The sequence below is a fragment of the Cibotium barometz genome, chromosome 26, assembly GCF_041138505.1.
Source record: "Cibotium barometz isolate CiBa-2024 chromosome 26, ASM4113850v1, whole genome shotgun sequence".
Lineage (NCBI taxonomy): Eukaryota > Viridiplantae > Streptophyta > Polypodiopsida > Cyatheales > Cibotiaceae > Cibotium > Cibotium barometz.
Genome location: NC_141071.1, coordinates 47,639,723 through 47,711,811, shown reverse-complemented (window position 1 = coordinate 47,711,811; position 72,089 = coordinate 47,639,723). Strand labels below are relative to the sequence as shown.

The 72,089-nt window shown below is 43.0% G+C and overlaps 1 protein-coding gene across 1 annotated transcript; it reads left to right on the top strand.

Moving 5' to 3' along the window:
- The first annotated feature begins 34,246 nt into the window (after positions 1 to 34,246).
- On the top strand, positions 34,247 to 41,669 carry LOC147624046 (pentatricopeptide repeat-containing protein At2g33680-like). The gene has a single exon (XM_086820711.1). It carries the CDS (start codon positions 34,550 to 34,552, stop codon positions 36,551 to 36,553), a length of 2,004 nt encoding a protein of 667 aa, XP_086676837.1. The 5' UTR covers positions 34,247 to 34,549; the 3' UTR covers positions 36,554 to 41,669.
- The last annotated feature ends 30,420 nt before the right edge of the window (positions 41,670 to 72,089 follow it).

Below are 72,089 nucleotides of genomic sequence, written 5' to 3'. Positions count from 1 at the left end.
AGTCTTGCTCTACCACATGGTAGAGCTAGATAAATGCATTCTAGCTGGACTACTTCAAAGTATTCTAGTGCTGGTTTTTCAATGGATATTATCTCTACCAGCAGGTGGCAGAGCAAGATTAATGAATGTATTGACCAGAATGCTATGAAATCTAGCTCTACCATGTGGTGGATCTAGAATGCATTCTTCTAGCTCTACCATGTGGTAGAGCTAGACTTCAATGAATGTTGAATGTAACCGGCTGAGGTTGAATGTAACTGTGGTAGAGCTGTATTCTACCTAAACCACATTGTAGAGATAGAATGCTTTGAGATCTAGCTCTACCATGTGGTGGAGCAAGAGTCGTGGAGGTAGAAAGCTTTGAGGTCTAGCTCTACCATGTGGTAGAGCAAGAATGCATCGATCTAGCTGTGTTCCATACACATCAACAAAGCCAATTACTCCAAGAAGAGACCTACTTCACACAACAAGAACCAAGGAGCTAGAATTGCATTTGATCTAGCTCTTCCACGTGGTAGAAATGTATTCTAGCTAGACCATATCGTAGAGCTAGAATCCTTTGAGGTCAAGCTCCACCATGTGGTGGAGCTAGAATGCATTCTTCTAGCTCTACCATGTGGTAGAGCTAGACTTCAAGGAATGTAACCAGCTGAGGTTGAATGTAACTGTGATAGAGCTGTATTCTATCTAAACCACATTGTAGAGATAGAATGCTTTGAGGTCTAGCTCTACCATGTGGTGAAGCTAGAATTGCATTTGAGGTCTAGCTCTACCATGTGGTGGAGCTAGAATTGCATTCAAGGTCTAAAGCTTTGAGGTCTAGCTCTACCATGTGGTAGAGCAAGAATGCATCGATCTAACTATGGTCCATACACATCAACAAAACCAATTACTCCAAAAAGAGACCTACTTCACATGACAAGAACCAAGGAGCTAGAATTGCATTTGATCTAGCTCTACCACATGGTAGAAATGTATTCTACCTAGACCACATCGTAGAGCTAGAATGCTTTGAGGTCAAGCTCCACCATGTGGTGGAGCTAGAATGCATTCTTCTAGCTCTACCATGTGGTAGAGCTAGACTTCAACGAATGTAACCGGCTGAGGTTGAATGTAACTGTGATAGAGCTGTATTCTATCTAAGCCACATTGTAGAGATAGAGTGCTTTGAGGTCAAGCTCCACCATGTGGTGGAGCTAGAATGCATTCTTCTAGCTCTACCATGTGGTAGAGCTAGACTTCAATGAATGTAACTGGGTGAGGTTGAATGTAACTGTGATAAAGCTGTATTCTATCTAAACCACATTGTAGAGATAGAATGCTTTGAGGTCTAGCTCTACCATGTGGTGAAGCTAGAATTGCATTTGAGGTCTAGCTCTACCATGTGGTGGAGTTAGAATTGCATTTGAGGTCTAAAGCTTTAAGGTCTAGCTCTACCATGTGGTAGAGCAAGAATGCATCGATCTAGCTGTGTTCCATACACATCAACAAAACCAATTACTCCAAAAAGAGACCTACTTCACATGACAAGAACCAAGGAGCTAGAATTGCATTTGATCTAGCTCTACCATGTGGTAGAGCTGTATTCGACCTAGACCACATCGTAGAGCTAGAATGCTTTGAGGTCCAGCTCCACCATGTGGTGGAGCTAGAATGCATTCTTCTACCTCTACCATGTGGTAGAGCTAGACTTTAATGAATGTAACCGGCTGAGGTTGAATGTGACATTGGTAGAGCTGTATTCTACCTAAACCACATTGTAGAGATAGAGAAATTTGAGATCTAGCTCTACCATGTGGTGGAGCTAGAATTGCAATTGAGGTCTAGCTCTACCATGTGGTGGAGCTAGAATCGTTGAGGTAGAAAGCTTCGAGGTCTAGCTCTACCATGTGGTAGAGCAAGAATGCATCGATCTAGCTGTGTTCCATACACATCAACAAAACCAATTACTCCAAGAAGAGACATACTTCACATGACAAGAACCAAGGAGCTAGAATTGCATTTGATCTAGCTCTACCACGTGGTAGAGCTGTATTCTACCTAGACCACTTCGTAGAACTGAATGCTTTGAGGTCCAGCTCTATCATGTGGTGATTCTAGAATTGCATTTGAGGTCAGATAGCTCTACCATGTGGTAGAACTGTATTCTATCTAGACTACATCGTAGAGCTAGAATGCTTTGAGGTCCAGCTCCACCATGTGGTGGAGCTAGAATGCATTCTTCTAGCTCTACCATGTGGTAGAGCTAGACTTCAATGAATGTAACCGGCTGAGGTTGAATGTAACTGTGGTAGAGCTAGACCATAAAGCTTTCTACCTCTACGATTCTAGCTCCACCACATGGTAGAGCTAGACCTCAAGTGCAATTCTAGCTCCACCACATGGTAAAGCTAGAACTCAAAGCATTCTATCTCAATTACTCCATCTTGGAGCTCTCAATACATTTATTAGTCTTGCTCTACCACATGGTAGAGCTAGATAAATGCATTCTAGCTGGACTACTTCAAAGTATTCTAGTGCTGGTTTTTCAATGGATATTATCTCTACCAGGTGGCAGAGCAAGACTAATGAATGTATTGACCAGAATGCTATGAAATCTAGCTCTACCATGTGGTGGAGCTAGAATGCATTCTTCTAGCTCTACCATGTGGTAGAGCTAGACTTCAATGAATGTAACCGGCTGAGGTTGAATGTAACCGGCTGAGGTTGAATGTAACTGTGGTAGAGCTGTATTCTACCTAAACCACATTGTAGAGATAGAATGCTTTGAGGTCTAGCTCTACCATGTGGTGGAGCAAGAGTCGTAGAGGTAGAAAGCTTTGAGGTCTAGCTCTACCATGTGGTAGAGCAAGAATGCATCGATCTAGCAGTGTTCCATACACATCAACAAAACCAATTACTCCAAGAGGAGACCTACTTCACACAACAAGAACCAAGGAGCTAGAATTGCATTTGATCTAGCTCTTCCATGTGGTAGAAATGTATTCTAACTAGACCATATCGTAGAGCTAGAATGCTTTGAGGTCAAGCTCCACCATGTGGTGGAGCTAGAATGCATTCTTCTAGCTCTACCATGTGGTAGAGCTAGACTTCCAGGAATGTAACCAGCTGAGGTTGAATGTAACTGTGATAGAGCTGTATTCTATCTAAACCACATTGTAGAGATAGAATGCTTTGAGGTCTAGCTCTACCATGTGGTGAAGCTAGAATTGCATTTGAGGTCTAGCTCTACCATGTGGTGGAGCTAGAATTGCATTCAAGGTCTAAAGCTTTGAGGTCTAGCTCTACCATGTGGTAGAGCAAGAATGCATCAATCTAACTGTGTTCCATACACATCAACAAAACCAATTACTCCAAAAAGAGACCTACTTCACATGACAAGAACCAAGGAGCTAGAATTGCATTTGATCTAGCTCTACCACGTGGTAGAGCTGTATTCAACCTAGACCACATCGTAGAGCTAGAATGCTTTGAGGTCCAGCTCCACCATGTGGTGGAGCTAGAATGCATTCTTCTACCTCTACCATGTGGTAGAGCTAGACTTTAATGAATGTAACCGGCTGAGGTTGAATGTGACATTGGTAGAGCTGTATTCTACCTAAACCACATTGTAGAGATAGAGTAATTTGAGATCTATCTCTACCATGTGGTAGAGCTAGAATTGCAATTGAGGTCTAGCTCTACCATGTGGTGGAGCTAGAATCGTTGAGATAGAAAGCTTCGAGGTCTAGCTCTACCATGTGGTAGAGCAAGAATGCATCGATCTAGCTGTGTTCCATCCACATCAACAAAACCAATTACTCCAAGAAGAGACATACTTCACATGACAAGAACCAAGGAGCTAGAATTGCATTTGATCTAGCTCTACCACGTGGTAGAGCTGTATTCTACCTAGACCACTTCGTAGAACTGAATGCTTTGAGGTCCAGCTCTATCATGTGGTGGTTCTAGAATTGCATTTGAGGTCAGATAGCTCTACCATGTGGTAGAACTATATTCTATCTAGACTACATCGTAGAGCTAGAATGCTTTGAGGTCCAGCTCCACCATGTGGTGGAGCTAAAATGCATTCTTCTAGCTCTACCATGTGGTAGAGCTATACTTCAATGAATGTAACCGGCTGAGGTTGAATGTAACTGTGGTAGAGCTAGTCCTCAAAGCTTTCTACCTTCATGATTCTAGCTCCACCACATGGTAGAGCTAGACCTCAAATGCAATTCTAGCTTCACCACATGGTAAAGCTAGACCTCAGAGCATTCTATCTCAATTACTCCATCTTGGAGCTCTCAATACATTTATTAGTCTTGCTCTACCACATGGTAGAGTTAGATAAATGCATTCTAGCTGGACTTCAAAGTATTCTAGTGCTGGTTTTTCAATGGATATTACAGAGCAAGATTAATAAATGTATTGACCAGAATGCTTTGAAATCTAGCTCTACCATGTGGTAGAGCTAGACTTCAATGAATGTAACTGGCTGAGGTTGAATGTAACCGGTTGAGGTTGAATGTAACCGGCTGAGGTTGAATGTAACTATGGTAGAGCTGTATTCTACCTAAACCACATTGTAGAGATAGAATGCTTTGAGGTCTAGCTCTACCATGTGGTGGAGCAAGAGTCGTAGAGGTAGAAAGCTTTGAGGTCTAGGTCTACCATGTGGTAGAGCAAGAATGCATCGATCTAGCTGTGTTCCATACACATCAACAAAACCAATTACTCCAAGAAGAGACCTACCTACTTCACACAACAAGAACCAAGGAGCTAGAATTGCATTTGATCTAGCTCTTCCATGTGGTAGAAATGTATTCTAACTAGACCACATCGTAGAGCTAGAATGCTTTGAGGTCAAGCTCCACCATGTGGTGGAGCTAGAATGCATTCTTCTAGCTCTACCATGTGGTAGAGCTAGACTTCAACGAATGTAACCGGCTGAGGTTGAATGTAACTGTGATAGAGCTGTATTCTATCTAAACCACATTGTAGAGATAGAATGCTTTGAGGTCTAGCTCTACCATGTGGTGAAACTAGATTTGCATTTGAGGTCTAGCTCTACCATGTGGTGGAGCTAGAATTGCATTTGAGGTCTAAAGCTTTAAGGTCTAGCTCTACCATGTGGTAGAGCAAGAATGCATCGATCTAGCTGTGTTCCATACACATCAACAAAACCAATTACTCCAAAAAGAGACCTACTTCACATGACAAGAACCAAGGAGCTAGAATTGCATTTGATCTAGCTCTACCACGTGGTAGAGCTGTATTCTACCTAGACCACATCGTAGAGCTAGAATGCTTTGAGGTCCAGCTCCACCATGTGGTGGAGCTAGAATGCATTCTTCTACCTCTACCATGTGGTAGAGCTAGACTTTAATGAATGTAACCGGCTGAGGTTGAATGTGACATTGGTAGAGCTGTATTCTACCTAAACCACATTGTAGAGATAGAGAAATTTGAGATCTAGCTCTACCATGTGGTGGAGCTAGAATTGCAATTGAGGTCTAGCTCTACCATGTGGTGGAGCTAGAATCGTTGAGGTAGAAAGCTTCGAGGTCTAGCTCTACCATGTGGTAGAGCAAGAATGCATCGATCTAGCTGTGTTCCATACACATCAACAAAGCTAATTACTCCAAGAAGAGACATACTTCACATGAGAAGAACCAAGGAGCTAGAATTGCATTTGATCTAGCTCTACCACGTGGTAGAGCTGTATTCTACCTAGACCACTTCGTAGAACAGAAAGCTTTGAGGTCCAGCTCTATCATGTGGTGGTTCTAGGATTGCATTTGAGGTCAGATAGCTCTACCATGTGGTAGAACTGTATTCTATCTAGACTACATCGTAGAGCTAGAATGCTTTGAGGTCCAGCTCCACCATGTGGTGGAGCTAGAATGCATTCTTCTAGCTCTACCATGTGGTAGAGCTAGACTTCAATGAATGTAACCGACTGAGGTTGACTGTAACTATGGTAGAGCTAGACCATAAAGCTTTCTACCTCTATGATTCTAGCTCCACCACATGGTAGAGCTAGACCTCAAGTGCAATTCTAGCTCCACCACATGGTAAAGCTAGAACTCAAAGCATTCTATCTCAATTACTCCATCTTGGAGCTCTCAATACATTTATTAGTCTTGCTCTACCACATGGTAGAGCTAGATAAATGCATTCTAGCTGGACTACTTCAAAGTATTCTAGTGCTGGTTTTTCAATGGATATTATCTCTACCAGCAGGTGGCAGAGCAAGATTAATGAATGTATTGACCAGAATGCTATGAAATCTAGCTCTACCATGTGGTGGATCTAGAATGCATTCTTCTAGCTCTACCATGTGGTAGAGCTAGACTTCAATGAATGTTGAATGTAACCGGCTGAGGTTGAATGTAACTGTGGTAGAGCTGTATTCTACCTAAACCACATTGTAGAGATAGAATGCTTTGAGATCTAGCTCTACCATGTGGTGGAGCAAGAGTCGTGGAGGTAGAAAGCTTTGAGGTCTAGCTCTACCATGTGGTAGAGCAAGAATGCATCGATCTAGCTGTGTTCCATACACATCAACAAAGCCAATTACTCCAAGAAGAGACCTACTTCACACAACAAGAACCAAGGAGCTAGAATTGCATTTGATCTAGCTCTTCCACGTGGTAGAAATGTATTCTAGCTAGACCATATCGTAGAGCTAGAATCCTTTGAGGTCAAGCTCCACCATGTGGTGGAGCTAGAATGCATTCTTCTAGCTCTACCATGTGGTAGAGCTAGACTTCAAGGAATGTAACCAGCTGAGGTTGAATGTAACTGTGATAGAGCTGTATTCTATCTAAACCACATTGTAGAGATAGAATGCTTTGAGGTCTAGCTCTACCATGTGGTGAAGCTAGAATTGCATTTGAGGTCTAGCTCTACCATGTGGTGGAGCTAGAATTGCATTCAAGGTCTAAAGCTTTGAGGTCTAGCTCTACCATGTGGTAGAGCAAGAATGCATCGATCTAACTATGTTCCATACACATCAACAAAACCAATTACTCCAAAAAGAGACCTACTTCACATGACAAGAACCAAGGAGCTAGAATTGCATTTGATCTAGCTCTACCACATGGTAGAAATGTATTCTACCTAGACCACATCGTAGAGCTAGAATGCTTTGAGGTCAAGCTCCACCATGTGGTGGAGCTAGAATGCATTCTTCTAGCTCTACCATGTGGTAGAGCTAGACTTCAACGAATGTAACCGGCTGAGGTTGAATGTAACTGTGATAGAGCTGTATTCTATCTAAGCCACATTGTAGAGATAGAGTGCTTTGAGGTCAAGCTCCACCATGTGGTGGAGCTAGAATGCATTCTTCTAGCTCTACCATGTGGTAGAGCTAGACTTCAATGAATGTAACTGGGTGAGGTTGAATGTAACTGTGATAAAGCTGTATTCTATCTAAACCACATTGTAGAGATAGAATGCTTTGAGGTCTAGCTCTACCATGTGGTGAAGCTAGAATTGCATTTGAGGTCTAGCTCTACCATGTGGTGGAGTTAGAATTGCATTTGAGGTCTAAAGCTTTAAGGTCTAGCTCTACCATGTGGTAGAGCAAGAATGCATCGATCTAGCTGTGTTCCATACACATCAACAAAACCAATTACTCCAAAAAGAGACCTACTTCACATGACAAGAACCAAGGAGCTAGAATTGCATTTGATCTAGCTCTACCATGTGGTAGAGCTGTATTCGACCTAGACCACATCGTAGAGCTAGAATGCTTTGAGGTCCAGCTCCACCATGTGGTGGAGCTAGAATGCATTCTTCTACCTCTACCATGTGGTAGAGCTAGACTTTAATGAATGTAACCGGCTGAGGTTGAATGTGACATTGGTAGAGCTGTATTCTACCTAAACCACATTGTAGAGATAGAGAAATTTGAGATCTAGCTCTACCATGTGGTGGAGCTAGAATTGCAATTGAGGTCTAGCTCTACCATGTGGTGGAGCTAGAATCGTTGAGGTAGAAAGCTTCGAGGTCTAGCTCTACCATGTGGTAGAGCAAGAATGCATCGATCTAGCTGTGTTCCATACACATCAACAAAACCAATTACTCCAAGAAGAGACATACTTCACATGACAAGAACCAAGGAGCTAGAATTGCATTTGATCTAGCTCTACCACGTGGTAGAGCTGTATTCTACCTAGACCACTTCGTAGAACTGAATGCTTTGAGGTCCAGCTCTATCATGTGGTGATTCTAGAATTGCATTTGAGGTCAGATAGCTCTACCATGTGGTAGAACTGTATTCTATCTAGACTACATCGTAGAGCTAGAATGCTTTGAGGTCCAGCTCCACCATGTGGTGGAGCTAGAATGCATTCTTCTAGCTCTACCATGTGGTAGAGCTAGACTTCAATGAATGTAACCGGCTGAGGTTGAATGTAACTGTGGTAGAGCTAGACCATAAAGCTTTCTACCTCTACGATTCTAGCTCCACCACATGGTAGAGCTAGACCTCAAGTGCAATTCTAGCTCCACCACATGGTAAAGCTAGAACTCAAAGCATTCTATCTCAATTACTCCATCTTGGAGCTCTCAATACATTTATTAGTCTTGCTCTACCACATGGTAGAGCTAGATAAATGCATTCTAGCTGGACTACTTCAAAGTATTCTAGTGCTGGTTTTTCAATGGATATTATCTCTACCAGGTGGCAGAGCAAGACTAATGAATGTATTGACCAGAATGCTATGAAATCTAGCTCTACCATGTGGTGGAGCTAGAATGCATTCTTCTAGCTCTACCATGTGGTAGAGCTAGACTTCAATGAATGTAACCGGCTGAGGTTGAATGTAACCGGCTGAGGTTGAATGTAACTGTGGTAGAGCTGTATTCTACCTAAACCACATTGTAGAGATAGAATGCTTTGAGGTCTAGCTCTACCATGTGGTGGAGCAAGAGTCGTAGAGGTAGAAAGCTTTGAGGTCTAGCTCTACCATGTGGTAGAGCAAGAATGCATCGATCTAGCAGTGTTCCATACACATCAACAAAACCAATTACTCCAAGAGGAGACCTACTTCACACAACAAGAACCAAGGAGCTAGAATTGCATTTGATCTAGCTCTTCCACGTGGTAGAAATGTATTCTAACTAGACCATATCGTAGAGCTAGAATGCTTTGAGGTCAAGCTCCACCATGTGGTGGAGCTAGAATGCATTCTTCTAGCTCTACCATGTGGTAGAGCTAGACTTCCAGGAATGTAACCAGCTGAGGTTGAATGTAACTGTGATAGAGCTGTATTCTATCTAAACCACATTGTAGAGATAGAATGCTTTGAGGTCTAGCTCTACCATGTGGTGAAGCTAGAATTGCATTTGAGGTCTAGCTCTACCATGTGGTGGAGCTAGAATTGCATTCAAGGTCTAAAGCTTTGAGGTCTAGCTCTACCATGTGGTAGAGCAAGAATGCATCAATCTAACTGTGTTCCATACACATCAACAAAACCAATTACTCCAAAAAGAGACCTACTTCACATGACAAGAACCAAGGAGCTAGAATTGCATTTGATCTAGCTCTACCACGTGGTAGAAATGTATTCTACCTAGACCACATTGTAGAGCTAGAATGCTTTGAGGTCAAGCTCCACCATGTGGTGGAGCTAGAATGCATTCTTCTAGCTCTACCATGTGGTAGAGCTAGACTTCAACGAATGTAACCGGCTGAGGTTGAATGTAACTGTGAATAGAGGTGTATTCTATCTAAGCCACATTGTAGAGATAGAATGCTTTGAGGTCAAGGTCCACCATGTGGTGGAGCTAGAATGCATTCTTCTAGCTCTACCATGTGGTAGAGCTAGACTTCAATGAATGTAACTGGGTGAGGTTGAATGTAACTGTGATAGAGCTGTATTCTATCTAAACCACATTGTAGAGATAGAATGCTTTGAGGTCTAGCTCTACCATGTGGTGAAGCTAGAATTGCATTTGAGGTCTAGCTCTACCATGTGGTGGAGCTAGAATTGCATTTGAGGTATAAAGCTTCAAGGTCTAGCTCTACCATGTGGTAGAGAAAGAATGCATCGATCTAGCTGTGTTCCATACACATCAACAAAACCAATTACTCCAAAAAGAGACCTACTTCACATGACAAGAACTAAGGAGCTAGAATTGCATTTGATCTAGCTCTACCACGTGGTAGAGCTGTATTCTACCTAGACCACATCGTAGAGCTAGAATGCTCTGAGGTCCAGCTCCACCATGTGGTGGAGCTAGAATGCATTCTTCTACCTCTACCATGTGGTAGAGCTAGACTTTAATGAATGTAACCAGCTGAGGTTGAATGTGACATTGGTAGAGCTGTATTCTACATAAACCACATTGTAGAGAGAGAGAAATTTGAGATCTAGCTCTACCATGTAGTGGAGCTAGAATTGCAATTGAGGTCTAGCTCTACCATGTGGTGGAGCTAGAATCGTTGAGGTAGAAAGCTTCGAGGTCTAGCTCTACCATGTGGTAGAGAAAGAATGCATCGATCTAGCTGTGTTCCATACACATCAACAAAACCAATTACTCCAAGAAGAGACATACTTCATATGACAAGAACCAAGGAGCTACAATTTCATTTGATCTAGCTCTACCACGTGGTAGAGCTGTATTCTACCTAGACCACTTCGTAGAACTAAATGCTTTGAGGTCCAGCTCTATCATGTGGTGGTTCTAGAATTGCATTTGAGGTCAGATAGCTCTACCATGTGGTAGAACTGTATTCTATCTAGACTACATCGTAGAGCTATAATGCTTTGAGGTCCAGCTCCACCATGTGGTGGAGCTAGAATGCATTCTTCTAGCTCTACCATGTGGTAGAGGGTGGTTGCAAGATGAGGGTACTCACTTTCGTTCACTCTCTCTAAAATTGGGACATCCATGCATCTCGGGCGGAGTACCTCGATCGTGATAGTGCCGCGAATCAAAAGATGACACGTGCCTCCCGAGCCTAAATCGACATATCTCGATCGAGATGCCAACTAATGCCACGCTAGCAGGTTCGGGTTTCCAGGCGTCATCCATGTCACCAATACATGTCACCGCCACCACAATATCTCGATCGAGATATCTATGCCACTCGGATCCACATCAGGGCCACGCTGTATCCCCGTAGGCATATTTGACTAGCACATCTCCATCGTCCACGTATCTCGAACGAGAAATTTACATCCAATCGCGACCATTCATTGTTCGAGGTAATCGGATACAATCTTCACCGTCCCCATATCTCGATCGAGATACTGAGTTCAAATCTCGGCCGTCCAAATATCTCGATCGAGATATAGAGATTCAATCTGCACCGTCCAAATATCTCGATCGAGATATGTAGATGCAATATCCACCGTCCAATTATCTCGATCGAGATACGGAAACGCAATCTATACCGTCCATTCACATACGCTGGAAGATGCGATCTCGGCCGTTTAAATATCTCGATCGAGGTATATAATGAATCTTGACCGTCGAGATACCTTGTCGTGGTAATGCCTTTAAATCGTGGCCGTCCATTTACCTCGAACGAGATAGTAATATCAAATCTCAGCCGTCAATCCTTCCCCAACCCTAGAATTAGGTGTGTATCTTGGCCGTATGTTGCACTAACCCTAATATCCAGAGCGTTAATCTTGCAAACCCTAAATTGCATGATGTTTCCGAACCTCGATCGAGGTTATAAAACCGGAAAACTTTTTTTTTTGCCTCATTTTCACAAGTCGTTTTCACTCTCTTGCTCTCTTGATTTGGATTAGTATTAGTGAGCCCATTAGCTTTGTTTTTAGCTTCATTAGTGCTACTTAGCACTAAGCATTAGACCCTTCACATTAGACCCTTCACATTGGACCCTTCACATTTGGCTTAGGTTTTAGCATGGAGGGCCACGAGGAGGGCCACGAGGAGGGCCACGAGGAGGGCCGCTCATCTATTGCGGACCTCATCGCGGAGATAGACCGCGAGTTAGCGGCTATCCGTAGGAGTGCTAGAGACACTCCGTCTGCATTACATATCGTGGCAGACTTGGAGGCGATGCTTGCATCCCTTCGTAGCCTTCACGATATTGTTTATGTAGATGAGTGGATAGCCCACCATCGCACTGCTCCTGTGTCACATGGCCTGACATATCGTCAGGTCTGTGATCTTGCTCCTATTAGGGATGGGGCTTTCCTAGATCTTTTCCTCGATAGTCGTGGGATGAGGCCCGGGGCGGGCAAGCCCCTCACTATTTCGCGGTGTTCGCATCCTCGTATGGCGGCACATATCTATAGTCGATATGTTGCCGCATATGGGAGGATACCGAACAACCGCCAGATTCCCATATACTTCGCAAAGCAGTTATATGCGGAGTTTGTCTTAGGGGAGGAGGTCGATTACACCAGCCACCGTCCGGGTGGTGGTGCTGGCCGAGGCCGTCTCCAGGACCAGGGTAGGCGGCCTCCACCAGCCCTTCGTGTAGCACCTACCACGGATCCTTCATTTGTGCCATTGTCGACAGTAGAGGCTCTTGGCACGCAGGTCGGCATTAACGTACGGAGTACCACGGAGAGCATCCAGCACGTGGTGCGCCTATTCTCACGATCTATACCGACGACAGATGTGGAGGTATTTACATATATATTACGTCTTAAGTTTTTTTGGTCATTTATCTTCATGTTTATATGTACTTTTCTATATTTTTACATGAGCAGCATGGTTGATTGTGTCACGCAGGTTCCCACACCTACCACTCAGAGGCTCACTCAGGAGTTGGTAGAGGCGAGAGCGGAGATAGACCGCGTCCGCGCTGCATTACAGATGGCAGAGGCAGCTACTGCAGAGGCACAGCATCTGAGAGAGTCCGACATCCAGCAGGTAGGTTTCTCTTGCACGTTAAAGAGTTATAATTAAGATCCTAAGTTACAAATTTCTTTAAGTAATACCTAATGAGAGACTAATCAAATATTTTAATGCTTTACTTTTTTGCGTAGGCTCAGACCGAGGTAGAGAGCTCCAGAGCTGAGGCACAGCATCATCAGATTATGGAGCAGATTGCCCAGCACAGGGCAGAGCAGCTGATGCTGCATGTTCGAGAGTATCGTAGATCATCGGACGTGACAGTGCCTTACCTACCGTTATATCCACGGCCTGTCACAGAGGTTTTTTGACGACCTCTCCCGCAGGATGCACCACCCTTCCTACGTGATGCGTGCTGCTGTTTATGTATCGAGGACATTGATAGTACAGGAGGATATGCCCTAGGATGTGGACATATTTTCCACTTGTCTTGCATCACCCAGGAGCTCGTCCGGTTCTCAGCATGCCCATCCTGCCGTGCACGCGTCGACTTAGCGACGTACAGGGTATTGGGCATCAATGATCTTCACCCAGGCCTTGTACGAGTAGATGCCAGGACGGGCAGGCCTGTCGACTTTACATCAGCTATGGACTTGGGACTCGATGCCTTCGACGATAGAGCCCAGGAGCCTGAGGTGCCTCCTGAGATAGAGTGGAGCTCACATGAGTTCGACGCTTACCAGAGAGTCCTACATGAGAGCCAGGTGACAGCATATGAGCGCGTGGGAGGTGCTGGCCCTAGTGGCACAGCGGGTGATGGTGCTAGCAGCAGTGCTGCTTCTCATGAGCAGCGTGTCCTTACAGCAGAGGAGCTTACACGAGCAGAGTGGCAGACACGCACCATTGCAGATTATAGATTTTGGGTGTACAGATAGAGGCGTCTTGCATTAGCACGACGTAGAGAGAGAGAGAGGGCCATAGCAGCTTTTGGGACTCGTGAGCTCCCGAGTACACCGGCACTAGCTCACGATCCTTCCTTCGAGGCAGACCTCCCCACAGACATTCGACGACCCCCGCAGCCGGCATAGCCTCCTCGACGCGCACGTCGACCGGCAGTTAGAGATGACGATTTTGATTGGGTTGCTGTTGATAGTGACTATCAGACTAGCTGGGTTAGCTCACTTACATTGTACTTAGATTTTTGGGCAGTGACTAACCTCAGACTAGCTGGGGTAGCTCATTTTCATTCTGATGTACTTATTTGATGATTATATCATTATGAGTTTTCTCATTATTGAGTATCATTACATCTTGATTTTATTATATTTTTTAACACTTTGGCTATCATATTGTTTGTTGAAAATCTCCATGCCATCGTACCCAAACATGCTCTGATGGGGACCAAACTTTGCAAGCATGGGGAGGGGACCCACCCCCACATGCTTGCAAAGTTTGGTCCCCATCAGAGCATGTTTGGATTGGCAATTGGCGCCCAGTGCGGGTTTTTCATGTCTCTTGGTGCTTAAGAGGCCATGAAAAATGCGGGCCTTCCCCATACCATCGTACCCAAACATGCTCCGATGGGGACCAAACTTTGCAAGAATGTGGGGGTGGTCTCCCCCACATGCTTGCAAAGTTTGGTCCCCATCAGAGCATGTTTGGATTGGCAATTGGCGCCCAGTGCGGGTTTTTCAAGTGTCTTGGTGCTTAAGAGGCCATGGAAAATCCGGGCCTTCCCCATACCATCGTACCCAAACATGCTCCGATGGGGACCAAACTTTGTAAGCATGTGGGGGTGGGTCCCCCCCACATGCTTGCAAAGTTTGGTCACAATCAGAGCATGTTTGGATTGGCAATTGGCGCCCAGTGCGGGTTTTTCATGTCTCTTGGTGCTTAAGAGGCCATGGAAAATCCGGGCCTTCCCCATACCATCGTACCCAAACATGCTCCGATGGGGACCAAACTTTGCAAGCATGTGGGGGTGGGTCCCCCCCATATGCTTGCAAAGTTTGGTCACAATCAGAGCATGTTTGGATTGGCAATGAGCGCCCAGTGCGGGTTTTTCAAGTGTCTTGGTGCTTAAGAGGCCATGGAAAATCCGGGCCTTCCCCATACCATCGTACCCAAACATGCTCCGATGGGGACCAAACTTTGCAAGCATGTGGGGGTGGGTCCCCCCCACATGCTTGCAAAGTTTGGTCCCCATCAGAGCATGTTTGGATTGGCAATTGGCGCCCAGTGCGGGTTTTTCAAGTCTCTTGGTGCTTAAGAGGCCATGGAAATTCCGGGCCTTCCCCATACCATCGTACCCAAACATGCTCCGATGGGGACCAAACTTTGCAAGCATGTGGGGGTGGGTCTCCCCCACATGCTTGCAAAGTTTGGTCCCCATCAGAGCATGTTTGGATTGGCAATTGGCGCCCAGTGCGGGTTTTTCAAGTCTCTTGGTGCTTAAGAGGCCATGGAAAATCCGGGCCTTCCCCATACCATCGTACCCAAACATGCTCCGATAGGGACCAAACTTTGCAAGCATGTGGGGGTGGGTCCTCCCCACATGCTTGCAAAGTTTGGTCAGAATCAGAGCATGTTTGGATTGGCAATTGGCGCCCAGTGCGGGTTTTTCATGTCTCTTGGTGCTTAAGAGGCCATGGAAAATCCGGGCCTTCCCCATACCATCGTACCCAAACATGCTCCGATGGGGACCAAACTTTGCAAGCATGTGGGGGTGGGTCCCCCCCACATGCTTGCAAAGTTTGGTCCCCATCAGAGCATGTTTGGATTGGCAATTGGCGCCCAGTGCGGGTTTTTCAAGTCTCTTGGTGCTTAAGAGGCCATGGAAAATCCGGGCCTTCCCCATACCATCGTACCCAAACATGCTCCGATGGGGACCAAACTTTGCAAGCATGTGGGGGTGGGTCCCCCCACATGCTTGCAAAGTTTGGTCCCCATCAGAGCATGTTTGGATTGGCAATTGGCACCCAGTGCGGGTTTTTCAAGTCTCTTGGTGCTTAAGAGGCCATGGAAAATCCGGGCCTTCCCCATACCATCGTACCCAAACATGCTCCGATGGGGACCAAACTTTGCAAGCATGTGGGGGTGGGTCCCCCCCACATGCTTGCAAAGTTTGGTCCCCATCACAGCATGTTTGGATTGGCAATTGGCGCCCAGTGCGGGTTTTTCAAGTCTCTTGGTGCTTAAGAGGCCATGGAAATTCCGGGCCTTCTCCATACCATCGTACCCAAACATGCTCCGATGGGGACCAAACTTTGCAACCATGTGGGGGTGGGTCCCCCCCACATGCTTGCAAAGTTTGGTCACAATCAGAGCATGTTTGGATTGGCAATTGGCGCCCAGTGCGGGTTTTTCATGTCTCTTGGTGCTTAAGAGGCCATGGAAAATCCGGGCCTTCCCCATACCATCGTACCCAAACATGCTCCGATGTGGGGACCAAACTTTGCAAGCATGTGGGGGTGGGTCCCCCCCACATGCTTGCAAAGTTTGGTCCCCATCAGAGCATGTTTGGATTGGCAATTGGCGCCCAATGCGGGTTTTTCAAGTCTCTTGGTGCTTAAGAGGCCATGGAAAATCCGGGCCTTCCCCATACCATCATACCCAAACATGCTCTGATGGGGACCAAACTTTGCAAGCATGTGGGGGGGACCCACCCCCACATGCTTGCAAAGTTTGGTCCCCATCGGAGCATGTTTGGGTACGATGGTATGGGGAAGGCCCGGAATTTCCATGGCCTCTTAAGCACCAAGAGACTTGAAAAACCCGCACTGGGCGCCAATTGCCAATCCAAACATGCTCTGATGGGGACCAAACTTTGCAAGCATGTGGGGGTGACCCACCCTCACATGCTTGCAAAGTTTGGTCCCCATCGGAGCATGTTTGGGTACGATGGTATGGGGAAGGCCCGGATTTTCCATGGCCTCTTAAGCACCAAGAGACTAGAAAAACCCGCACTGGGTGCCAATTGCCAATCCAAACATGCTCTGATTGTGACCAGACTTTGCAAGCATGTGGGGGGGACCCACCCCCACATGCTTGCAAAGTTTGGTCCCCATCGGAGTATGTTTGGGTACGATGGTATGGGGAAGGCCCGGATTTTCCATGGCCTCTTAAGCACCAAGAGACTTGAAAAACCCGCACTGGGCGCTCATTGCCAATCCAAACATGCTCTGATGGGGACCAAACTTTGCAAGCATGTGGGGGGGACCCACCCCCACATGCTTGCAAAGTTTGGTCCCCATCGGAGCATGTTTGGGTACGATGGCATGGAGATTTTCAACAAACAATATGATAGCCAAAGTGTTAAAAAATATAATAAAATCAAGAACATCAACTAAAATGTAATGATACTCAATAATGAGAAAACTCATAATGATATAAACATCAAATAAGTACATCAGAATGAAAATGAGCTACCCCAGCTAGTCTGAGGTTAGTCACTGCCCAAAAATCTAAGTACAATGTAAGTGAGCTAACCCAGCTAGTCTGAGTTTAGTCACTATCAAGATAGAGATCTAGTCAGCAGCACCCTCTCTACCTCTCAACTGCTCTAGAATGCTCTCATGGTCATCCACTCGAAGCCGAAAACGAGGGTGAGAACTGTGTTTTCGGCTCTGTACTCGAACAAGAGTGAGCCTGGTAGCAACCACTAGATGAGAGAACTGAAATGCCTCTAACTCCCACTTCCACTGCTGGAACTCAAGACTCCCCCGATGAAGTCGAATCTGCTGGTAGAACCGGCCTGCCACAATCATGCTATGGGCGTCATAAGAAAACCCATGATCATCCACCACTGTGTCCTGGTCAAGCATGCACTTTGGCCTAGTGCAACTCATCAGATAGTAGTCTACTCCCTCGCTATTTCCCTCACTGGCAATAACAGCAAATACATCACCCTCCTGTAGCAAATCTGTCAGGTCATCATAACTGACCATGAACGCAGGACCTGTGTGCTCATCAGACACCACTGGATGTGAAGGATGCTCGGGGGAGAGGAATGTCTGTATCCATGCATCTGCCCATCCTCTCGAGGCACAATGTGACCAATCGCCATCCATACATGCTCCACAGAAGCATGCAAACCGTCGTGTGTAAATCGTGGGGGCCGCCATGCACGTGCTCCTGATGGAATGTAAGCCCAAGGTGCCAGGTACTGTGTCACAATCATGGGAGGCTCTACGGTCAATCGTGCCACCATCCACATGCCAAAAAAATCTCCTGACAATCCGAGCATCACGTTTGGGGTACGATGATGCTGCACTCCCACACAAATGTTGGGAGCACCACTCGACTACGTGGCCCGCATCTCTGAACCGCTGAGCATCCTGTCGCAGCTGATGATGCCTCAAGGCACGTTTCACACACGTGCCTGCACCATCATGCTCACCCTTCCCGTGACCAGTCTCAAAGAATGACCAAATCACTGGGATACTAGACTGCACATGCCACCTATAAATCCATAAAAGATAGTCTTAGTTATTGTTTTCTTTAAGATGTTCTAGTGAATTTAGTTTAATTGTAAATGTAAGAAAGCCATAAGTACAACCTGTAGAGCCAATAGAATTGACGTGATGACTTGAACTGTGCGCCACAACCATCCGACCAAACCCATCGCTGGACATGTCTGATCCCACAATCTCCTAAAAAATCGTCATGGAGACGAAAACAGTGTTGCACAAAATGTGCATCATGTGAACGATCATCACTGATATAGAAATGATACTCTCGAATAATGACACGGGTCTCGGGGGTACTCGCTATCCCATCTACATGAGCCTCTGCATGTCGATAGCTAATGTGGACCAAAATAGCAACCTGGTGAGGTAAGCAATACATACGTTTAGGACACAAAAAATCAATTAAGTAATGTAGCTCAAACATAAAACAAATATTACAAAATATAACCATTACCTGCTCTGAGAAGTAATACTCAGATTGTATCTCCTGAAAAGGTGTGAAAGTGTAGTTCTCTGCAAAATCAATCACAGAGATGACCACACCAATAGGAAACTCTGCTAGGCATGCTCGGAACTGACGATCCTGCCACTTGGCACAATGACTGTGCCGTATGTAGGGGTAGATCTGCTCCCTAAATGTGGCTGTGAAGTGACAACGTGGTGTATGTTTGTCCACGAGCTGCAACTTCCTGGACTGTCCACCACTCTGGAGCTGGTGTGTCACATACTCATAACGTTGCCATGCCACTATCTCTTGGTCACTTGCATCAAGATCTACCATCTGTAGATGTGCAAGTGAACCACATGATGTGCAATTGCTCTCCACACAAGGCATCCTATGGAACTGGGCATCCTCCGTGCGTGCACACAAAAGAGAGTGGATGAAATCACGTGGACTACGAGGCAACTCTCTATGCCCACTAAGAGAACGGAACACATCATAAAAAAGTTTGAACTCAACATGGTAGTGACAACAACATGTGTCACACTGACGTGAGTACCTCACAAACCAAGGCTTACACCCCTCAAATGACCTTTGCCCAATTTTAAGCTCTGGATACGAAGCCACAAACTGAGAATACAACTCAGTTTGGGACATTTCAAGAAAGCAAGCACCGTGCTCAATGAACACTCCTCTTGTCACTCTCTTACGCAAAGCTTTCTTGAAAACTGACGATGCACGACAATTGAAGGCTTTGATAAGTCTAAGAAGTCACTTTTAGAGAGCTCCCCTGATTTGTCTGCATTCTCTAGATGATAGGTGACTTCGTAGCGAACACCATCTCCACCCATGTACATGTTACCCTAGTCATTGACTAGAGGTGCTCTATCAAGCTCTGAGAAAAAGTCTGCGATCTTAACGAGATACCATTGTTGTGGATCCCTAAAGATCTCAGCTCCTTGAGCATTTGTGTAGACATATTGAAGTCTCACATTGAGTGGTAACCCCATGGTGTCGGCTTCAAATGGATTAAAAGATCTTGTGGGTGTCCTATTTGGGGCTAAGGGATGACTTGATGGCCCTACACACAACCACCTTCTTTTTTTTTATTATTTTTTTCTTTTTTGAAGTGCGTGTGCAGTGAACTCAATGCATGTGCAGCTGTGAGATTTACAGCGAATTCAATACGTGCAGGGAACTCAATGCATGTGCAGCTGTGAGATTTGCAGCAAATTCGAAATGTTCAATCTTCATGTGTGTGTACAAATTTCAGTTTCTCTATAGGTGCAGGTTTAACAGAGAACTAAAATGCACAAAATTAAAGATGCAGAAAACTAAACTAAGCTAAGAACAGAAAATAAAACGAACATGCAGAAAATTGAAACTGTAAAAATTATCCTCAAACAGAATAACAGAAATGTAAAAACAGGCCTCTCTCTTTCGCACACAAATTGAAATTTACAGGTTTAGCGCCTACCTCCAATCCTTCCCGTGTGTTGAATCCTTGTCCTGACCTCAAGGGAGAAGCGTAGCTAGCCAATCGCACTCAAATTGCAAGATAAATAAAGAGAATTTAACAAAACTGATTAGTCTTAAATAAGTACCAAAATTAGTCCCAAAGCCTGCTCTCCTATCCAATAGTTTTGCAACCGATTGGAGCTTAACAAGTAGTGGTAGTGTGTGTATGGTGCTCAACTAATGTAGGCACTCGCTCCTCAACGGCGCCATTGTAGAGCGGTTCTCTCTACCGTGCAATATAGTGCTTATAGAGTACTACCGATCAACAAATGTGTTAAGAAACACAATGTCAATCCGAGGACTCGACCCGATTAGTGCATGAAGGCTTATCCCATGAGGTAGAGCTCACATACACAAACCACCACTTGACGATTCAACCATTCAACACCTCAATCAATCTCTCAATCCCTTAAATCCACTACACTAATCAAGAGAACAAGCAATGCATAGCAATCTCTTAATCCCATTCAAACATTGATTAAATCTTAGCTTTCCTTAATGCCAGCAAATCCATAAGCGTACATCTACTAATTCACAAGCTTAAGCAAGCATAGAATGTAACATTCACAAACCCACAAGCTCATAGAGAGAGTCTATCCATGAATAACTCATTGCCAATAAAGTGGGCAAGAGCTTGCATCAATGGAGACTACACACACACTCACTACAAGCAGGCAGCATCATACACAAGAGAAAGAAAGAAGCATTCAACTAATTATAGATTAATCTACTTCAATGATGCTAAAATAGATTAAGAGAATGAAGTGGAGCTATACTCATTGGAGCTTGATGCTCATTAGAGTACAATAGAGATAGAGTTAGAGAGTTGCCATAGCTTGAGAGCTCAAGAGCTTCACTCAATAGCTTATGAGAATGGCAAAAAACGTCCCTTTTCTTTAGCTAACATCTCTTTTGTAGAGATGTCACTAACCCTAACCCTAGGCCTCTTTCACACATGGGCGGACAACCCCATAAGTGAGCCTTGCTTAATACACTTAGAACTCTCATTTAGAACCCACATTGGCCTAAAACGATTTACATTGCACTTCGGCACAAAAATATGATGTGCGTCTTTATGTTCCCATGGCTACAATCCCGCTCTCTTGCATTAATTGCTTCCGGCCTCCTTCCATAATCCGTGTTCCTGTGAGTGTTCCCGTGGAACAACAGTCTACTATTAGAATGTTTCCATTCAAAGCATTATATGGGCAAGATTACATGTCACCTTTGTTATGGTATAATCCTATTGGAAAGGTAGAGATAAGTAAATAGATGTTAGATGAAATGGAGATGCAGACAAACAACATAAGGGAATGCATAAGTGTTTCTCAAAGTTATTAAAAGAGTTATGGAGATAAGAAAACAAAGCCAAAATAATTTAATGAGGGTGAAATGGTATTCATAAAGGTGAAGCCAAAGAAAAGTTCTTTAAGACTTCGAAAATTTATGAAATTGGCACCTAGATATGCTGGACCTTTTAAGATACTTAAGAAGATTAGAAAACATGCTTACTGCCTATACCTTCCAAAAGGCGTTAAAGCATATAATGTATTTCACATTAGTTTACTGAAGAAGTACATGACTGATCCAAATCACATACTTGGTGACAGTACAAGAGTAGAGGAAGTGGGAAATTTTGAGATACACCTAGAGACAATTTTGGATCGCAGAGTTAGGAAGCTTCGACATTTGGACATAGTTGATCTTTTAAACAAATAGAAGATTTATCTGGCTAAAGATACTTGGTTGTCCGAGGATCATGTGAGGAGTCATTATCCTTAATTCATGCACTGAGGACAACGCTCTTTTTCCTACCCGTGGAGAATGTAATGTACTCATATGTACGTACTTTTGAGTCCAGTTGACTTGCAAATTTATAGTATCTTTATTTAATGTTTACAAGTGGGAAATTCTTGGACATAAAAGATTAATTTTTCTCACAAATTGAATGATTTTAAAGATGTCGATTCGGTCAATTTTAAGCCGTGCATGAGTGACTGCATATTTATAGAAAAGATGATTGCTTTATTTATCTTTTTCATGCATGGTAATCTAGCTAATTTTTGTGGGTAGGTTTTGGGATATTTTTTAGAGGCCTAATGTGATTCTATGTAGGAAGAGAGAGAGAGAGAGAGAGAGAGAGAGAGAGAGAGAGAGAGAGATTTCGCTTAGAGACCTATTTGAGATTTGGATCGGAAGGCATTGTTTACCCATCAAGGCAGACAGTGAATGAGATTAAAGCCAAGAGAGGACAAAATAAAAAAGGAGGCATACTCGGGATAAAGGTGACCTCCAATGTGGAGGCTAGGTGGACGGTCATCGACAAAGAACACACTGGATTGGCTAGATTTTTGTTGGTGAATATCTCTCTAGATTCACATAATTGTATTAGCGATTATTAATATTTTTGGATTGATCAGACTTAGAAACGATTATAGTTATTCGAGCATGAAGCATGATGTAATCTATTATATCTGATTAAGTGCTGTGATTTTTGAATATTTAAGAACTATTTTGAATTTTTATGATTAAATGGGATAGAATTAGGGTTATGTTACACATTGAACTAGATCTCTATTACAATGTATTGTAAACTATACAATGAGAGGCTTCTAATATAGATAGCCTCTAACCCAATCTCCTTTGCATGTGTAATGCCATGTGGAAATCTCTTTGCCACATTATTTCATGTGGCTCTCACCATTCTCATGTGTGTGTGTGTGTAGGATTCTTATCTCTCCACAACTCAAACGATAATGTATTTCACCTCTAAGAAGTGTTCACACACTTAACCAAATAACCTGAGCTTACATATTTCAGTATGTATGCAAAGATTTCTTTATGCATTCATAGAGATCCCTATGCATGCATAGATATCACTATGTATGCATAGGGATATCTATGCATGCAATGAGCTTATAGAAGTCTCTATGCAGCAAGCATAGATACCTCTATATTCAAATTTTAGGAAAGCAGAAGGCTCGAAGCTAAGAAAAACCTTGCAGGAGAAAGCTATGGAAGAAATTAAGTGGGCTCAAAACCATATTTTCCTTGATAGGATAAGATCCTTAAAGCATATTCACACTCAAACTTCCCTAGGGCCTTGCTCACATGTTGCCATAAACAATATATTCTTAGAGTTCACACTCCTTGCATCAACATCAAAACTTCACCGAGCTCTTCATCGACACTTTCATCGGTATTAGCTTGGAAGTGCTACCGAAAGATGATCTTCACTAACATTTGATTAAGGGGGAATAAATCTCCCAAATTTATCCTTGTTTGTTTTTTTATGTATTTGTGGATCAAGGGTCCTCTACCCACTCTGCCCAGGTAGTCCTCCAAAATATGAATAGATCTATACTTACCCTACATGATACCCTTGTTTTTATGCCATCTTTTTCTTCTACGTTCTCTTGATCCACTTATGTCTTTTTGTGTGTGTTGATAAGACTCCATTGTGTCCTATTATGGGTGAGGAAAGTTTTTATACCTTTCCCCATAATCTCTATTATTGGTTATTTTGGAATGCATAAATCTCTCTATGCATGCATAGAGGTCATAGATAGGTTCATGCATGCATAGGGATCTCAAATAAGCTCTATGCATGCGTAGAGCTCACAGAGAATGAGATGCATGTATTGAGAGTTGAATTTTATAGATAATGAGATGCACACAAAGAGAGCTCATAGAGAATGAGTGGTGGCCTCACCTAATTGGTCCACCATTATTATACCCATGCCTTGTTTTTTACATCAAGGGAGATGCTCTTAAGAGCTTGTTCACACACACATATTAAGCAACACTTGCTTTAGCCATCATTAAAGCTACACAACCTTGAACAAGAAGCTTTGTATTAACTAAGATACCCATGATGCCTTGTTTTTTACATGATACATCAAGGGAGCCGCTCTTAAAAGCTTGTTTTCACACACACCTTACACAACACTTGCTTTAACCATCACCAAAGCTATAGGGTGGCCTTGAACAAGAGGTTGCCCTTGTGCAATATCCTTCAAGAGAGGATGACCCTTAGTACATTATTTTAAATGGTTCCCCTTGTGCAATATCCTTAAAGAGAGGATGACCCTTAGCACATTACAAGTATCTCTTACAAGCCATATCCAACATACCATTGCAAGCGCTTGAAATTCAAGCTAACAATCTCAAAAGAATTTTTGACAAACCTAGGATAGGCTAGCAACCTCATCCACATTGGCATAGTAAATAAATCCCTTAATACATACATACATACATACACTATATACGCACATATATATGTGTGTGTGTATATATGTATATACATACATAAACTACACACACACACACACACACACACACACATTATGTATGCATATGTGTGTGTGTGTGTGTATGTGTGTGTGTGTGTGTGTGTGTGTGTGTGTATATACATACATACATACATACATACATATATATATATATATATATATATATATATATATATACACATATACATATATATATATATATATATTACACACACATGTACACACACACACATACATATGTATAAATACATATATATACAAATATGTATATATATGTGTTAGCAGTAATCTCCTTTATGTACATTACACACCAGTGCCATTGTTGTGGGTGTGCCCGTTTAGGTGTTTTTTCCATTTTTCCCACTTTTCGTGTTTTTTTCCCATGTTTTTCATGGTCATGGGGCTGTTGTTTGCTAGCCGACTTGAGCTGTACTGGCCGACTTGTGCCTTGTACCTAGCCGATTGCACTTTTATTGGCCTATTGCCTGTTTACAGTCATGGACATCACCAGCAGCCAGTCGGTTATCTTTTTCCTTGGCCGACCAGCATAGGTGGGTAGTATAAATACCACCCATGGTCCGACTTGCCATCGGTGTCAAATTGAGTCATGCAGCTGAGTCCCCTTGCAGTGCGTACGGCACATGCCTTCTTTGCATGGTGGTGGCAGCACAACTTTGATCCAGTGTCTGACCCATGGGTTGGTGTTTCAGGCTTCCCAATGACAGTTTGCTTCCCAGGCCTTAGGAAGGAGTACCTTCCTCTTCTCCTGGTGATTGGTGGTGTCATCAAGAGAGTGATGGAGTCCCCTTCCCACTCCTACCTCTGCCTGACGAGGAAATCCAGGATTCCATCCCTGCACATCTGTGTGGCCTCACCGGAGTCAATACTGCATTGCATTTATATTCCTAGCTTCCATGGGGACCCCATATAGTAGTGATGGAGTATTCTGGCCTCCCAGGCCAATGCTTCATTTATAGGCAGATGGGTCACTTAGCTATAGCTTGCCCTCGGTGGTAGTCCAAGAGATCGCCTCTAGTGGTTCCTCCCCTAGTTCTCATGTTAACCCTCACTAGGGGGTAGAGAGAGGGGCAGGTCCTCAGGTAGCAAAGCACCACGCCCCGACTCTGGGGACCTAGCGGATGGTGAGTGGTGGGTGGTTGGACCACACCCGGGCTGCTAGATGGCCACCAGAGTCGAGTGCCGCCACCACTGAGCGCACCAGGCTGGCAGATCTTAGGAGGATTCGATTCTGTGTCAGATAACCATTTTACGAGCATTTATCCTAGCACTTTCCCATTGGAGACACACCCTCTCCAGTCTTCGGCCCCACGAGTATGGCGATCAATCCCTCGTTGAGATCCCCCCCCAACCTCAGTGTTATGAGAGGCCAACGAGCGTCTCGGAGCCCTTGGTGGGCCCCTCTCCCAGCTTTCCTCTCCGATGGATCCCCCTCAGTAGCACCCCTCCCCGGCCTCTCCTCCCCTTAGCCATCTCTCACCGTCATCGATTTTACCCGCCCAACAGCGCCCTCCACCCCTCCTTTATCATTCGAGCCCTCCCTCCCTCCCCCCCCATCTGCCTATGGAGAGCACTCTTGTCACCCCCCAACATCCCGTAACCTGGTGCAGAGGTACCTAGTGGGATCAATCTGTCGCTTGATTCACCAATTCTCCGATCCGGTAGACATGACCATCTCTACCACCCCAATGAGGGCTCTCCACCTAGAGTCCCCAGGTGGGGCCCCCAAGATCCTAGGACAGTCTATGGACTACAGATTCTTTCGGTGTCTACCAATGGAAGGGACTAGCATTTTTGAGGAGACAGTACCCTCTATTCGGGTATGTGTGGTTTTTCACCACTCCAAGCCCTCTACCCCAAATAATGGCACAATGATCTTCTCTTTCCCCTTAAGTGGTACAACCCCCGGGACAGAGTGGGATCTTGAGTTAGTGGTAGCTACCATTTAGGGTCAAGTAGGTGAGGTCTCCCACCATCTCCACATCACCGACATGCTCACCCATTTTTGGCCTTTGTTTAGGATGGATCTTGGAGGTTCAGCCTATCAAGGCCAGGACGGAGAGATGGTAATCTCTAGTCTGGAGGTGTTGCTCTTTATGTTCATGCATACCTCTGATGTGGTACCTCTTTCCCCTCTTACAAATACCTTTACTGTGATTAACGGAGTCCATAGTATACATATGCGCGTGTAGTGGCGTCACATGGAGGATAGGATCAGCGCCCACCTAGTACGCCTTCGCCCCCACATGGATTGTGATTATTCCCCATCTAAAACCTCACCCAAGACTCTTCGAGTGGAGGGAATTTCTGCTAGTGTCGCATCACACCGAGATTGATATGCAAATTGTTTAATGGAACATTTAGGGTTTAGGGGAGGCCTCAGTGCTTTCAAAGACAAGGCATCCTACGAGGCGAGCTTTAGAGGGCCATAGTGGGGGGACCCATAGAAATTTTTTTCATCTAGGAGCATCATCTCTCAGAGGGGTGCACCCGCAAATGCAGGAAGATTCTTCCACGCAAGAGTCATTCTCTTTGTTCCCCGTCCTTCGGCCCCTCAGGGATGTAGGGAGGGGTGTGTATTTCTGTTAGTGAGCAGCTGCTATTACCGACAATGACTGGCTCAGGAGTCATACTTTTTGTTCCCCGTCCTTCGGCCCCTCAGGGATGTAGGGATGTAAGGATGTAGGGAGGGGTGTGTATTTCTGTTAGTGAGCAGCTGCTATTACCGACAATGACTGGCTCAGGAGTCATTGTTTTGTCCCAGGGTGGGCACAATGGATTACCATTACTATTGGAGAGGATAATGTTGGCTTCCTCAACATCGATCCGGCAATGATGACTGGCTCAGGAGTCATTGTCCCCAGGGTAGGCACAATGGATTACCATTACTATTGGAGAGGATAGCACTTGCTTACTCAACATCTATTACCATTACTATTGGAGAGGTAGTAGAGCCCTCTTCTGGAGCTTAGTACGGAAGGCCCTCCCTTAGACTGACTTTTGGGTCTTGGGCAGTGACTTTAACATGATTGAGGCAAGAGGAAAGGCTTGGAGGTGGCATGCTCACAGTTTCAGGAGCAGAGTACTCAACCTGGGAGAGGAGATGATTCTTTCAGATAGGGGACGGGACCCTTGGCATCTTCTAGACTTTGGGCGTAGCTCTGGGAGCCTTTGCTTCTCAAGATCAGATAGGAGAAGCACCGGCCCCAACCTCTCTAGACTTGACAGGTTTTCTGTTGATGAGTGGGCCTGCAGAGCCGAGGGGGTATGATTGGTATTTTGGCAGGTACTTCCTTTTCGGATCACGCCCTGGTTATTTTGCCCTTAGAGGACCCCTGGAGGCATGACATGCATGTTAGCTTAAGGATTCCGCACATCCTCATTCAAGACCCAGAGATATGCATCAGGATAGAGTAGATATGGGCGAGACTAGATTTTCTTTCAGGCTCTGGTGGATGAGGGCTTAGGGGAGATCAACAGTTTATTGCAGGAGAGGCAACCCAGAGCAGATTAGAGGGTTTTCGAGAGTAGGAGAGGAGTTTGGTGAGGAGTCTTTCCTCTCTACAACGTCTTCAGGAGAGGTCCCTCAATAGCTAGTGGATCGAGAGTCAGCTCACCGCGCTACTTGCACAGAGACTAGATCCATAGAGGAGAGGAGGGTGGAGTATAGGTATCATGCTAGGGCCTCTTTCTGGACACAGGCAGGCGATAGAGTCACAGGTGATTTCTTTGACATAGTTGGACCTCACAGGAGGAGAGATGGTATCTGCAGGTTGCGTGGCCAGGATGGAGCTATTGTTTCAGATCCCCCCTAGGTGAGAGCCATCGCCTCACTGACTCTTTTCAATGCCTCCTCATCATCACTGGTGCCCCAGCATCTTCATAGGTGGTGATGCACACGAGAGGGTCTGGCGGCATACGAGGGAGGTGGTTCCCCCTTCTCTTCGGTCATTTTTATTGACACCATTTACTTCTAGGGAGTTGGTGGAGGCATTGACGGCACTTCCCAGGGGAAAATGCCCAGGGGCGGATGGGCTTCTAGTATCCTTCTTTCTTCACCAATGGGACCTCATGGAAGGTGGCCTTCAAGCTGCCTTTAACAAGATTTTGATTATAGGTGCCATGCAAGAGAGGCTCTCAGAGGGCTTGATTCACTTGATTCCTAAGGAGGGTGGGGACAGATTGCAGATCAAGGCCATCAGGAGACTTCAGACTTTTCTCTCAGACTTGATCCATGACACTTGGGCTGGCTTTGTTCAGGATAGGAGCATCCTGGACAACATATTTACCTTCTGGGAGGCAACAACTTTGGCCAAGATGCGGCAGCATGACCTCATTATGCTTCTCCTAGATTTCAAGAAAGCATATGATAGGGTGGATTGGAGCATTCTGGACGGCACGATGAGCCAGATGGGATTCCTTGTGGAGTGAATTCATGGTATTTCAGGACTCTACTCAGCCTCACATAGTCAGGTCCTCATTCAGGGAGCCCGAGGTGACATATTTTCCCTTTCTCGCTCAGTTTGGCAGGGATGTCCATTGGCACCTTACCTCTTCCTTTTTGTCTCGCTGAGGCCATGAGCAATTTCCCCTTTTTCGCTCAGGCCATGAGCAATTTTCTCTATGCCCAAGAGACTAGGCTCGAGGGACTTCGTCTTCCCCTCCAAACGCAGGAGGAGTTTCCTGATTTAGAGTTTGCAGATGACACAGCAGCCTTCCTTTCAGGACATTGCGATTGAGATTTTCTACCGCACATCAGGAGCACATATCAACTAGCACAAAAGTCATATGGTTTTTGGGTAGGTTCAGCACCCGCCCTGACTTGGCGACTAGTTGAAGCTTTCCAATGGATCTCTAGGGGCACTCCAGTTCGCCATCTTAGTTGCCAGGTTGGCATTGATATCTCTCTCGAGCAGCAGCTCACTTCGCGTCTTCTGAGTATTCTGAAGAAGCTTTTATATTGGAGCTTGACAAGGCTCTCCCTAGTAGGCAGAGTGGTGGTGGCGAACCAGGTACTTCTAGCCACCATGTGGTACATCACTTCGTGCTAGGACTTTTCTTGGGCATGCATTGGCTAGGTACAACGATTGATTTGGAACTTCTTAATGGGCCGGAAGTGATGGGAGGCTAGGTAGGGCCAAGATGGCATGGCGAGTGATCATTCAGCCACAGAGCAGAGGGGGGCTTGGCCTCATCGATCTTGCTATTCAGAGCCATGCCCTGCTAGGCAAGTTGATTGTCAGAGGACTCCTTCCTGGTGGTGAGCCCCGGAAGGATTTCTTATTGGCTCGGCCTGCACTCCGAGACTTAGGGGCCTGTGGGTGGCTGCAAAGTACCCGTGGATCTTTAGAAAGATGTGAGCCTGTGGTTTTAGCCCAACTTTTGAGGACAAATTTATAGCCAGTTTACTTCGGGCTTGGAATCATCTCAAGCTAGCTCTCACACATATAGTTCTAGTAGCCTCAGAGGAGGGGCTCCGAGAGCCTTTGGTTTAGAACCCCTTGATCCATTTACCCAATGGCCACATGCTAGGGGCCCGACTGTATGTATCTTGGGGAGCCTTGAGCATGGGACTAGCCAGGTCGCTTGGAGATTAGATTGCACACAGAAGGTTACCCCTAGAGGAGCAAGAGCAAGGCCTAACAGGGATCCGCGGTCGAGATACGCTCAACATCGACATTGACTCAAACATGATATCCTCATGGCAGTCCATGGAGCAGATGAGGAAAGTGGTCTACTAACTTTTTCTATTGGATACCATGGCAGGCTAGAGAGATCAGAGCTTCCCATGGAGGATTTTAGAGGCTGCTCCTTGCTGCAGAGGGTGAGGGTGATCAGTTTTCGGGCATGGGAATGGCACATAGATCTAGCACCGGCCAAGGTGGCTAGGGAGAGAGACTATGGCGTCTATGGATTTTGGAGTGCCGACCTCTCACGCGATTGTAGTGGGACCCGGGTGAGTGGACTCCTGCGGATCGAGAGGGGACTCTAGATGCCCCCTTCTTTGCATACAGAGCAAGGCTAGGCTGCAGGATCTAGATGATTGAGATAGATGGCACAAGGGTAGCAGCAACACATTGGCAGTCACAAGGCCTATCATAGCGCTTCCTTTCTGGAAGAGGCTTTGGGACAGCTTTTGGCCTAGAAAGATCACACTCTTTCTTTGGCTCATGGCACATAGGAGTTTGGCCTTGGCTGGCAGTTGGAGGTCGGGCAATGGTTTGTTCATGGTGCGGCCACCATGAGGAGTCTTAGCGACATTACCTTTAGGATTTCCCAAAGGCTCAATAGGTTTGGCAGCAGATTCTCCGCATATTCGCTATGGATAGGGCATCGACCAAAATCATCACTTGGGACACTATAGCTTGGGCCATAGAGGTTGGAGTGATCAGGGCTTCTGAGGAGGATGGGGAAGGACTAGCCCTTCAGGTCTCTCACCATCGTATTGTAGCAGTACCAATCACAGTCCCCCTCCCACATGTGACTGCGGCGGCCAGCAGGCTCATGCAAGAGATGGGAGATTTACAGTAGCATCGTAGCCTGGCACATTTGGCATGCTAGATGTAGCGAGGCCATCAAGGATACCCACACTCCGCTAGCTGAGACCATCAGGAGCATATGGCTTGATATCGTTCATACTCTCTGTGGTTGGTAAGTGGGGAGGTTTAGACCACATGCGGAAGTGGCAAGAAGCCTTCCTGAGACTTTGGAGGCCTAGCCCTTTCCTCACAGATAGAGGCAGTGACCCCATTCAGCATTACAGACCACCTGTGTGGTTGGTCCCCCCCTCCCCCTGTATGAGATAGCCTTCTTCTCGCAGAGCGGCCAGGCGAAGGAGAAGCACCTCTTCCCCTTATGATCACCTATTTCCCACCCTTATATGAGGTGAGTTTTTATTTAGCCCTTTGTGGTTATACTTGGCCGTTTGTGGCTCTTTTTCTTTAACTAATTGAAGGATCTTTTTCCAGAGAAAAAAAAGTCACTTAGTGGAGAACTATTATCCTTTATGACCCTTTTATGACTTTTATGACATTACACACTAGATATTTAGCTTTCTTTCTCTAATCTAGGTTTAGCTTTATTTCAATTTGCAACGAAGCTTTGTTTTCGCTAGCACTTATACACATTGGGGTTTAGGCACATAGGCTTTGGGTATGGACATTTTAGGGTAAGGGGCTATATAAGTCACTTGGTGGACAACTATTGTACTTTATGACCCTTTTATAACCTTTTATGCCTTGTATGACATTTTGAATCGTGGGAGGGTCACTCGTAAATTTTTAAGCGTAGCATAAGGTTTCAATAGAAAGGATTTCTAAAATCCCTTTTATGCCTTGTATGACATTTTGGCTTTCTTTCTCTAGTCCACACTAATCGCGGGAGGGTCACTCGTAAATATGTAAGCATAGCATAAGGTTTCAACAGAAAGGATTTCTAAAATCCCTTTTTTACACATTTTTTATATACATAAGGGTACCATTTAAAAGAGGTATTCACTTGTTGAATAGAAAAAGAGTATGTTTTATTCATGAAAAAATCACAGATAAGGGATTTTAAAAATAGGCCTTGAATTTATAGTGAACCCCCTGACACACTAATCTAAGCTAATCATGGATAATCCAAGCTAATCAAAGCTAATCTAGGCTAAGCTAGGTTAATCTAGCCCTTGGCTTTGATCTTGATCTGGGCTAAGCTAGGTTAGTCTAGCCCTTGGCTTTAATCCAAGATAATCCAAGCTAATCAAAGCTAATCTGGGCTAAGCTAGGTTAATCTAGCCCTTGGCTTTGATCTTGATATTTTGATTAAGGAGTGATTAGAGCACTTAATCATTCTTGGATTTAGGGCCTATAGATTAGAGCACTTAATCATTCTTGGATTTAAGGCCTATAGATTTTAAACAATCATTTCTTTAATTTTTCTTGGTCTTTGATTCTTGATTAGAGTTTGGTTAGATTAATTAATATCAAATTAGGAATAATAATAATTTATAGCAATCAGATTTTGAGTTATGTTATTTTTTAAATTAACATTTTCTTAATAATATGGAGTAGATAACCTTAATCTCGGGTATAGATTTACAACAGATTTTAGAACCCTAATCCCTATCATTAGTGCAAGATTTACCTTGAGTGATTCCTTTTATCAAATCTATTCATCATAAACCCTTGTTTTCTTTCACATTTGCTTAGTTTTTGAGGAATCTTGGTAGTTTAGAGAGAACTTTTGGTTTCCTGTGCAAATCTTGGTGCAGAGTTTATCACAAGAAGGTGTGCAAATCTGAAAAAAAAGCCTAAACAACATTTTCTTGAAGCTTTTGGAGAAATTATATAAGAAGAAGGCTGTTATGCAAGGTTTTAATGGAAATCTTGGTGATGGAGTGCAAAAGAAAGTTCAAGAGATTTTCTTGGTGTTTCTTGGAGCAGTTTATGTAAATCTTTGAAGAAAAAAGTCAAGAAAACTGATGTTGTATAGTCTACAACAGTTTCAACAATGGAAAGCTTGATCGCACTCCTTGGCTTCACATTTGACTAGGGAGGATACATTGTTAGCCTCGTCTCATCGGCATTGTGCTACATTCCTTTTGATTTGATCTGGGAGGAGGGATCATACACCCGTGGTGATGACATTGACATTTAATTATGGAGGTGAGTTTTCGCTTTGTATATTGATTGTATGTGTTTGTTGTGCATGATCACCCTTTGATTTTGGGGATGAAATCATTATAGTGGAGAGGATGGTTTGCAACAAAGCTATTTTCCACTAACACATGTACACATTGGGGTTTAGGCACATAGGTTATTTTCCACTAGCACATGCACACATTCGGGGTTTAGGCACATAGGCTATTTTCCACTAGCACATGAACACATTGGGGTTTAGGCCATAGTTTTTGGGCATGGACTAGTATGGACACATTTTAGGGTAAGTGCTATGTAAGTCACTTGGTGAACACATTGGGGTTTATGCACATAGGCTTTGGGCATGGGCTAGTATGGACACATTTTAGGGTAAGTTGTACTTTATAACCCTTTTACTACACACACACACACACACACACACACACACACACAGATATACACATATATATGTATATTTATAAATATTGTTAACAAAGGCAAGCCGACTCCTATAGAGAAATTCTTAGCTTGTTGTTTAGTGAAGGCACCAAGATGTTGATAGTTTGAACTTTTTGCAATGCAAAATATCAAATATCAAATTGAAAATTAAACATTAGTTTAGAATACGAAGAGATTTTTTTCCTTCCAAAAGCCCCCTTTTGAGGGGATGTCACCAAGTTAGAAGCTACACCACTCACACACTTAAGCCTACGGTGTCGGGGCTCAAACCCAACGACTTGTTGGTTAGGGTGCGTGGTGATGAGCTAAACCACTCGGGCAAGTGCCCGCTAACAACATAAAGAGCATTTGAAACTTTACAATGAGTCTTTTAGTTTATCCCAACTCCTCTCTCTCTCTCACTCTCTCTCACACCCATGACACACTGTGAGAAGACTCCTTATCTCTCTCTCCCCGGTCTCACCCACGCACACGTGCATGTGTACGCACGCGTGCACACATGCGAAAAGAGAGAAGATGGGAGCTTAAAAACAACATTATTAATAATATTTGGCTTTTGAAATATTACGTTGAAAATTTCTTCCTATGTGTCATTGAAAGTGCCGATCGTGTGTTTGTGCAGGGATTAAAATGGGGATCCAAAGTCTAGGTCGTGGGGTCGAATCTCTCCTAGGCGAGCGATTGTGTGGGACAGTTCGCATTCCGTTTCATTTTTGCAAAGCTGCGAGTGAGTCTTTGCTGCCCTTTTCCTTGGCGTGGCACACCCAAGCCCCCCAGATTCTTAAGCATAGACTGACCTAGGATAAGCTATAGATGGGGGGATGTGCAATCCAAGTTGGGTTCAAGAAGACATGCAGAAAGCAGAAGAGCCTTGTGCCATGAAGGCACTCGAAGAAGTGAACGACCACCACCACCATCACAGTCATTGGGAGATTCTTAGCTTAGAGGAGGCACTATGAAGGGATGACCCCCCTCAACCCCTCGGTTGAGGAGCTTGCATGCATCTTGCACCAGTGCAGAAAGGAAAGAAACCTCACTCATGCCCTGCGCTTGCATGCCTACATTAGCGAAAATGGGCTCGAAGCCCATCCATCACTTGGAAACTGCCTTGTCTCGGCATTGGTGGAAGTTGGAAGCATGTGCCTCGCCCAGCAGGTTTTTGAAAGGCTGGTGCATCGAGATGAGCATTCGTGGAACTCTCTCATTGTAGGTTATGTTAAACATGGGGAGTCACACCGTGCTCTCACCCTATACCAGAAAATGCAGGAGGATGATTCTGTGCATCCAAATGGGTATGCTTTTGTGGCCTTACTCAAGGCTTGTGCTACGTTGAAAGATCTGGAAAGAGGCCACAAATTACATGCTGAGGTTGACAGAAAAGGGTTGCTGGAAAATGACGTTTTCATTTGCAGCACCTTGGTTGATATGTATGCTAAATGTGGCTCCCTTGCAAAAGCACAGGAAGTGTTTGACAAGCTCCAGGTTCGGAATGTAGTCACATGGAATGCTCTAATCACAGGATATGCGGAACACGGGCATGGTGAAGAAGCACTTAACTGTTTTGAACAGATGCAATATGAGGGCTTCTCTCCAAGTGCAGTCACACTTGTTTGCAGCTTGAAAGCTTGTGGCATCATAGGAGCGGCAGTTAAGGGATCCGAAATACATGCTGAGATTGCTAGAAAGGGGTTTCTGGAAAGAAACATTTTTGTTGGCAGCACCTTGGTTGACATGTATGCTAACTGCGGCTCACTCACAACAGCACAAGAAGTGTTTGACAAGCTTCCAGTTCGAGATGTGGTCTCGTGGAATGCACTAATAACAGGATATGTCGAACATGGCAGTGGTCAGGAAGCGCTTCACTGTTTAGATCAGATGCAACATGAGGGCATCTCTCCGAGTGCTGTCACATTTGTTTGCAGCTTGAAAGCGTGTGGCAGCATTGGAGCCATGGTCAAGGGACAAGAAATACATGCTGAGATTGTAAAAAAAGGGTTGGAAAGAGAGCTCCTTGTAGGCAGCACCTTGGTTGATATGAACTGTAAATGTGGCTTGCTTGCAGAAGCACAGGAAGTGTTTGACGAGCTTCAAGTTCGAGATGTGGTCTCCTGGACTGCACTAATCTCAGGATATGCCGAACATGGCCGTGGTGACGACGCACTCTTCTGTTTTGAAAAGATGCAACATGAGGGCATCTCTCCAGATGCTGTCGCACTTGCTTGCAGCTTGACAGCTTGTGGCAGCATTGGAGCCTCAGTCAAGGGTCGAGAAATACATGCTGAGATTGCCAGGAAGGGGTTGGAAGGAGAGGTCCTGATTGGCAACACCTTGGTTGATATGTATGCTGAATGTGGCTCACTTGAAACGGCACAGGAAGTGTTTGACAAGCTTCCAGTTCGAGATTTGGTTTCATGGAATGCACTAATCGCAGGGTATGCCCAGCTTGGAGAGAGTGAAAACGTTTTCCATATCTTTGACAGATTGCTTGGAGAAGGTTTACAGCCAGATCTGGTCACAATGGTTAGTGTTCTTAATGCATGCAGTCATGCAGGTCTTGTGGATAAAGGACAGATGTACTTTGAGACCATTAGCAACGACTATGGTTTTGCCCCAACTCTTGAGCATTACAGTTGTATGGTTGATCTCCTTGGCCGTGCAGGCCATATAGAGAAGGCGGTAGCAATGATGAGGAAGATGCCATTCCATCCTGGTATTTCGTTATGGCATACCGTATTGGGGGCTTGTCGAAAGTGGGGCAACGTGGAGCTTGGAAGACGCGCCTTTGAACATGCAGTGCGACTGGATGAAAAGGACACTGCAGCTTATGTCTGTATGTTTAACATCTATGCAGATGCTGTTATGCAGGAGAACGGGCACGTGATTGAGGCAATGAGAATGGAAGAGCAAGCATGGAGGAAGCAGGGACATAGTTGGTGGGCAGACTCCTTTGTTTCTGGTTGGGGATAAAAGACATCCGGCAAAAACATTCATGCAAAGTTAAAAGATCCTTCACTCAAAATGACGAAGGAAGACTATGTCCTAGGCTTTTGTTTCCCTCGAGTAGATCATTCTGAAGTCGCAATTTCATGTGCCCGGAGGTGGCTTGGTCTTCAGCCCGAAGGCGTTACAACTTGTGGGCACAAATCAGCCACGATACCAGTGGGACATGTGGGCATTTGAACACCGGGCCTTGCCTTTCCAAGTGACAAGCCCGCACTGCTGGGCTATGCACCCGTTGCCGGTATGTCCAAGGCTTGGCTATCGTATTTTCCTTAGTAAATACAGCCAAGGAGTCAGATCCATGTGCTGTAGAAGTCTTGGAGTCAGATCTATGTGCTGTAGAAAGAGTCAGATCTATGTGCTGTAGAAATCTTGGGGTCTGCAATGACTGCCATTCGGCTATGGCATTTATAACAAAGATATAGCAGCGAACAATTGCTGTCAGAGATGCAAATCTTGACATGTTTTTGAGGAAGGAAAGAGTGCTTAGGGAGATTTTTGATGACAGTGCTCTCCTTTATGAGGTGTGACAGATTGTTGCTTAAAAAAGCTGGTGGTGTGGAAGAAACGTCCAAGAATTATCTTATATCAAATAATAAGAACCTCGCTGGATATGAAAATAAGGTTCAGTATTCCACTTGTCGATGTCCAGTCGAGACCCGGCACTTCTGTGGTTCCAAACCACCTAGTTGGCTCCGGAGGAGACGCGACAAATGCCACTGTGCCCAACATGATAAGCCAACGCTAGTGCGTTGCATCGTCGATCTGCCTATGCTAAGGGAGTTGGTCGTCGCGACAGCGTAGAGGTTAGTTTCTTCATTTGATGAGATTCTTGACATGGCTCCTAATTCTGTTTCCAGATAGGAGTCACGTCCGGACAAGAATGACGTTGAACCCAGAGTCCAGTGAGAAGACATATCCAGACGGAAAGCACTAACACAAACTAGGAATCAAAGACTTGTACAACACAGAGAATGAAGAATCACACCAACAATCACTGTATATCAGAGTGAAGGCTTAGCCCAAAGTACAATGCAATAGCCCACAATTGACACTCTCTACTCCCTTTTTTCTCTGTATCTTGGATAGTTTCCCTTTTCCCCTTTATCTCTGCTTGGGTACTACCTGTTGGCAAGATTCAGTTACAAGGTTGTTACAAGAAAGTTGTTGCTCAACGGATATACAAGGCGACGAAACTAGTGGTAAGGGTGGGCACTGGCCGACGGTTGGATGACCCCCAACACCTAGCAATCACGGTGGACGTTGCGCCAGCAGCGAAGCCCACATGATTCCTTGTTATTGCCTTTCTGGACTTCTTCAATTCTTTGAAAGTTCAAAAATTTCATTTTCGGAATCCGGGTCTGAATCTAAGGTCTATTCCAGCCCCCTTTCTCCGGTCCTTCCTCTATGGCAAGGTCCCCAGAGACAAACTTTATTGGCTTGTCTTGGGCATACTTGGGCTCGTAAGCCCTCTTCTTGCTGCTCATCCTTGCATGCCCAATTCCCATCCTTTCATCTGCCTGTCGGAACTGTACATCAATGGACTTAGCATAGGGGTACTTCTTGGCCCTTTCCATCACTTTAATGGCCATCCCTGTTGCAAAGGCGTGCAGCTCAGTTTTCTTTGGGATGATAGTTGTGTTCTTGAACACTATCTGCTTGGGCTCTCTTGATCTCCTTCTCCCTTGACTCCATTTCCATCCATATGGTGGTTTTCTTGTCGGTTCTAATCTAGCACGTGCCCTTTTTTCTTATGTCAGGTGACTCCGTTGGTGAGGGGCATTGGCAGTCCTGCCCTGTGCATGGGATATTTCCTCCTCGCTCGGATCCTCGTGTCATAAGACTCCTCCGCTTCCTCGCACTGCTCGCGATCCGGTTGAGGAACGTTTTCTTGGTGTTGATTCTGTGGCCTGGGAGTTGCTTTGCTCTTGTATTTCTAGCTGTGCCGCGTCTAACTGGGTCATGAATCTGGCAATCTCCTCCCAGTTAGACGGTTGTACCACTCTTGTTTGCTAAATCAGACTCTACATATGTGCGAGGGATGTTTCTCTCCAGCCTGTTATATTCTTTTGTGTTCTTTCTCCTTGGAGCCTATGTTGTAGCTCTTCTTTTTTCTTTTTTTCCCTTTTTGCTCACTTCTGGAATTCTTCAATCATTCGATCTTTGTTCTATATCTCGGCAGCGTGGGCCTTCCTTATGGTCTCCACCTGTTCTACGTTTTTCTGAGTTCAGACTTGGATTTCTTTAGCTCTTTTGCATGTGTTCTCCTTGTAGCATCCACTTGATCCTATCTTTTCTTTAGATCGGCATGGGTAGTTGTCATGGCGACGTTCAGCTCATTGACTGTCACTTTTCCTCCTTTTTCTCGTATTCTTGGCAAGGGTTGTGGACTCAATCTCCTTCTTGAGGGCTTTTATAGTCAACCCATCTTGCCTTTGTTGTTCTTTGTACTCTGCTACCAGTCCTTCCAACTCTTCAATTTGTGCTCTAAGGGTAGGCTCATCTCCAGCTCTTTCTTCCAGTCTTTTTGTAGCTGTCCATGTAGCTGTCCAGGCATGCTCTCATAGCTTATCATCGGGGATTATGTCCATAGATGATCCCTTTTATGGTACTAGATCCTTTCCTGTCTCCTCAGGCTGCTCTTGCGTCTTCTTCCCATTCCCTTTTAGCGGGGTGAACTAGTTCTTCAATGTCTCTACTTCTACCCTAAGTTGCTCATTTTGAGCTTGTAGCTCCTTTTCCTTGCTGGTGTTTGCTCCATTGGATCCTACCTCCTTGTCTCCTTGGCTGTGGGCAGCAGTCTCCAGGGCTATTGTGGGGAAAGCTCTTGTCCGCTTTCCTACATCCGGATTTTCATCTTGCCTTTGGAAGGGGACTATTTACGTGCAGGTAGGTGTGGGGGGCTGCATTGTCGTTGTTAGTTTTTCCAGATATCCACCCACCTCCTTTTGGTCCTCCATGGTGTGGCCTTTTCATTATTTCTTTTTTTCTACGTCTTGTTCATATACTTCTGGTTCTTCCTCGGCGTCCAGGACTACAAGTCCGGCTTTTGCCTTGACTAGTTCCACGTTGTCTTTATCCACCTTGGTCTGCACCTCTCTTATGATTTTGATGTGTTCTTCTTTGATCAAGAGGATTTGGCCCTCCATCTTACCTGGCTCTTCGTTGCCCTGTCCATTTCCTCCTTTAGCTGCTTGATGGCCTCCTCGTTTCTGGCCAGTGCTCCTTTTATTATTGCCATTTCTCTTTTTGTTTCTTCTTCTTCTTTATGAAGTTTCAGCAGTTGATTTTGCATTTCTTCCACCGTGCTTGCTTCTCTTCTCCTTCGGTTTAACTCCTTTTGCAAAGGCTCCTGTTGACTCTTCATGGTCTGGATGATTCCATCCTATTCCTTGACCACAGCTTGTAGCTTGGTGATGTGCTTAAGTCCCTCTGCCATGCACTTCTGTAAGTAATTGAGGCATCCCGCACCTAATCTATGTCGAAGGACTCCATAAACTGTGCAGGGAGCTCAGCTTGTGCTTCCATTTGCAGGGGTTGTGCTTGCTCCAGTTGCAGTCATTCTCTGTCTTCAGCTTTCTGCTATGCCTATTTCGGTTGAGGGCGTCCCGCAATTGTTGTTTCTTGCTGTAAGTATTGACTTGTCGATATCGGCGAAGTTCGTCTTTAGCTTCTTGCTGCTTTTCTCCTCCACTTTCTTCCCTTTCTTTCCTTTCTTCTTTTCCCCGAACTCAAAGGTTCTCTTCCTTCCGGATATTGCCTGTCCAGAGCTCCTCTATTGCTGGGACCTTACCTTAGTCTCCTTCCTTCGTCTTGCATCTTTCTTGATGCTTGTTTCGTCCTTTTGGCTCTCCTCCTCCTTCGCTGCTGCTCGTTGTGCTTTGAAAAGAGTTGTTAGGTAGGGGCTGATCTTTGTCTTGGTGTTTGGGGGGTGACCTTCTCGATCTGGTCTTTTAGATTATTATACAATTCCTCCGTCAAAGCCACCTTTGTCCCTGCCTCTGTTGTTGTGAAGAGTTTTTGGAAAACCCATTTTGGTGCTAGGGAAAGCGGGAATGGCAGGTGTGCAGATGAGGGAGAGGTTTGGTTGCACATACTTGGTGTTTAGTGTGTCCGTGTTAAACCCTAGCATGTCGTCAGCTGATGTGACTTTTGTATATACTTAGTTACAGGGTGTGTGTATTGAAGCTTTTGTACGCATGAATAAGGGCTTGCAAGTTTAGTGGCGTGAGGCACTTTAAGAAAGCCTTACGCATATAAACATGGATTATGAGGAGGTGTGCTTAAGGCCCAAGAGAAAAAGGGATGGAGTGGGAACTCCCAACAAATATCAAAAATCAAAACATAAAAGATAAAAGCTTTAAACCTTTGCTGCATGTATCAGAAGGAGACGGCGTGGATACGTCAACATTGAGCTATAATGGGAAGGCAGTGGTCATTCTGTGTGGTCGAGACCTGATCACGATGGAGCATGGAGATTACAGGCAAGTATGCGGTGCAAGGTAGCCATGTCTACCTACGTGGGGCATGCATGGCCATACAGTAGCAGCATGGGTTGCACGACATTCCAAATGTGGGTCTGTTGGGCGGCGTCTTGAACAGATACTCCTTCTTTATAAGGAGGGCTTGGGCTTATGGTTTGGAGGTGGCCTGGAGGAACACGCCGTTAGGCTGCCTCTCTGTGGCTAAGGACGAGAGGCCGATTGATGTAGAGGGCGTCATATGATGCTGCAATTGAGATCCGAGACCCGAAAGAGGTAGAGAACGTTGGACCAGAAGCGAGGAGGACCAGTCAAAGCAAGGAGTGAAGGCTTATGGGGTGTTGTCACTGAGGCAGCGGCTTACTGTGTTGACATTATTAGAGACTCCATAAGGGAATGAACTCGGTGTGAGTGGGCTGCTCCTGTAGCGGCCATTAGCAAGGCAGTTGAAGGCATAACTGGGCTGCTTGTGGGCAGTCTATCGAAGAGCATAGGAGGTTGAGACCCAGGCATACCATCGGCACGAAGATCGGAGACATGAACAAGCTTGTATACCTTATTCTCTTCCCATTATCATGATAAGACACTACATACTTCTCTGATCTTGAGTCAGTCATAATGTGTTGTTTTGTATTGATTTTAGTACTAGGTGTGTTTGAATGATGTATATGAGGGGTTGATGCTATTGTATGGTGAATAACATTTTGTCTTTGAGCCAAGGCTTTGTAAATCATCTATATGCTATGTATGTGTGTGTGTCATGTCCAAAGATTGATGTAATCAAGAGTTCGATGAGCCTCCCAAGTTGTATCATGTGTGTGTGTATGGGAATAAGAGGTATCTGAGACCATTGGTGTTGATGGTGTGTGTTGGTTATGTTGAGTCAAAACAATTCATTCATTGTCTTTTGAGCCTTTGTGTTGACATTGTGATGGTGTGTTGGTCCCTTGCCAGATCAAGGGTGGTGCCCTCTTGCTTCCAGTGGTGTTAGTTGCTGTGTTGGTCTCATGATCAATAGTGTGGAGTGAGCTATGGAGAGGCAGCTTTCTGCTCTACCCAAAATCCTCACACTGTCTTTACCAAACTAAATGCCATTCTGGACATGCAGTATGGCTTTTGGGTGAGGTTAATCATCTCCACCATTAAGAGCATATGTTTGTGCCTATCCTCGTTTGGAGTTTCTCTGATTTTGAACTATTTGGTCTTTCCTTCCAACAGATCGAACTCCTTAATTAGGTCTTCTTCGTCGCCTGGCTTGATCTCTCCTTCTCCTTCAGCCTGGTAGTTTGAAGACCTCTACCACGTATAGGGCATTGAAAACCTTTTTCTCCCCTGATGGAAGCGTGATGGTGTTGGTCTTCTGCAGCTGCACCAGTTGCTCCGCGGACTTGTACTTTTGTTGTAGCTCCTCCCAAGGCAGCTCAGCGAACTCCTTTAGCCCCATCCTCTCCAGCCATTCGGCATGTTTGTCCACCTCCTTGTGTACGGTGGAGGATAGAGGCTTGAACTCTAGCACCATGGTTCTTGTTTCGGGAATGCCGGGGATGAGCATGAGAAGGCGAGGGAAACATAGTTTAGCAGAGAGGGAATCTAGCACGCATAGAGAATTTTCGAAATGTAATTTGGGAACTAGGCTTTTGATGGAGAAGCACGACCGTTGTTTGACCTTCCCCAAGGGCGACCATAATTGCTTCATATTCTCATGATTGTCCCAGATCCTCCTTGCTACCCTATCATCAACGCTATGCGCAGTATTCACAAGGTTATTAATGGCCGGGTCAATATTCGGTGTTGGTGATGTGGCGAGTTCCTTTTCACATCCATGCACCCCTTTTTGTGGCGGCAACCTTGACTTTCCCACTTGTTCCATGTTGTTGCCACCTGGCTCCTCAGCTTCACAAGTTGTTCGATCCTGTGCACCTCTGATTTTTCCGGAGAGCTTTTCAGCCACTGCTATCCTGAGACTCTATGTCAGGAACTTCATGGATACTACTGCTTCCAGTCCATACACCATACTGAAGGGTGTAAGTTGTGTTGCATTCTTATAGGCTGTCCGGAATGCCCATAACGTCCAGTGCAGCTTTGTGTCCCAGTCGTTTTGTTCTCATTCACTGTCTTGATCAGGATTCCCTTAAGGATCTTATTGGTGGACTCTACTTGCCCATTGGCTTGTGGATAGTAAAGTGTCAACTTCTTGTGTATTATCATGTGCTGCTTCGTTAATTTCCTGATCACTTCATTGATGAAGTGAGTCCCACTGACGATCTCTATAGGGTATCCGAATCTTGTCATTACAAGTTTATAGAGAAACTTTTCTACGGATGATGCCTTGCGACTGTCTCTAAGAGCCTTGGCCTCTACCCATTTTGTGCAATAATCAGTGGCCACCAAGATGTATTTGTTTCCTGTCCTTTGAGTAGCTAGTTTGAATGGGCCGACAAAGTCCAGACCCCACTTTTGGAATGGCTCAAGTGGCACGACTGGATTTTAAGGCATCTTGTCTGCATCATTCGGTTGTCCCAGCCTCTGACACATGTCGCACTCCCTTGCGAACTTGTGTGTATCTTTTAATGCAGTTGGCCACCATAGCCCTGCTTGGAACACCTTCCGTCTTGTGACTTCTCCGGAAAAATTTCTATCGCTTACACCTTGATGCGCTTCTGCTAAAACAGCCTGTTGCTCGTGCTCGGGGATATATTTCCTAAGAATCTGGTCGATGCCCATCTTGTAGAGCTGCCCAACCACTACAATGAATGACTTGCTCCGGAGAGTCAGCTTCTTTCTCTGATCTATGGACATGTACTTCGGAAAGGACAAGTCGGACAAGAATTGCAGCATTTCATCGTACCAGTTGGGTCTTTCTCCTTATGTGAGGTAGAGCTGCGTATTTGGAAAATCGTCCTCCACCCCTTCTGGTTCTTCTCCTGTTTCCAGTCTTGGCAGGAAGTCTGCCACTACATGCTTGTTCCTAGGGGTGTGCCTTATGTTGAAATCAAATTCGTGCAACAAGAGCATCCATCTGGCCAACTTTCTTGCCAGGTCTGGTTTGTTTATTAAGTGTAGGAGAGCTTTGTGATCTACATGAAACTCAAACATCTTACTTAGCAAGTAGTACCTGAACTTTTTGATGAAGTAGATCATTCCCAATGACTCCTCCTTTGTGGTGGAGTAGTTCTTTTCCGGTCTGGACAGTCTCTTGCTTGCATAGTACATTGGTCTGTACCATCCCTCTTGTGCTTCCTGCATCAAAAATTCTAACATAGTACAGTGGTACTTCTTGTTCTAGAGCTTCAGCCTATCTACGATGGTACCGCATTTTCCTATTTGAGCTTCCTTCGTTCTCCATGCCGACTCCATTGTGCTCTTATGACTCTATAGTTAGCATTCTTGACACTAGTTAGTGTGTGCTTTCTTTCTGGGCTTCTTTTGACTAGTTTACTCTACTGACTGTGCAGGACTTAGGACTTAACCTATACTAGCCTCTATTTCTCTACTCCCCTAATTGGTGTACCAGTCCCCAGCAAGATCGCCAAAAGTGTTGGTGTCCGGTTGAGATCCGGCACTTGTGTGGTTCCAAACCACCTAGTTGTCTCCGGAGGAGATGCGACTAATGTCAATGTGCCCAACGCGATAAGCCAATGCTAGCGCATTGTGTTGTCGATCTGTGTATGCTAAGGGAGTTAGTCGTGACATCGCATTAGTTCTTGAATGTGATGAGATTCTTGACGTGGCTCGTAATTCTGTTTCCAGATAGGAGTCATGTCTGGACATGAATGACGTTAAGCCCAAGGTCTAGCAAGAAGACATATCCAAACAGAAAGCACTAACACAAACTAGGAATCAAACAGACTTGTACAATACAGAGAATGGAGAATCACACCAACAATCACTGTATATATCAGAGTAAAGGCTTAGCCCAAAGTACAATGCAATAGCCCGTAGTTGACACTCCCTACTCCCTTTTTCCCTGTATCGTGGATAGTTTCCTTTTTTCCTTTTACCTTTGGCACCCGGGTACTACTTGTTGGCAAGATTTAGTTGCAAGGTTGTTACAAGAAAGTAATGCTGAACGGATATACAAGGGAGCAAAACTGGCGACAAGGATGGGTGCTGGCTGACAGTTGGATGACCCCCAACAACACCTGAAAATTTCCAGTGCATAAGCAATGCAGCCACAAAGTATTTATGGGTAGACATTTCACTCGGCTCAGACAGTGTATGGGTATCACTGTGCTCTTTCTTTCTGTAGTTTTACAGGCTAGAGGTGAAGCATTTACTTTAACTGATGGGGGGTCCATATAGGTTTTCTCTTTCCTTTTCAGTGGTATCTCGTGATGGGGGCAATTTCCCTGCTTTGTTGTGTTGTACACAAATTGCTCCAGGTCAGGGGAGCTTGGTTGCCTGTGAGGCATTGGAGTCTCATGTGCCTCCTGGTTGGTTTGGGAGTAGGCTCCAGCTTTGCGTAGTTTGGAGGAGGCCGCGTTGGCAGGATCTGTTTCTTTTCTATACTTGGCTGTGATCTCAACCATTCCACGGCGGGGAAAATGTTGGGGTTGTAAATGAAGATACATCTCCACTGCGGACTACTTGTGCTTATAAGAGTTCTGAGAAAGAGGAGAGCGCAGCAGAATTACAAATGCAAACACTCACAAGAAGATAGACTCAACGCCTATTGTATGTTTCATTTACAAGAATGTTGCAATTGAATGCTCAAGTACCAAAAGAAACACTGAATGATGTTCTCCTGATCTCCGCGTAACGCTGCTGTTAGATGCCAATGTTCAACCTTGAGTAAACGTTCCTTTGCGTTTTTCTTTTAAGATGTAGAAGCATCGCCTCTTGTTGAGAATAGTCTTGAACAAACGTTCAGCTGCTGCTTGTGAATCTCAGCATATGGACCCTGGCTTCACAAAACCCCACATATGTGTGCCAATGAACGATTCAAATGGAATCACAAGACCTCATAACTGTTGCATCAACGCTGGTACCTTTGGGCACTCGTATGCTTAGAGCAAAATCTCCCTCCTGGAACCACAAAAACCGTAGAAGAAATGAAGAAACTTCACCGCTTTGAAGAATCCTCTTGGCCCTTAAATTCACCTGTCCAAGATACCTTGGGATCTAGAGAACACATCTGTTTTATAAACAGAGGGAAGTGTCTCTTGGTGGTTTAAGGTGCCATATGGTGGCTACCTCATTGGTTGTTATGTTCCATAAGGTGCCGCATGGTGGCTGTGGATTGGATATTTTGAAATAAGAGTGTTGTGATTCGAGGTGGCTAGATGTACCCACGTATTCTCAGAGTGAATGAGAAACCTTACTTTCTGAGTTAGATGCCTCGTGGTGCTAATAAATCACAAAAGTTAGCCATTTTCCTTTGCACATGGATAGGCAAAGCAATCTCTAACCAATTTTGCGACCAATGGGGTTATTTGCAACATTTTTTAAAAATTTGTGCAACTAATTCCTAGTTGATGAGAGGACTCCTCTCAAGGCCCTGCATGCCCTTTTACAAACACCACACACTACACACACCCACGGGCAACATTACAAGGTAGCATCATTCGGGGTAGCCAGCAGGGCTTGAACCCATAACCTCAGGCATATCAACCAAACACCTTAACAACTAAGGTACCGTCCAATGACTAAGACGTCAAGGTCTAAGTGAGCATCCAAGCTTGGGTGCCCATCCCAGCGCATTGCATACCCAAGTGATGGGCAATGCTTTTGGGTGTCTTGGTAGTCTATAAATTAAAGGCCCTATGCCCCGGGTACCAGGGAAATGAGTTCCCATGCCCCCTAGCAGGCGCTTCAAGCAAACTTTAAGATAATCACACCACTTACACACCCAATAGGAAATTGCATGTTTCACAGATTCAGCTGTCTTTAAAATAATCTTCTAATGAAATCATTTTATCACTGATCATAATCCTCCAAAATATCTAGCTTGAATTTTAATTTTCAATCATTCTTTCATCGGTGTACTTATAGCATCATTGGCAACCAGAACGCTCACCACCTGTTCACTCAAGGGCCTTTTCAATAGTTCCTAGCTCATAGTACCCGAAAATATAATCACATAAAAAAATCCAGATGGACTCTCCATTGAAGATCAATAAGATCAACCAAGAGATCTATATAAAAGAGCCATGGACTCATCTGTTGAGGACCAGCAAGGCCAATCAACCAGATCTATGCCTGAGTTCAGAAAACAACTCTAACTCCTTGTTCCATTTTCTTCCCCGACGCACGCGTGAGTATCTTCGGTGACCCAGAGCCCGAGCACCGTATGGTCAACACTCTCTAGGCTCCTTCACTCACAGGTCACCTAGGGCTTTACTCATAGGCCACTTCCTTGGCTCATCCACTGTACCAAAAGCTCACCATTTAAATCGAACCGAGGCTGGTCAAGACCTCGGCCGACCTTACTACGCGAGACGTCCTCCATTGACTCTCCATCAGCTGTTGCAATGTTATCACTTAGGTCTCCATAACCTCATTTATAAGATGGTCAAAATGCTTCCCCAGCATTCTTGATATAAAACAGTCATTTAAAAACAGGTCATAAATACAGTTTCTAACGAACTCTCATCTTTCCATATTGCTCCACATCATTTCTCGTTATTCCACATTCTTTTAAATCAATTCACTTTGCTTATTCCACATCCAGTCATATCTATTCCCATCATCCTTCATCCATTCTCATCCATCACATCTTATTACATCTCATCACATTTATCCACATCACATCACATTCATCCACATCACATCTCATCACATCCATTTATATATATTCAGATCCTCATCACATCTCATCACATCTATCCACATCACATTACATTCATCCACATCACATCTCATCACATCCATTTATATATATTTAGATCCTCATCACATCTCATCCATTCACATCTACCTATATCCATATCACATCACATCACATCTCATCCATTCACATCTACCCCGATCCACATCTCATCACATCCATTTATATATATTCAGATCCTCATCACATCTCATCCATTCACATCTACCCATATCCATATCACATCACATCACATCTCATCCATTCACATCTATCTCAATCCACATCACATCACATCCATTCACATCACGTCTCATCCATTCACATCTACCTAGATCCACATCACATCACATCACATCTATCCACATCTCATCGCATCCATTCACATCTATCCAGGTCCACATCTCATCACATTCATCCACCTTACATCTCATCCATCTATTCACATTACATCACATTCATCCACCTTACATCACATCCATTTATATTCATTCAGATCCACGTCTCATCTTATCTCATCCATCCACATCATATCTCATCCATTCACATCTCATCACATCACATTCATATCCATTTACATCTCATTATATCACATTTACATCACATCACATCCATTCACGTCTACCTAGATCCACATCACATTATATCCATTCACATCTACACAGATCTACATCATATCCATTCACATCACATCACATCCATTCCCATCTCATTACGTCACATTCACATCTTACCATATCCATTCAGATATCATCACATCTCACATTCACATCCATTCACATCTCATCGCATCCATTCACATCTCATCACATCCACTCACATATCTCGTCACATCTATTCATATCTCATCACACCCATTCACATCCATCACACCCAATCACATCTATTCATATCTCATCACACCCATTCACATCCATCACATTTATTGCATCCACATCACATCACATACATTCCATCCACATCTATCGACATCACATCACATTCATTCCATTCACATCACATCACATTCATTCCATCCACATAAGATTCATCCACATCCGTCCATTCATTCACATGCACAACTATCACTTCACAACTCATTCTCATCCATTTACATCAGATCACATTCATTTATATTTATTTTGCTCCACATCACATCTTATCACATCCACTTTTAGTACCGTTTTTTACTTTCAATATTGATAGGACTTTTCTAAGTTTCTGCTAATTGCTTGTCTTAATTAAAAGTAAGTTTTTTTGATCCCATTGAATCTACGTATTAGAGTGTTGTTGAAGGTTTAAAAAGAGAAAATAAATCTTATCAGAATTGAATAGTAATAACTCATAAAGAGCATTTACATATTGTATTTTTATTCCTTAAGCTTCATTAATGAGAACTAAATCTAAACTTCCGTCTACTCATTGGATCCTCGATCCTCCGAGGGGATTCCAGATTCCCTCTTTCTGAGTAAGAATTATCCAAGTTTTCTTGATGGATATTTTCACATTCTTTCTCAAATTTCTCAAGTAGGATATATTCAATATTCTTCTTTTTGAATAAAAGATTCATGGGATTTACAAAAAATTAATTCTACCCATATTTTTTAATAAAATAATAATACTCAAAATACTACTTTTGATAAATACTCATAATTTGAATTTACGCCAAAAATTACTCTTTTATCATTTAATTACTTGGATCTCAAATATCATGAAAATTTCTCTTTTTGTATAAAAATAAATTTACCAAAAATTACTCTTTTCTCATAAAATCAATCAATTATTCATAATTATAAAAAAATAATTTCTCATGAATATGATAAAAAATCATTGTTTTTGCATAGGATGTCCAATCCTAGAATATGGTAGGAAGTCCTCTTTTAGCATTATGCATAAAAATAAGATATGTATTATTTTCTGAAAATTTTACCATAGCTTCGCTGTGCTATTACTGATAATTCTCAATTTTTTCTAAAAGAGTAAAAGCTTGTAATGAAAATATGATAGTAGTTACTCTTTTATGCTTAAAATCAAACTATGAATTTAAATCATAATTTTAATCATAATTATAAACATAACTATGATTATCTCACTAGATTAAACTAATTTCAACATTCCTCTTTTCTCAAGTTATTAGAATAATCCATTTCTCATTTAGAATGAATTAAAGTAGTTTTTAACTACTCATAAACAATCTAAAAGAATTTATCAATATTTTAATAGCACAAAATCATGAAAATATCATTTTCTTAATCTCTAGCTCATCAAGCCTAGAGTTTAGCTTTGAATTAAGAGACTCATTGAGAAGCATCCTTTTCTAAGGGATTTAGCCATAAAGATGGCTATTCTTTTAGAGAGAGAGATTTACTTAAAGAAAGCATTACAAATAAGTATAAAGATTAACTTAAGCTTGAGAGGGGTTGAGAAGAAGAAAGTTATTGAGAAAATTAAAAAAAACCATAAAAAATCAATTTTACCTCCAAGTTTGGCTTGATTGTCTAATTGTAGTGAAGCCCCTGACCAATCAATTGGTCCACCAAGAGGAGAAGAGCAACTCCAAGAGTTGTTGTAGAGAGAGAGAAGGTCCAAGCTCCCAAGAGAGAGAAAATTTTAAGGGATAATAGAAAATATGATTATTTTAATATAATATTGGCATGGTATAGCTCCCATATGAAAATACAAAGGAATGAGGGTCTATTTATAGGTGAGGGAGGCCACTAACCAAGTCCAACTGGGTTCTAGAATTTTCGAGGTTCAGTTTGACTCAATTTGGACAAGATTTGAACCAGTTTGGCTTCCTTTTTGATTTGGTGAGAGAGGAGAGATAAAAATATCACAATTTTTTTAAATTAAAAACCCTTCCACACGTGTGAAAAAGGTGCCTACCTCAAGAGTTTCCCTTTCTTTACCAAGGTGTCAAAAATGCATCATTATTCTAAAATATCTCATTTTTTTAGTAATATCTCATAATTTTTAACTAATAAACCTTGTACTCAGTCAACTCTTCATCTTATGTGAGCATTTACTCATTTTTGGATATTTTCTTTTATTCTTTTGGATTTATCTCATCCCAACACTTGGATTAATCGAATTGGCCCATTGGAACCTTAATTGGACCATAATCCAAAAATTTCTGAAAATGTAGACCCTTAGGCTAAGGTCCCTTATAGCATTTTTAATTAATTCCTAATGCACATTGGAAAGTTCAAACTTCTGTTTCAGGGGAATCCATTTTAGATACTAGGAGGATTTTTATATCCAAAGATATCTCAATTTTGGATTATCTCTCTCTAGACAGTTTTTCTCTCTAGGCCAAAATAGGGTAGAACAACTCCCCAGGTCCACTTAGCACCTGTGAGATTGCTCCTCTACATGTGGTGCAACATCAATAGTGAAAAGATCGAGGGCTCCCCCTCCACAATAGCCACCTACTCGCGGATAACCACTCCTAACTTGACTTAACCAACATTCTAGATGGCCTTCAATAATGCCCCATATCTCTATGCACAAACCTTTTGCATTAGCTCTACGCATTAGCTCTACGCATAGAGCCTTATACATAAAGCTCTACGCATAGAGGCTAATACATAAGGTTTGTGTATAAGCTCTATGCATACGCCTTATGCATAAAGCTTGCATAAGGCTTATGCTATAAGCCCTATGTGTACTATGCTAAAACTTAAACCTGGAACCCAAGGGTGCAATAAAAATGATATTGCATTCATGATTACACATTAGGGCCAAAAACCGCTAGAAAAGGGCTGTTTGTTAATCTAAGGATTAAGAAATTGTCCAATTGTGAATTGACACGTATACAAAAGTATAGCATTCTTGTCTCCTCTAAATGTCTTCTTAACGGTTCTATTTTAGTGGCGAACGGCTAAAACGGCTTAATTTAGACGTTTACGATGGCTAACATTAAAGTTTGGGTCCAAAATAGTGACATCTTGTTCCATTTTATATTTCAAAAAATCAAGCAGGAAGATACGAAATCCTCTTTTCAGGCTCTGAAAACAACGCTATTAATGACAAATCACCAAATTTTTTCAAACGTCTACTTTCCACCTTCCCTCCATTTTGGTATTGCTCATTCCCTTTTCCACCTTCCCTCCATTTTGGCATATGGTTTATTCTCCTTTCTTTGCACTTTCAAAAGACACTATTTTTCTCTCATCTGTGAGCTTCTATGGCGTCCTCACGTCGTCCTTCTCATAATATAACTTCTTGTGATTTTCATAACACCAGAGAAGATGGTGTTTGGAAACCCATGTCTTTTCGTGTGAATGATTGGGTAACAATGCTTCCCTCTTGCAAAGGTGCCCACACGATGAAAAGAACCAAGCGAAATGAAGTGAAATCCCATTGGAAAGGTCGTGTTCTTGCCTTCAAAGTGACTGACAATGGCTGGCTTGCAAAAGTTCAACATGTCTACATGGCCAAAGACATTGTGTTGAACTTGGATGAACATCCAATTCTCCATTCTTACTGTAATTCAACAAAACTTTATCTATTTGATACAACACAATATTTCTCCTTCTGATATATTTGTTGTTTGTCTAATTTCAGTTATCTTTCCGTCAACAGCTGTGGAGTGGCAGCCTGTTGAGAGCTTAAGTGGCACATTTAAAGCAATTCACAAGGGGATTGCAGATGTCATGTATGCAGACAAACCACCTTCATTTTACAAATCAGTGGATTTATTTGTGTATTTTGCAGAATACAGGGTTCCATCAAGAGAAGGTGTTCATGGAGAATTATATGACATACCTATTCCCACATTAATGTCACTGGAATGGGAAGTTCCTGATCCAAATACCATAACAAGCTTCAAATCCAAAATCAAAGATGATATTCTTAAAGCTATGTCTCCTGGAAGGATTTCAAGAAGGATAAAAATTCAATGGTTCTTGCCTATACATGTCTTTGTGGCATGTTTCAATACAATGGAATTGGAGAGGACAAGAACGATGTGGCTTAATAGAAGACTATCTCTGACTGATCTGGACACTGTACTTGGAGAAGGATGGAGTACCAAGGAAACTTTTCATATGGGGGACAATATCAGTTGTAGAGTAAGCCTAATGTCTATCTCATACCAACTATGTCGCCAATCCCTAGTTTTGGGCTATGACTATAGGAGATGGAAAAGCAAACTTGGTAGTTGGGTATGCATTCAGAGGGTGTGCATGAGGATCTCTTTAATGCTGGAAAGGATGCCAAATGTTTTTTGCTGGAAGGAATGCCTTCAAGGCCAAAGCAGGTGAATAACTGTATGCTTGATAAGCCGTCAGGGTTCTTTTCATGGTTGAAAGGGTGTCCGAATGAGGATTCCATACAGGTTAAAAAGCCAAAGCAAAAGGAGTGCTTGACAAGTCTTAAAGAGAAGCCATCGTTTTTGGAAAGCGGGATTGTCGAGACGAAGACGTTATTATGCCGAATGAAGAGATGGAGGTGCCAATTTGTGTAGAGGAAGAGATGTCCTTGCAATCGTATGTCGATGCTATTGTGGAAAGTGATTTGGAATGCTCTTTTGGTGATGGCTTGATTGTGGCTGTAGATGTTGAACATATGTGTGATGACACACCCCTGTGGGAGGATAAGCAGGTTCTTTTGGCCAACGAAAAAGATGCTTTTTATAATGATATTTGTTTTGATGATTCTTCTATACAAACCATTACCAAGGAGGAGAGGGTAGAGAGCTTTTCACTTGCGGATGATGATGTGAGTGCTTATATGTGTGGACAAGATGTCGACCATGAGCTGATTGCTTTGAAGAATGAAGAGGAGTAGGTCATTGCGGACTTCTTGGATGAGCATGTTTATGATTGTGAGAATGTGATTAATGCTGTGCATGTTTTCTTGTCTGATGAGCTAAGTGATATGGATCTTATGCATGAAGATGAAACCTGTAGGGGCATAGACAAGAATGTTATGGATGTGACTTTAAACAGGAAAGATGATGCTCCCTTGTATGCTTTGGTTAGAGGATGGTGTTCACAAGTGGTCTTGAATTTTATGATGAGTGTTGCCATACAACAAGTTAGACAGATGAGTCTATGCATTGTGGGTTATCACTTATGTGATGCTTTGAAGCAGGAATCGACCAAAGTTTTGGATAAAGAGGACAGGATGTGTGATGAGGATGTTACAAAGGGGTTTTTAGCTGCTATGGGTGAGAATGGTGTGGTGATAAAGGAGAAGCTTTCAATGAAAAAGATGGATATATGGTCAAAACAAGTACTCTTGGATGTTAAAGTTGAATGGTGGTCTATGCGTTTTGGACATGGTTTGCATGCAGATGTTGAGGGTGCTTATCTTCTCAAGTGGTGGCAGTGTATTGATCAGTCCTTGTTCTTTCAAGAGCCTTTATGCTGGCATGGTGAATTTAAAAGGATGCTCTTTGACCCAGGTGGGTGGACGTGGTATGCTATGATGTTAAGTTGGGTGATACAACTTTGGCCGTTTGATCTAGGAATATGAATGCAAGTTCTTGTTTTTTGCTGAGCATGAATGCTCTAGCAGGCTGGGGGGTTGGCAAAGTATGTCAGGTGAAAATCTGAAAAGTTTTTTGGGTCTGTGTACATATGGGATGCATGGTGTGTGAATAAACTTTGCCTTGAATGCCCTGGCAAATGTACAGGCTGAATGGTTTTGCAGTGAGCTGGTACATGCGTGTTGTTTTTTTTGGAGCAGATGCTTGAGTTTGGAAGTTTTTTATTACAGCAGTGTGGTGTGCGGGTGGTTGCTAAATGCGGGGCACCGTCTCATTCGGAAGAGAGGCCGCTTTTGGAGCATGGGGAATGATCGTGTTTTTTTGAAGAGTTGGCAAGAGCAACTGCTGAGTGTAAGTGGTGGCTGGTCTCACTGGAGAGAAAAGACAGTGGAGGCCGCCTTTGGACAGTAGGGAAGAGAGAGAAGTGGCTCGTGGTGAGACGGGAGAGACAGTGCAGGGGTGCTGGTCGTGATAGCAGAGAAGCACTGGTCAGTTTTTGTTTGTGTTGGCTGCAGAGAGGTGCTGATGTGTGGGCTGGGTGGAGACAAGTGGGACTCGCCTATGACACTTGGTAGGTAGCAGCTGGACAAAGAATCGACGGGCTGCAGAGGAAGTTGAGGGTTGCTGGTGGGGTGCCCTCTGAAGAGAAACAGAGACCGGGAGATAGAGGCTTGGTTATCAGATGCAAGGGTGAATTCCCTTGGCAGTAAATCCTCGCCAGAGTCCTGGTTTTTGGTATAATTGCTGAGTTTGTACTGTGTGGATGGTGCTGTGTATGTTTTGTTGAATGATCAATTGTCTATCGTGGTTTTGAGCTATCTTTATGGTGTGGGTGGGTGGTGAACAGTGAGAAGTGTTCCAGCCGGTGGCTGGTGGTGCCCCCGTTTGTGTTGTTATTCAAAGTTTGGGAGGTGAAGGGCTATAGAGGCCGTGGTCTTTTCTTCTTTTTTTCACCTCACAATTGTCATTGCTGTTTTTTTTTTCAATAAAAGGCTTTACATTGTTTTTTGCAGCTTTAGTTTCTACCAGGCCCAAAGACGTGTGCGATTTAGGAAGGGGGGAATGTTCCATGGGAACACTCACGGGAACACGGATTATGGAAGGAGGCCGGAAGCAATTAATGTGAGAGAGCAGGATTGTAGCCATGGGAACATAAAGACACACATAAGTTTTCCATATTTTTGTGCCGAAGTGCAATGTAAATCGTTTCAGGCCAATGTGGGTTCTAAATGAGAGTTCTAAGTGTATTAAGCAAGGCTCACTTATGGGGTTGTCCACCCATGTGTGAAAGAGGCCTAGGGTTAGGGTTAGTGACATCTCTATAGCTAAAGAAAGAGGATAATTTTTTGGCCATTCTCATAAGCTATTGAGAGTGAAGCTCTTGAGCTCTCAAGCTATGGCAACTCTCTAACTCTCTCTCTATTGTACTCTAATGAGCATCAAGCTCCAATGAGTATAGCTCCACTTCTTTCTTTTAATCTGTTTTAGCATCATTGAAGTAGATTAATCTATGATTAGTTGAATGTTTCTTTCTTTCTCTTGTGTATGCATGCTTGTAGTGTGTGTGTGTGTAGTCTCCATTGATGCAAGCTCTTGCCCACTTCTTGGCAATGAGTTATTCATGGATAGACTCTCTCTATCATCTTATGGGTTTGTGAATGTTACATTCTATGCTTGCTTAACACTAGTTTGGTACCAAAACAGGACACTTGAGTGTCCTTTTTTGGGGGTTGCGAAAAAAAATCAAACTCCTAATGTAAGCTTTAAAAACCAAAATGCTTCATTGGGCATGTAGAACATAACCCTATGCTTATGTAAAAAATGCTAAACATATAAAATGCCTTTTTATTTGGAAGTACATAAGCAACAAAGTAGCATATGTCTTGAAAATGAACATTTTTCAGGATTTTTCCAAATATGCAAGTATCATTCTCTCAAAAAAGAAATCCAATGATATCAATAGCATTTTTTCCAAGATATTTTGATAGCATATATCAGTCCAAGGAGGTAGAAGTTCACCAAAAAAATCATTTTTCTTTCCTAGAATTTTTTCCAAAAAAGTTGTATAAAATCAGCAAAAGTAACGCGTATTATCAAAACTCAATCACGCCACTAAAAAAAATTGTAGCCCTATCAATGAGAATGTTGATTATTGGTTTTCATGCTTGAGATGAGATAAATAAGCCATAATTTGATGTGTATGACACTAACTTAGCCTCCACTTAAGTAGGTTCTTATCGCCTAGTTCTAAAAAAACTGTAAAAAATAAAAATACAAAATTTGATCATCTTTTTTCAAAAACTAATCATAACTATGCTTGCACAAGTAGTCTACACCTATAGTTACAACAAATAATGCACTTACACAGCTTTCCTCTTTGATGAAAATCAAAATTAGGCTCATAATTAGACATTTTACATATTAAAAACAGGTTGCGCAAAAGGCCATGTATGAGAAGAGGCCCAAAAAGTGGCTCTAAAGTTTTGGAAAATTCAAAACAAAGTAGTATTTACCCTATATAACATGGGTGCACCTCAAGTTTTACATTATTAGCTTGCATATGGAAGGAGAAAAATTCATGCTCCACCTGTATAAAAAACATCATTTCAATATTAGCGAGTCAAAAATTTATCCAATAATTATCGTTTGATGATTCCAAGATTTAGTTTACATCATGGGCTTTCCATCAAGCCAAGTTTCATGATCAAACTATGTCCCTTCTAAAAGTTATGTACAAATTACTACTATTTTGAAAACAGCAAAAATCATGCGTTTTATCAGCATGCGTCTAAGAAAATTAAAATATTGCCTTGCAAAAGCTAAGAAAAGTGCAATTTAAAAAATCTCAATTTTTTTTTTTGGGTCTTGAGGAACATCTGTGGATGTTAAGCATTTCAAAACTCTTAATAGATTGCCCACAAAAATTCAAGAAAAATGCTAACTTTCAGGACACTTTAGTGTCCTCAGGACACTTTAGCGTCCAATTACAGAACTAGTGTTAAGCTTGTGGGTTAGTAGATGCACGCTTATGGGTTTGCTTGCATTAGGGAAAGCTAAGATTTAATCAATGTTTGAATGGGATTAAGAGATTGCCATGCATTGCTTGTTCTCTTGATTAGTGTAGTGGGTTTAAGGGATTGAGAGATTGATTGAGGTGCTGAATGGTTGAATCGTCAAAGTGGTGGTTCGTGTATGTGAGCTCTCCCGCAAGGAATAAGCCTTCATGCACTAATCGGGTCGATTCCTTGGATTGACATTGTGTTTCTCAACACATTTGTTGATCGGTAGTACTCTATGAGCACTATATTGCACAGTAGAGAGAACCGCTCTTCAGAGAAGAAAGGCTTGGACTGATAGGCATCTCAAGCACATAAGTTTTAAGAAAGAAGACCTTGTATTAGTCTACAATGCTAAGTTGGGACGTCACCCATGAAAATTCAAGATCTGGTGGATGGGACCATTCCAGCGAAAGACCCGGTCAGCCACAGAATGCCTTTGACTTAGAAAACTTAGATGGTACACCTTTTCCAAAAATAGTGAATGGCTTCAAAATGAGGAAATACAAAGGCCAGCCAGGGGAAATCACATCAAAAAAATAAGAAGTGGAAGGTCAGGAGCCGGTCCGGATCATATGCTGTGGCATGTTCTCACTAGTAGACTTGGATGCAGAAGTCTCAAAAAATCACAAAGCTGCGGAAGGGTGGCTAGTGTGCAAGGATGGCCATATCGCAAAAGCCCTAATCGCTACAAAACCAATCAAAGCCTAGACAACAAGAAAGTAAGTGACCAAGTGTACGCTAGTAGCCTGAGCCACGTTAACAATTCAAAAGGCGACATAAGCAACTACATCATGAAGGAAACGTGTCACAACATCATTAAAAATCCACTTGCAAGAACGGCAAGGCCGAAGACAACAAAATTGCTTTAATAGCATTAAACCAAGGTAGTGGGCATGATGTAAATTAAAGGGCCACATCACATCAAAAATGGGGAAGGAGAAAATGACAACCCAAAAAAGGAAGCAAAAAAGAGAAAAATCATAAGAAAGAACACAAACACACACGTTCAATTTTTATCTCTTTCTCGAAACACTCTCACCCATCTGCAACACTCTCTCAGAAGACCACATCATGCCGAAGATCAACAAGATGCTTAGGCTCGACAAAAGGCCAAAGAAAAGCCTATCCATGCCCATGCTTATCCCTAACATGAGGAAGAAAGAACATCGGGAGTGGGCAAGGAGGTGTGGGTTTGAAAAACTTCTTGACCGTCATCAGTGGGAGGAGTTGCAGGACCTAGAAGATGGGTTAAAAATTGATTAATCAATTTTTAGAAACCAACACCGTGCATGTGGAGGGGGAAGGAGCCCATAAATATTGCAAAAAGCAGAGTACATCATGCACTCGGATTGCCAATGGATGGAGCTCTCCGACACCAGCTTGAAGCCAAGGGTGGATAAAGAAATCCCTAAAATAGGCAACATGCACTAGGTGAAGGATGTGTCAAACGAAACTCTGCGAGAACAATTTGTCTTCTTCTTGCAAAACATCATGTTCATGGGTAAGCCAGATCACATGTCAAACAAAAATTACAAACTACTTAGAGCAACAGAAGAAGGAGAGAAGATAAATTGGGCAACCATTTATAAGGAAAATCTGGCCAAGAGAGTAGCCACCTAGGCTCTCGGAGGGTGCACTACTAAGAAACCCTATGTATCACGTTCATTTAAGGGGTATTAAAAAATACCTTACTTGTGATTTTTTTATGAATAAAATGATCTCTTTTTCTTTAAACTTACGGGTTTTTCTTGAAAATTGATTTAAAAAAAACCTTTTGTAAATTTATCTTAAAATTTTGAATTAAAAAACTCCTTAATTTGAACTCACGTGCTATACTTACATATTTCTAGGTGAACCCCCTGAGCCTGGGATAAGGAGAAATAGCCTATTGTAGTACATGAGTGGATGTGATGAGATGTGAATAGATGTGATGAATGGATGCGATGAGATGTGAGATGTGAATGGATGTGAATGTGATGTGATGATATCTGAATGGATGTGGTGAGATGTGAATGTGATGTGATGAGACGTGAATGGCTGAGATGTGTTGGCTATATATAGAGACATTCTATATGTTGGCTATATATAGAATGTCTCTATATATAGCCAACAAGATGTGATGTGGATCTCATTAGATATGAAGGCTTCAAAGAATGGGTTTTCCTGGCTGGCCCACGGAGATGATGAGCTGTTGACCAGTCGGTCTTTCATTTTCTTTGAACAGGGCTTGGTTTTTTTCCTGTAGCTTCCGTACCTCAACCAATAGCTCTATTTGCTCCTTTTTGGGTATTCCGAGAATAGCATTTGTGTTCTTTCTATGGCTAGTTCTGCATGTACTTTTACTTTTGTGAGCTTTGCTTGGAGTTTGGCCATTTCTTCTTTTGCTTCCCTCAGCTCCAATTTCCATTGTAGCCTTGTCTTCTGGGTCTACTGTACTTTTTTTTCCACTTGTTGTGCCTCCTCAATTTGCATTTGAAGGGTGGATTTGTAGTTTTTCCCGTCTCTAGGCCCTTGACTTCTAAGCTGACTCTCATTCTCTATGCTACATCTCAAGCTCCACAACATTCAACTTATTAATGGTATCCATTTCAAATTTTGTGCTTCTTTCAAGATTTTTCTTGTACTCCTCTGCCTGGTCTCATGCTTTGTGTCTATTGTGGAGTGCATCTCTTAATATGTCCGCACACTTTTTGGTGGGTGTGGCATCTTGCAACTGCTGCTGCAACACTTTGTTCCTTCTAGCCAACTTCTTTGCCTCCTTTTCCCAATGCTTTGCTTTCTAAATAGTGGCCTTCAGTGCTTGTATATCAGACTTTGGTCTTCACTCACTTTCCTTTCTCGGAGCGTTAGTCTTGGGAGAATCATGGCCCACTGGCTGTTGTTGTTGTTGTTGTTGTTGTTGTTGATGTTGTTGATGTTGTTGATGTTGTGGCTATTTCTCCCCATCTTCATTATCATTGTCGACGAGTTCATGAATGACCTATTGGGTCTTGCAAGACATCTCTTCTTGGATTTCTTTCAAGGCTTGCAGCACCTGATCCCATACTTTACTGAGTCTGGTCATTGCTATCTTAATCACGGCTTCTTTGACATGTAGCTGAAGGCATAGAACTTCCTCTTCTTCTTGGTTTTTCAAGGTTTGTGCTTCTGACTGGGTGACTACCAATTTTTTTGTGTTGTCTAGCACTTAATCCTTTAATCCTTGGGCTGTGTGGCCCAAACTTTTGTTGGATTTCTTTTCTCTTCTAACTCTTCTTGCAGCCTTTCTATCTGGGCTTGGAGCAAACACGTTTCATTAATGAGGGTTCTGATCTTTCCCTCACTTACCTCCTTTTGGTCTACTAGGGACCTTTTAGCCATGTCAATCTTCTTCTGTAACCCCTCGTTTTGTTGTGCCATTAACTATGACTTGCTCTCCAGTTCCTTGGTTTTAATTTTGGCACTCATTAACATTCCATACTATTTATGATTCAGTGCACTCAGCTGATTAATTATTCTCGAGGCCTTCATTTCATACTCCTCCATTGAAGAGAGAGTGTGTGAGAGAATTTTTTGGGCCATGGTCATTAGCTCTTTGTCCATCTGCAGCTGCTGCTGGTGGGAAGTTCTGCCTCAAGGTTTTCGGGTAATTTGTCTCTGTGACTTGGGCCTTCTTGCACCTTCTCCACTAGTGTTGCCACCCAGGGCTGTAGTTTTGCTAGTCTGATCAGCTCTATTCTTATGGGCATCTTCCCATTTTGAGCTACTTCTTCTCTCTTTTTTGTTGTTCTTCTCTTCTCCTCTTCTTCCTCCTTCCTTCTCTTTTATTCTTCCTTCTTTTCCTTTTGGTCTTCATGAAATTTTTTCTTCTTTTTAGCTTCTGCAGCAGTTTCCTGCTTCTATATCTTTTCCAGTTCTCTTTTCCTTTCTTCTTTAGCCTTTTGCTTCTTGAAGTCGGGTAGCATTTCTTCATCTATCATGTGCTTTCTCTTTTTGCTGGCTTTCTTGGTAATTTTTGGCCACTCTTCCTCATCATCTATGTCATCCTCAAACGAACATGAAAGTCACCTTGTGGTAGCTTTCAAGGATCCTGCGGCTTCTTTATGTTGTGCTTATCTAAGATGTCTCCCATCCAATGATCCATTGACCTAGCAGCTTGGGGAATTGCCCCTCACATGTGGTGTTTTCTAAGTTGTTGAAGGCTGATATAGAGCTACCATAATATTTTAAAAATGCAGATAGAATAAGGTCAATTATTGTTGGAATTAGGGTTAGGGTTGTAGCAATGCACACAGACAAGATAGAGAAGCTTGAGATCACACAAACTCACTAGATTAAATGTGTGCCAGATACAATGGTAGAGTCTATATCCCTAGTTTCTTTGACTCATATTCCACTACTCGTCCATCTTGAGAGAGAACACACCCAATTTGTTCCAGTAGCATCACAAGTGACTATAAAAGGTTTCTCCATTTTTGGTATTTTCAAAACATAGCTCTTAGCAACCTTAGCTTTTAAAGTGTCAAAATATTTTTGACACCTTTCATCCCATCTGAACGGTTTTTCTTGTTTGGTGAGATCGGTCAATGGAGAAGCTATCTTAGAAAAGTTTCTAATGTGTTTTCTCTTGAATTGTGCCAATCCTATTAAGCTCCTCACATTTGTCACACACATGGGTGTAGGCCAATCCATAATCACTTTAATATTTTCAATATCTATGTGGATACCCTCCTTAAATGACACGGCCTAAATACACAATCTTGTCCTTAGCAAAGAAACACTTGCTCATCTTTCCATACAACTTGTGATCCCGCAACTTTTGAAGTGTTTTCCTAAGATAATTTTAATAATCTTTTCCATTCTTTGAATTCACAAAAATATCATCTAAGAATACAAGAATGAAATCATCCAAATATTCACAAAACACATTATTCACTAAACACATGAAAGTAGTAGGTGCATTAGTCAATCCGAAAGGAAGAACAATGAACTCATAATTCCTATACCGAGTCCTAAATTCAATCTTAGGAATGTCCGCTTCTCTGATGCAAATTTGATGGTATCCAAATCACAAGTCAATCTTGGTAAAGATAGAGGACCCACTCAGTTGACTTAACAACTCATCTATGTGAGGCAAAGGGTACTTATTCTTAATGGTCTAGCTATTCACCCCTCTATATTCAATGCAAAGTCTATCAATCCCATCCTTTTTCCTTTGAAACAAAACCGGACTATCCCAAGGAGAAACACAAGGTCTAATGAAACCCTTTTGCATTAAATCATCCAACTGAAGCTTCAGCTCTCTCAACTCATCCAGATTAAACCTATATAATGCCCTAGAGTAAGGTTGGGTTCCTAGTTCTACTTCTATGGCGCATGATTTAAGTCTCTAGGAGGAGGCATCCCAGGTAGGTCATCTGGGAAAACATCACTATATTCATTGAGGAGTTTCTTCACATACTCGGGATGGTCTTCCTTCTATGTCTCTTCCTTGAGCTCATCCGCAAGAAGATTAAGAATGTCTCACACCCTTGCCTAATCCCTTACACTTCCTTCCCGCTAAGGTGAAAGATAAGTTTTCCAAGAACCTTGGGTGTAGTGAGTTTTCCCATTGGCAAGTTGGACGGGCCTCTTTACTTAATTTCCTAATCTTAAGTGTTTTCATAAGTTTTGGAGAAATAAAGCAATGAGTGCTACCCGAGTCAACTAAAAATTGAAAATCCCAATTTCTAATCTTTCCTTTTATTCTTATCACTAAAGCATTTGCATGAGATGCAGAAGAAACCATACATTTCAATGTACGTTTAGGCAACTCACCTTGTTCCCCCTCTTCCTTGATTGTTGGTGGATCCATCTTAGTCAACTTCGCTTGCCGCTTTGGTCCAGTCCTAAAATTGAATTTAGCTTTGTTCGGGCACTCAAATCTGTGATATCCATGTTCCCCACACCTAAAGCATAACCCGAGCCTCCTTGCTTGCTGAATGAAATGGGGATCATTCTGTCATGTTGCTAGGTTCTGGTTCTTCTAATTCCCAGCATTCTAAGTATTGGACTGATTTTGATTTCCAAAATTTTAGAAACTTTGATTCTACCCTATTGATTATAGGGTGCAGATCCTTGGTTTTTTCCACTATCATAGTCTCAATCTTTTTGTTGCATATTATGCCCTCCTTGAAACTTGGAATAACTTCATATCTACATGGAATACCTAAGTTTTGAAAACCTTGAGGATGATGTCTAGTAGGAATTAACCTTGATTTTGCAACCTTTTGATGATTGTATGTTTCCATCCTTTCAAAATTCTCAGCTTTGGATAGAGCATCTGAGCAATCCCACAATCATGTTCCCTTTATCACATAAAGGAGGTCCTCCTTCAAGCCCTCTATAAATTTGTGAGTAAGAGCCTCACTCGAGACTTCAGGTGCATACTTATGCAAAGGAAGTAACTTCTCCTTGTACTCATCAACAAAAAGATCGTGTTTTCTCTCTTGGACCTGCTTGAAATTGTAAAATTCCCTCTTCTTTTCCAAATAGTAATGAGGAGAACAATACCTCTTTTTTGCAGTAGCTCGGAATTCAGCCTAGGTAATTGGTTTGGTTGGTTTCTTCCGAATCTATACATGGGACTAATGAAATTTTAGCCTTTCCCTCCTCCATCAAATTCTCAAAGGGCAAAGAAATCCTCCAATTCTTCAAGCCACGCCTCAAGATCCTCGCCTATCTTCTTTTCACCACCATCAAATTTTGAGAGTTTTGCTTTCTTGAAAACCTACTGTAAGGAATATTTGGCAATATCTTCCTATGCTTTAGCTCGTTTTTGAATTTCTACTTTGCGATTAACATCGGGAGGATCTCTACATAAATCCTCGCAGCACTCAAATCACTCTCGTTTTGATTTGAAGGACCGGCTACTATTTTTTCTTTAGCTTTGTTTGATTATGTGGTCAATCATTTAATAAGTTGAGCCTACTCAGCCAACCTTTGATGAATTGCATTACTATCATCTTTCAAGCACGATCAAGGATGCGACCACTCTGATACCACTTGTGAGGCTTTAGCTCAATAATCACAATACAATTCAAGAAAATATAATTTGCACAAATTTTTTTAGGCATAAAGAGAACAATTCTGTATATAATCAAGAAATCTTACAACAATTTGATATGAAGCGCTCTTGGAGGAAAGAGTTTGAACCACCCGACCACCGCTAAGCTATCTCACTCGCACTCTCACTCTCATGAAAAACTCGCACTCTCAATTGCTTCTTTGATTTTATGTGTATTCTTCTTCTTTCATGTTGAAAACCAAAAGTAGCCCTCTCTGGAGCTTTCTTGATCCGTGTGCAATTTTTGGCGATGTTGCCCTTTTTGGAAAAAGCGTATTCAGGAAGCTTTCTTCACATGCAGTCATCATTCCCATGAGATTATGTTTTTTTCTAATTTTATTTTTAACACTGGGAAACTATCCCTTTCTCAGGGTGCACCACTCGCACCTCATTGATCCGATAAGGATGCTCAATAGCGCATCTCAAACATTCCATCCTCCTCTTTGACTTTATATCTCTTCGTTAGTATTTTTAGCACAAAACCACAAAAAACCCACTTTGGAGTCACCAAACGGATGTGAAATAATGTGAATCACAAAATTTTCACTCGAGCAAAGTTGTTCTATGTACAAAACGGAATATTTCTCTCATACAAAACTTCTCCTGATTCCACCTCTAACCTAATCAAAACTCACCTACTAAATGGCAACTAACTAAAAATGGCAACACAAAATTTTGTTAGAACACACTAGATGTCCTAAAAAAACATTCTACACACTTTCTACAACATGAATTGATGAAAAACATTTATATGAAATTATGAAGCATCACAATATTAGGTGACAGCTACGTTGTGAAGCTTGATAGTAGGATGTGGAGAAACGGTCATCCACGGAGGGTATGGGAAACTCCTAGTTAAGCGTGGAGATCACATAATCCTTTCTCCCCTTATCTTGCTCTCTCCAGAGAATGACACTATGGCAAAAGGCCGAGGCTGTCAGATCATGTATCTGGCCTAAAAACTTCATCTCATCCTCATTCTAGATGATGGCCCCCTCATCATCCACAAGATATAATTAGCCCTGTGGGAGCTCTCTACATGGCGTACAAGAAGCGGTGTGGGTGGGTGTAACCTCAATATATGGGGCGGCTATAGATGGTCCTACAGAAGCGTGATGAGGTGTAGCCTCCTGGGGTGTGTTTTGTATGGATGTGGAGACATGGGATCCATGATACCGAGAAGGTCACAGTGCGTGGGGGGCACCGGGAGGGGGGGGGACGGTGTCACCACAACATCCCCATGACCTTTGCTCTCGATCTCTCCGTCTCATGAGGAAGAGTCCGACCTAGAGTCCGAAGCTTGCTATGTGGAGCAAGAAAGAGAGACTTCAAGCTCAGAAGCTTCTCTATGTTGTTGCTCGGGAGTCATTCAGGCCATAAATGCCTGATACTCCTCCTCAGTGAGAGGGACATCCATATGATTTAGAGAAAACCACACGTGAATAGTAGACATCCTTATGGCTTAGACATGTGATTAGGCTCTATTCATGCATGCATGCATGCCTATGGGCATAGAGTCTAAGAATGGAGGCTAAGATATCCATGTTTTATGCATGTATAGAGTCATGGGCATCCATGCCTCCATTCTTAGGCTCTATGCATGCATAGAGAAATCATGCATGCATATGCCTCTATCCATGCATAGAGCCATGAACACCCATGCATCAATTCTTACACTCTATGCATGCATAGAGCCATGGGCATGCATGCATGCCCATGGCCATAGTCATGACTCCATGCATAGAGCTATGGACATGCATGCATGCATAGAGCCATGCCTCTACATTTAGGCCATGGCAATCTATGGCTATGGCTATGGCTATGCCCAAAAAATAAGGAACTTGAAAAAAAAAGAGCAAGAGAGAGGGTTTGGAGCATACCTTGGAAAGTGGAGAGAGAGAGGAAGCAAAAACATCTTCTATTGGCCTTGTTGGTCCCTCGCAAGTACAAGGCTAAGAATATGGATGTGTTCTTACGACCACTTATGGATGAGCTTCAAGTTTTATGGGATGGAATCCCCATTTATGACATCAGCACGCCTCGAAATACACATCAACCCAAGCATACATTAAGGGAATTTTAATGTAGACAATGCATGACTTTCCTGGTTATGGAGAGTGCTCAGTTAATGTATATTTTCTTAATGGAAATATATGTTTTCTTAATACAAATGTATGTTCTACTGTAATTTTCTCAATGATTCTTAGGGCTTGTGACTAGCAGATATCATGCTTGTCCTATTTAGTGGACCAATGTTGGACGCAAGGAGATCGGAAGCCTTAAAGAGAATGATATAGAGAATGATATATCAAGGACAAAAAATCTTTCTCCCTCAACTAGATCATGACATAAGAGAAGGATCACTTGGACGACCACCAAGGCCAATGAAAGCAAGCGATTGGAAAGCACTATGGTTACAGGTTTGGGGTAATAGTATCTCTAATTTGTCTAGGCTTACTTTTGCGGCATTGCTTTCTTGGTTCTCCTTTTTCTTTTGCACCCAGTTTTGACTGTGCATGGTGTCCCCTCCTTTCCGCTAAGCAACTAACTTGCAGTTGGATTTGTCTCGAGGCTTTTCCAGTGCCTTAAATGTGGCGAATATTTGGAAGGGTGATATCCCCTTGTGGTGCTCGAGTGTGTGTGTGTGGTGAGGGTACCGAATGAGGTGTCACACTAGGCGTGTGTGTGTAGTTGGGTGAAATACTTGTTTGTGTAAGGGAGTGGGGGAAGAATCCACTCATTTAAGAGTGCACTGCTTATAAATGACATACCATATGTGGTATCAGAATCTCATTATTTACAAAGTACATGGGATGATTAAATGAGTGGGGGAAGAATCCACTCATTTAAGAGTACACTGCTTATAAATGACATACCATATGTGGTATCAGAATCTCATTATTTACAAAGTACATGGGATGATTATAATTCAGGTTTATTTACCTCATTACTTAGTCCAAAAAGTGAATTGAACGTTAAAGATTGTTTACCTTAAAGATGCTTTATGGAAATGCTCCAAAGATACAAAAAGCGCAATTAGGATTCGCTCTCCTTTTAGTGAAAATATGGGGAAAATTTTTTGGGAACTAGGTTGGGTACCCTTTTTACGATTAACTCATTTTTCCTTGGTAACAATTCTCGTTATGTAGCTTCTTCATGCAAGTTTTTATCTTACTACTATCATTCATTATTTTATGCAAAGCAAGAGAGAGTTCGAAAAAGGTTTTTTTTTTTAGTCAATGCAGTATTAATCATCTTTGATTAATTATAATCTTGTTTTATTACAAGTGTTAGCATGAAGATCTCATTGTTGCCAATGTAGCATGAAGATCTCATTTTACCAATGAGAGTGTGATAATCTATAGATTCAATACATATGATGGTAGTCCATCAAAATTGCTTACTTGAGAATATCTATCTTTACTTGAGGGATTCCAATTAGTTAAATCTGTTGATACATGTGTGTGTAGGCATACAAGTGATAGATTATTGTAGGAAAGAACTTTCATGGAGAGGTAGGTGTGATTTGTTAAAGCGCAGTGGACACTAGTGTGCAATGCTTTTTCTTCAAGCTCATGCTTTGGATCAAGGCAATGGGATAATGGTTTGCCATGAATATCAAAGATGGTGATTCAACTTGTGATGCTGCTCAGTTCTACCAAATCTGTGTAGGGTCTAATCGACCGACTGACTAACCTGTAGGGTTCGTCTTCATGGGGTTCAATTCAGAATATGTAAGTCTACTACGTGCAATCATTAGGAGGGGTTTTTTAAACCAAGATTTTTAGAAAAATTCCTAAAATCTACTTATGTAAGGGGGTTTTAAATGGCATTTTGGAAAAAAAGCTGCTTAAGTTTATAAAGAAAAAAGGGGACTCATTTTATTAAGTTGAAATTCATAGAAAATGGGCACGTTGTATGTAGGTCTTCGTAAAAGCCCCCCCTCCCCCTCCCGAGGCTTCGTCCCCTAGCTTGTCCAACCTACCTACAAAGTGACCAATATTTAGAAAGATCGTATCCCATTTTGTACTCGGGTGGATGTGTGTGGTGAGTAGCATGGTGCATATGGTCGGGTGAAATTCCTATTTACGACTGGAATTAAAGAAGGCCTCATTTTTTAAAAAGGAACTATGGAGCTTTCTTAAATAGAATTTAATCTCAAAGATTAGGGGGGTCTTTCTTTAGATACATAATCTATAGATTTTAATCTCAAAGATTAGGGTGCTCTTTCTTTCAATAATGCACAGATAGCAACAGCAGAAGAAGTTTATTGGGCTCAGAATCTACAGACAACAAAGGCATAAGAAGATTATTGGGCTCCGAGGGGACAAAACAGTGTGAAGCACATCATTACTGTTGTTTGTACTCAGGTATAGTTGTTTGGCTAGCGATTTTAGAGGAAGTAGACCGAGTGGTGGTAAACATGGGGATTGATCATGGAGATGATGGCGTAGCTGTGCACGCCCCGGAAGGCGCTCGTGCCACCAACCAGGCAGATCTCGTTGGTGGCGAGGTTGACGAGGCCCTGCAGGCTGATGGTGCCGTTTATGAAGCCATCGTCGTAGGAGACCACCTCAACCTCCACCTCATGACTAGTGGAGGTGTAACTGACCTGCACGGTGTAGCCGCGGATGAAGCCCAACGACTTGGAGGAGCTGTCGGTGCCCTCCGTCAGGTTGAAGGTGAAGAGCTTCGTATCGCCGAAGCTGTTGGTGACACTGCTGTTGAGGGGCTCGATGAGGACTCTCGTGTATGGGGTTCCCACCACCACCTGCACGTATTACTCTAGCGAAGGCTCCGACAAGTTGGCCGGCATCATTTTCTAGTGCGGCGGGTGGCCGGAGGTGGCATGGACACTCGCAACCTGCAGCGTGCCCACAAGCAACAGCAGAAAGCAGAAGGCGCGGTAGCTATAACTTACAAGGTTGGGAGCCATCTATGTGTGTGGTAATGAGCTCGGATGTTTTCCTCTCACATAAATGCATCAACTTGGCTCCAAATTCAATATAGGGCTTGCACATGAGTTTCCAATACATTAATCCTTGTCACATACATGTTCATTTTCCATATTGCATCTATTTTCATAATACATCATTGCTTTCAAGCTCCAATGGAAAGCTTGCAAAAAACCAGAATTTTCTTTTGCTTTGGGCAACCCTGATTTGCCTTGTTTGTGCTTGAATCACCTGCAATCCGCTCAAGGGTGTTTAGTAGTCCTTACCCGGTAGGCCAAGCTCTCACATTTGATAGAAATCAGTGTGCTCCAAGCTTCACAGCATCAATGGCAAGCTTCACAACTTTTTCTCCCTCTTCTCTCACTCACTCATTAAACCCTAATAGAGAGTACCAGGCTCTGATACCATGATGAAAAACAGGTAGAGGGAGAGGAGATACACACACAGGAGAAAACCCTAATGTATATTGCAAACCCTAACCATAGAGGGAAGCCATCTCCCTTCTCACACAATGCATAAAGCCATAATCCATAATACACAACACACACTATGTGTTGTGTCCACACACAGCTAACCCTAGCTAATGTCCACACACTATGACCAGCTGGACGCGGTCATTTATGTCTTACACATGTTCCTACCTAACATGCCAGCACATAGCGCAACTGGCACAAGCTGACATCGAGTTTGAATATTAACACTCCCCCCCTTCCTAGACCTCGTCCCCTACCTGTAGCATTAGGGGAAGGTTGAGGTCTATAGGGGCCCTTTAAGATGCCATGTGACTCAAAGGTTATTAAGGAAAAGAGCCAATCGTGTGATGGTATGTATATAAAAATGTTGGGTGATTAAAGGTGGTCAAAAGATTCTCTAGAAGATGCCTTTTGTATTTTCATTTCCAAAAAGTAGAGGGGAAAGTTTTTGAAATTTTGGACGTCCATAACTTCTACATATGAGCTCAAGATTTGTCGGAGATTACAGATCTAGAATCTACTCGTCGAGCTCTTTCCATAGATATGTCACATGATATAGTTTTGCTCGCTCGATTTCAAATTCAATTTTGGCGAAAAACTTTGAAATTCAAACTTCTAGCCGTTTGAAGAACAAGAAGGTATCTAAAGTCAAAGAAACTTAACGTTTTAACAAAAAGTCATTAAAATCATAATATGGCAGCTTAAAGGGCCCCTATAGACCTCAAACCTTCCCCTAATGTATTGGCTCTTCTAGGTATCTCGGTTTCATGGATTGGTCCAGTTGTGGTACTCTGGTGGGATTCCCCAATAGTAGCCTTTGTGCGTCTTTGTGTAATTAGGATCTCCATGTCTTGTAAGAATGTAGGGTGATTGATCATTAACTCAATATCCTTCTTGGTATAGAGTCAGTCCTCTACTTCTATAGCCAAGTTAGCTGGCCATATAATTATACCTCTCATTTTTTTTGGTCTCTCTCCACATTGTAGACATTGTGTGGCATCTTTAAGAACCGCTTTAAAGAGTATGCAATCATTGGGATGTGCGTGCATTTTTTTATAATCCATACCTAGCATATGGAGCATTTTACGAGACCCATCGGATGAGTCCAGTAATAGTTTTTGAGGGGGAAGAATATTCTTGAGAAGCCTAAAACATAACATAATATTTCATAAGTCAAAATATTTACAAGGAGAGTAGATAAAACATGAGACATTTTCTATTTAAGAAAATTGAATGAGGCGATATTACCTAAGAAGACTTGTGACACTTGCATCACTCCATCCACCATACGTTGTTTGCAAGTTTAATAGATCCAAGTTTGCTCATAGTATAGAGTATGAACATCCTTCATACAAAGGGGTGCTTGCCTCTCTATGCAAGGTTTCGTCCTCTTTTGACATTGAAGCTTTCTCTTTATAATCTATGGCCTCCCATTCAAAGAATTCATTCACCATGTCTTCCATGATGATATCCTTTTCCTCCTCGTGTGGCAGGCACCTCATTCATTGGTTGGCAAAGATGATTCTTAGCCTGGCTTTCCTTGTGAAGTCTTGCCATCTTTTGTAATCTACGCGGTGTCATTGAATGGTATGGCATGTTGTGTAACACTCTCCTATGGTTCTCCTCCATGTCATAATCCACACTTGGTCGTGCCAATGCCTCATAAAACCTATATGTCTAGACATGCTCAATTGTTATGCGACACTGTCGTATATATTGTCCCTTGCATCGACACATACAATGAAATTATTCTCTCAACCATACTTCGGAGCCAACTTCCAGTCCTTGATCATCACTGTTAGACATCTAACCAAGGCCAAAACTAATTATGTGTTAGTATAAAAACACAAAAGCTATCCCCAAAATAGATAGAAAGTTGCCCAGGGTTTCGCTACTAGGAAGTGTTTAGAGCAACAAACTTTTGATGTTCAGTAGTGAAATAATGTTGCCCCCACTAGTCGCAAAGTAAGCAGCAAAATTTTGCTAGTGGGAAAAACAACCTAGAAACTGAGACTTCCGCCTAAATCGTCGTTGTGTGATGGGACTCGTTTTTGCCTCCCTTTCTTTGTTCCACATGCTAGAATGACAGATTCAAAAACACTTCCTCGCACCTCTTCCATCAAAGATCTCTCCCTCTCCAAGGTAAGTTCCTCTCTCCTTTCTTTCTTTCTCCC

Bases quoted from the DNA above. Each gene is read 5' to 3' on its own strand.
- LOC147624046 (XM_086820711.1), top strand. From the start codon at position 34,550: ATGACCCCCCTCAACCCCTCGGTTGAGGAGCTTGCATGCATCTTGCAC.